General features: G+C 35.3%; 3 protein-coding genes and 3 pseudogenes across 3 annotated transcripts; 2 read left to right on the top strand and 4 right to left on the bottom strand.

Annotated features, from left to right (window-relative positions):
• The window catches only part of LOC120179199, a 2,280-nt pseudogene extending 1,567 nt beyond the window's left edge, over positions 1–713 (bottom strand).
• Positions 714–9,775: 9,062 nt separating this feature from the next.
• LOC120179204 lies at positions 9,776–14,557 on the bottom strand (annotated as a pseudogene).
• Positions 14,558–33,839: 19,282 nt separating this feature from the next.
• On the top strand, positions 33,840–36,514 carry LOC120179191 (annotated as a pseudogene).
• A 6,922-nt stretch (positions 36,515–43,436) lies between these two features.
• Positions 43,437–46,005, bottom strand: LOC120179171 (SWR1 complex subunit 6-like). Its single transcript, XM_039184842.1, has 5 exons — positions 45,931–46,005; positions 45,741–45,847; positions 45,529–45,631; positions 43,886–43,992; positions 43,437–43,814 (listed from the first exon to the last, which is right to left on the bottom strand). Exons 2-5 carry the CDS (start codon positions 45,843–45,845, stop codon positions 43,611–43,613), a joined length of 519 nt encoding a protein of 172 aa, XP_039040773.1. The 5' UTR covers positions 45,846–45,847; positions 45,931–46,005; the 3' UTR covers positions 43,437–43,610.
• A 2,128-nt stretch (positions 46,006–48,133) lies between these two features.
• LOC120179177 (malonyl CoA-acyl carrier protein transacylase-like) lies at positions 48,134–50,856 on the top strand. Its single transcript, XM_039184847.1, has 10 exons — positions 48,134–48,400; positions 48,545–48,630; positions 49,068–49,134; positions 49,252–49,394; positions 49,613–49,661; positions 49,749–49,886; positions 50,007–50,087; positions 50,191–50,367; positions 50,448–50,534; positions 50,624–50,856. The coding sequence occupies exons 1-10, from the start codon at positions 48,149–48,151 to the stop codon at positions 50,684–50,686; spliced, it is 1,143 nt and encodes a 380-aa protein (XP_039040778.1). The 5' UTR covers positions 48,134–48,148; the 3' UTR covers positions 50,687–50,856.
• Positions 50,857–54,925: 4,069 nt separating this feature from the next.
• On the bottom strand, positions 54,926–55,988 carry LOC120179181 (LOB domain-containing protein 12-like). Its single transcript, XM_039184850.1, is given in 3 exon segments — positions 54,926–55,216; positions 55,218–55,247; positions 55,833–55,988. Coding segments are annotated over 3 exon segments (477 nt in total).
• Between the last annotated feature and the right edge of the window lie 16,101 nt (positions 55,989–72,089).

Genomic DNA, 72,089 nt, shown 5'->3' with positions numbered 1-72,089 from the left:
GTCGGAATCGAAAGATAAGTTCCCGGTGGACTCGAGGTTGTTCCGACTCAGTTCAAACGACTCAGCGCCTCCGTCCATAAGAGACCTGAACTCATCCTCGACGCGGAACATGGCCTGCTGCATAAGGTCGTCGGGCGCGTACAAGGCAAGCGCTGACTGATTTGTCGGCGGCCATGGGGCTCCAGTCCCTAATCGTACGAATCAATTCGTCAATAGCGTCAAGGAAGGAGGAGGAATCGGCGGAGTGAGCCCAGATGGGGTGATCAAGCGCCACGTAATGGGAGATCTGACGGTCCAAGGCATGAAGAGCTCGGTCGAGGCCGGCGCGACCACGAGGTTGTTGGCGTCCACCATGGTCTCGGAGAGCTTCTCACGAGAAAAGCGGCCGTCGAAGTTGGAGAAGATCTGCAAAATATCGTCGGCCATGGTGTCGTTTTCGCCCAGCGTCTTGGCTATATGCCTGGCTATCGCAAGCAGCTTCTCCTCCCCGTTGTCAGCCATAGGGAAACTATATCCTGGATTCTCTTCTCTATCTACCTTTGCTTCAGAATGTTCCCAAAGAAACAAAGAGCAACGCGTTTTTTGGGGATTTTACTAATGAAAATAATAATTAAAAGTAGGGTTTTTTAAAATAAATTGAGGGAAAGAGGAATTTGATTTAGGCTTAGACAGAGTGAAAGTGATGTAAGATAGGAAAAGGCATTGGGAAACGCGGTTTGAGAAAGCAAAGCAGAAATGTTGAATGCTTGAATTTAATGATTTTAATAAATACAAAGGACCATTGACTGGACTACTCTCCTACAAATCTCCTTGTTTTGGGGAACTTCTGCTGTGGGCTTAAAAAACAGTTAAAAAACGGGTGGACCTGATAAATAAATGATCGATTAAAATTTATACCAATTATATTATATCTTAACCGAAATATTATCAAGTACAATAATATTAGGTACGTTTATATAATGTAAGGTAGCGTTATATTGACTTATTTTCTAACTAAACATGTATATTTAAACCGGTAACATTACAAATTTACCTATTACATTATAATTATCGGTTTTGATGTTTTTGGGATTTATACAAATTTTAAATGTATCGACATTTTATGCGTGCACCTCGTTGTGCTTTCATTTTGGGAAAAAGTATCGACGCATATTTAAAGAGTGTCGATACATAATGTAATCTATTTGCTAATTAACCAGTATATTTTACCGGTTACATTGTAAATTTACTTGTTTGTGAATTTTTATTATTTGAGAAACTGATAACATAGTGGGTTTCCAATGTATTCTTTTGTTACTATAAAGTTTTGTTCTTTTCTTACTGGGTTTTGCTTAAAATATCTAACTTTTTGTATTAAAAAATAAAATTCTGAAATAAAAATGACTACACAAGCACACTATTTTACTATCGATTTGTCATTTCGAGATCGATTTTGTCATATTTTTACCTGTTATATTGTTATGGATCGATACATTTTTATAAGTATCGACACTTTATTGACGCTATAACTTCTTTTCTTTAAATTTAAAAGTGTCGATACTTATAATAAAGTATCGACACTTTCAACATATCTGGTTGCTTTTTACCGGTTTGTCATTTCGAGACGGTTTTGTCATATTTTTTACCTGTTATATTGTTATGGATCGATACATTTTTATAAAGTATCGACACTTTATTAGCGCTATAACTTCTTCTCTTTTAAATTCCAAAAGTGTCGATACTTATAATAAAATATCGACACTATCAACATATTCGGTAGCGCTTTACCAGTTTTGTCATTTATAGACCGGTTTCGTCATTTTTTACCTGTTATATTATTATGGATCGATACATTTTTATAAAGTATCGACACTTTCAATATATCTGGTAGCGCTTTACCTGTTTGTCATTTATAGACCGGTTTTGTCTTTTTTTTTACCTGTTATATTGTTATGGATCGATACATTTTTATAAAGTATCGACACTTTCAATATATCCGGTAGCGCTTTACCAGTTTTGTCATTTATAGACCGGTTTTGTCATTTATAAACCGGTTTTGTCATTTTTTTCTTGTTATATTGTTATGGATCAATATATTTTATAAAGTATCGACACAAACCAACAGCTAAGTTTGTCGGTTGTCAAATTTTTTAATATTTCTTCATGATTTCCACCTATTACATTATTATTACTCGATATTTCGGTAGCGCTAAACCGAATTTATCAAATATATTTTAATGTATCCGGTAATCGTATATTATTGTATATTAGTCCGCCTTTCTTGAGACAATCCCCTTTCGTTTGCTTTGCTTTGGTTTTAAAACTACAAATCTCTATTTGATTTCTAGCCAATATCTTTGATATTTTTAACTTTATATTAACACAGTATTCAGGCGTTTTTATCTAAAAATCATCATAACAACGAAATATTATTTGTTAGATATTTTTTAAAATATTATCGATCTAGTATTCTTTCTGACAAAACACAGATAATGAAGCGCGCCTTCGTGAGGTTATGTCTGAACTCGCCACGGTGGAAAGGCGCAAATCATGAGGCACGCCTTCGCGGGTTCTGTCCGAACTGGCGCCACGTTAGAAGGAGTTGATCATAAAGCGCACCTTCGCGAGGTTCTTTCCGAGCTGGCAACCATCCACCATAAATATCGTCCAACCGTCCGTCCCCTCCCCTGTAAATATCTCTTCCCTTCTACACTCACACCACAAACGAAAATATTATTTTCTTCCTTTTCTCTATCTTTCTATCAAGTTTTAAAAGATACAATTATCATTATAAAAGCTAATTTTTATTATATAATAATTTGATAGTTTATTATTTTATTATATTTTATACTCATTTTTATTACTTTTTACAGTCATAAAATGACATGAGAGTTTATGTATTATATGAGAATCATATCTCGAGTCATTATCAACTTTTGTTGATAAGGTAATAATTTTAAAATTTTGTTATATTTATTTATTTTGAATGTTTTATTTAGTTATTTTTTAGTATTAGTTATATTTCAATTTGTATAGTATTTATTTATTAGGTGAATGACAGTATAATAGATCCATTTATTCGTAACGTTAAGTTAGAGATACTGAGTCGTGTTTGGTCGTATTTAGCCTTGACTGGATTCGTGACATAGCAAAATATGAAGAGCATTGTAACCTTGAACTCAACCTTATTTCTGCACTGATTGAGAGATGACCAGAGACACATTACATCTTCCATGTGGAGAGTGCATTATTACGCTGGAGGATGTTTTCATACATTTGGGGCTTCTGGTAGATGAGGATGTTATTTCTGGTGTGTAGGATGATGATTGGCATTCCTTGTGCGAGAGTATCTTAAAGGTATCCTGACTAATTTCAATTGTGGTCGAATACAGTTATCATGGTTCCTATAATTTTCTACATTAAGCGAAGACTGTTCCAAGGAACAAACTAAAATATTTGCTCGGGCTTGCATATTACAACTCATAGGAGGGATCTTGATACCCGATAAATCTCACAACCAAGTTCATTGTACGTGGTTGCATCACATCGCAGATTTCAAGTTGTCGGCTCATTCAGTTGGAGCTCCACGGTTTTAGCATCTCTGTATAGAGAAATGTGTCGGCAACTGATTATCAAAAATGTTATCGGTGAATGTCTCCTTATTCTACAGTCCTGGGCGTGGTATCACATGCCCTTTTTATGTCCGTTCGTGAAAAAGTTAGTCTTCACGTTATTATTGAGGTAATTTAAATACTGAGTTCGTATATAAATATTTTTAAGTATATAATGAATTTTTTTATACATAATAGGTGGTCATGTATAAGGAAAAATCATTGTGATATACCAGACAAATTGAAAGAAATTCTCATTAATCAAAAGGATGGTACAGAGGTATGTATTTAAATTTTATTATTTACTTTTAATTATCATTATATAATTGAATATTGTTTTGATAAGAATTATATATATATATATATATTATATATAGTTTCAATGGACTCCTTATTGTACTGAAGAAATGAGGCATTGCATCCCACCTCACTTGAGTGGCCCATTAGATATAAAGATGGCGGCGGTCTCTCTGATATGTTATGCTATATCGAGTGGCATCCTATTGATCGCATGCTCTGTCAATTTGGTTTCTATAATCTATCCCTGAAGCTCATAGGAATCTCGACAATATACATAACGTCGATAGACGTGGCAAAAAAGATGTCAACTGGTTGATGTAGCACAACGAGTGGGTAATGCTCTGGGAGGATCGACGTGGATGTATTATCTGTATGGATCCGATTTATGTCGATCATTATTCGGTTGCGTGTGACTATTATCAATGGTTCAACACGAACGAGAAGTATTTCCTACTTTCCGAGAAAGCACGAGGCGGGAGCATTCATCGACATCGAGAAAAGCATCCACTGTCACAACATCATCATCTTGGACTCGTAGACGGAGAGTATGCGCTTCCGGTTCATCCTCAACTATAGAACTGAAATCATCACAGTAGCCAACGTCTACACTGGTTTATTTCCGTAATCGTTTAAAATGCCACCACCACAAGGTTTTATAACACCTCCTGGCGGATATACTCCTATTCTTATAGATCCAGTGTGGTCTTCATTTGCTGCTTATTTGGGTGATGATGCTTCACCAGACACAAAGACCTCCGGCTCAATTTTTGCATTCATCTATGTCTATTTTTTCATAGTTTTCTATGAGTGGTGGGATGGTTAGTCATACACCTCCATGATCCTTATTTTATGGATATGTTACATCGTCATTCGTCCTCATCAACAAAATATAGTTGTTACTGCTGTTGTTGTTGTTGATGATGATGAGAGTGAGGAGGAAGAGCAACTTATACGAAGAAATCCTTATCGAAATAGACAACCACTGCCTGTGGAACACATTCAAGACGCATACATCGATAGATATGTTTTATTTATTTGTTTCTTAATGTTTTATTTAATTATGGACTTTTATTTATTTTGTTTCTTAATGTTTTATTTAATTATGGACTTTTTATTTATTTTGTTTCTTAATATTTTATTATTTAATTATTTGAATTGTAACGTTTATATTTAATATTTCTATTTAATTATTTTTATTATTTATTATTTAGTTTTTAATGTTTTTATTTAATTTTCATTTGAGTAGCCCATCACTTGAGTAACATATTAATTAAAAGTAAACGAAAATGAAATAACACAAACTGAGGCTTCATAAACAACAATTACATTGTCACAACATCAATGATTACGTAATGATAAAAGAGATGTACGTTTTTTCCTATTGTGGCCTAGGTTTCTACAATGTCTACATCTTTTGTTTTCTTTGGACATCTCTTGAATCCATATCACAATAAATTCGAGTGGATTTTTGACGACTTGCCTCCCTTAATAAGACGGATCTGGTACAATCGAAAGTCAATTCTGAACCTCATCTGGGTTTTTCTCATTACCTATGATGGGAACTCAAATCATATACCTAAAATACTTCTGAAATACGGTATACAGGATCAATAAAATATTTAGTCTTGATGGGTATAAGAGCAAGATGTTATGACATGAAAGCATGGATACTTTAGAGCTTGAAAAAACCCACAGTCACACCACTTGTCTTGTAGATTAACTCTAAGCGGGTTAGCTTCAATCCCTTGAAGAGGTAGTGATGTTTCTGTGACATGAAATAATTCATGGGTTCAAGAGAAGCTTGTTACAGACATTCCATTTGATGCATCAATTCTTTTTTGTATATCTTCAACTAATCTTGGGTGATAAGTATGGTCGTTTTGCATCCAAGTTAGCTTGTCCCCCAAGTTTGGCAAAAAGTGCTCCCAAAAAAAAAATAAGCCGTTTTAACTAAAGTTGTTACTAGTAAATGACGCCCCCTTTAAGGAGAATTGATAGCCTCAACCAAGTTGGTTTTCATGTGTCCATATCGATATCCACCATCGTATGCATTTGTCCACATTTCTTTTTTATGAGGTTGATGTAATTGTACCCTTGCTCATTTTTTCCTCACAAATCTTGAAACATGGAATCAAACGTTTGAGGTAATAGTTTGTAACTTGAGTGTCAAATGTTGTACTTACTGTTAAGTTCCCATAAAAAAAAAATGATTGAGAAATGAAATTAGGCATTGTGACATACCTATGCGCATAAGTAATTGACGTTCATCATTCTTCTTGAACTTTCCATGATAGTTTGAAGCAATATGTCAGACACAATACCGATGTTGGACATAGGGTGGCTTCCATATTGGGACCCAAAGACTCCATTGCTTCTTTGATCCCAGCTCTGTGGTCTGAAATGATAATATTTTTCCCTCTTGACAACATGAAAGCATACTTTTTTAAGGAAAAAGCCCAAGAATTTGTATCTTCTCCTTCAACAAGGGTAAAAGCAACTGGAAAGAATGTTGTGATAACCATCTTGGACAATTGACAATAACAAAATTTGCTTGTATTTCCATACAATAATGTCATATCAATTTGAACCACGAGCTTACATATTCACAACATTAAGCACTATGGGTAAGTCCAAAAAAACAGGTAAATTGGCATCGATTGCGAAGCACTTGATCATTATGGCATGCATAGAAAGTTTTGAAATTGACTATCATCCCAGGATTCAGTCTACGTACTACCCTAAACCAACTTGGTAGTCATTGTAAGATGAATCTCACACCCCGTGAAGTTTTTTAATGGCTATATGAGAGCTTGTTTTGACCATGGGCATGATGGCTTGGTAGATAATGTCGGAGTCTAAGTCGGGATGGTCCTGGTTAATCCCTTTAGCACAACATGTATGAAGACCTTTGTATACTGTTAGTTTTCATATATTGTATTTCCTCTCCCTCTTCGATACATGAACCATCCATTGCATTCGTTATCACGTTGGACACAGTAGCTGAAATACATATATTAAATAAATAGTATACGAATTAAAATAAATTAATGGTAAAAAAATAAAATACAATAATTTAATAACACAATTTAATATTATTATTGTATCGACAAAATGTCTCGAGATATGATCCCGAATTCCATTTTACAACCGCAAAAAATAATAGAAAATAATTAGTACAATAAATTTGGTCAAATAAAATAATATAATAAATAATTTAGTTTCTAAAACTATAACAAAATATTGTAGGATAGAAGGAAGAATGTGAAATTATTTGGGTTGGATATTTGCATTCAGGTGTATTTATAGGGGAAATAGATGGGTGAATAGATAAGATCTAATGTGGCACCAGCTTGAACAGAACCCCGTGAAGGCGAACTTCATGATTCGCGCCTTTCCACCGTGGCGTCAGCTCGGATAGAACCCCGCGAAGGCGCACTTCATGATCCCGTTTTGTCAGAAAAGGTGCTAATTTGGTAATATTTGGAGAAATGTTTCTGGCAGGTAATTTTCGTTGTTAGGGTGTTTTTATGGTAAAAACGCTCTCTTTTAATTTTTTAAATTGTCACATAAAATATTTTATCAAAAAATAAATAAAAATAGGGTAAATATATAAATGGTCACTGAACTTTTCAGATGCTTGCATTTAGGTACCCTAACTTTTAAAACTTACAATCAATCACCAAACATTTAGTTTGTTTGCAATATAGTCTCTGACGTAACGACCTTTTCACCGTCGTTAGGTAAATTATATAAATGGTTACTGAACTTTTCAGGCGTTACATTTAGGTCTCCCCCAATTTTTAAAACTTGCAACACGTTAATCAATTACATTCTAAACCACAAAATCCAAAATACTTCAATTATATTCTAACCTCAAATTCCAAAATACTTCAATTATATGTCCAACCCTAACACAATCCATTCTTAAAATCTGTCATAACAAACTAAACTTGAAGCATTAACCCTAACCCTCAAAACATAACCCAACATAATCAACAACATTTAGTTTATTTTGGGTCCATAACAATAAGTGATTACGGTGGGGAAATTTAGCATTTAGGGTTATTTTGAGAGTTTAGGGTTGTTGCTTCAAGTTTAGTTTGTTATGGTAGATTTGAGAATGATTATGAATTTGGGGTTGGTTATGTAATTGGCATATTTTTGGAATTTGAGGTTTAGAATGTAATTGAAGTATTTTGGAATTTAGGGTTTATAATGTAATTGATGATTGTGTTGCAAGTTTTAAAAGTTGGGGGCCTAAATGCAAGCACCTGAAGAGTTCACTGACTATTTATATAATTTACCCTAACGACAGTGAAATGACCGTTACGTCGGGGACCATATTGCAAACGAAATAAATGTTTGGTGACTGTATTGAAAGTTTTAAAAGTTGAGGGACCTAAATGCAAGCATCTGAAAAGTTCATTGACCATTTATATACTTTACCCTAAAAATAACACTTATATTCTTTTTATCCTTGTATGTCTCACTTATTTACTTGTATCAAAATAAATTTGCTAAATATATTCATCACCTTTTAGAGATAATTTATCATTTTCGCTAGTTAAATATATTTCTTAAAACTATATACATAATTAATATAAGATATAACTTATAGGACAAGAGAAAAAATATAAATTTCTTTATTAATAAACATATAATATTACACTTTGTTTATCTAAGCTATAACGGTGATTAAAAAATCGTTCTTATAAATATTGCATTTACTTTTTAAAAACATATTTTTAAAAAAAATATTAAGTTTTAAAAAAAATCTCCTAAAAGATTTAAACTTTTTATTAGAATTTAGGATCTACGGTAAAATGTTATAATAGAGAAACTCATTAAGTTCACATGACGAGTTTCAATATATATAATTTTTTATTAAAATTTATAACATTGAGATGAAAATGAATAAAATATATTTTATTAAAATTCGTTACGTCGACTTGATGAAATATGATATCGGGTCAATTTTATCCCATTCCCAGCTCTTTTTCAGTTGGGATTTGGATCAGAAAACGGTGGTATATGAACCTCATCCCCAAGTATGAACATTGACAAACAATTTTTTTAATTTGATTGAAATCTTTAAATTTATGTTCTGATATTTGATAATTTAGGATTTTGATTTAAGGATTTGGGAGTTGATTTAAAAATGTCAGCAACAACACTAGAAGTAGACATAAGGAATTCCAATAGATAGGAGTAGAATTAATGAATTTCAGTCGATAGGGTTTCGAACGACGGTGTTGGAGGCGGCATTGATAGAGACCGACAAAAATAAAGAGGATTAAGTTTGACAAAAATAAGGAATTCAAATAAAAAAATTAAAACACATGTCAATTAACAATTTTTAAGGTCAAGACAAATTAGGTACTTAAAAGTATAACACCTGAAGACATTTTAAATGAAAATATCTTTAAACACTTGAGATTAACTTAAACTATAATTTAAACACTTAATTTTACATTAATTTTAAAAGAGAGTTATTCTTCTTAAAGATATTAAATTTGAGTAAATACGTTTACAAGATATATGAGCGTCATAATAACTAAAAAATAATTTAAATATATATTATCTTATAATCACTCTCGTCTAATTAGCTCAAGATGCACCTGCAAGTTATTGTTCATCTAATTTTAAATTATATGCAAGCAATATAAACAAGAAGATATTCCTATCTCACCTCATCTAGGTGCAGGCACCTCACAGATAGATCAAAGTGAAATATCAAACAATTTTAAACATAAACGGAAGTGAGGGTTCAACAACTTTTTCACACATACAAATATAACACTCAAAATTTGTACTCTAATCCAAACATTCAAATTGAAAATATCATGACTAACCACAGTACTCCGTTTTCTTCTCCTTCATTAGTATTATTAACTCTGTCACCTAACATGGATAGTAATAATAATGATAAAAAGTATTGAGACAAAAAAAAAATTAAAAACAAAAAAGTGAATACACATCCAAACGTTCATCAGCTATCTTTCGCATATCCACTCGTCTCCTTCGCAACCTTTGCCCACACATCTGAAATTTTCTCAGCATATCCCACCTGTAACATTTTCACGAATATATGTAAAGCTACAATTCAACTCAACTCTGCCTACCGTCTTTGTCTAGTAGATAGCAGTGTTTTTCACAAGTACGTCACAATAATTTAAATGCAGAAACTGGATCACACACACTTTAGACAAGCAGCCTCAACCCACAAACCAGAATCAGTGGCTTTTCTGACCATCCATTTTACGGTGGGACGCAAAGGGGGCAGCATATGCTAGTATTACCCTCTTGAAACAAGGACGACTAAATCGGTTCACATTGCACTTTGATAACGAAATCAAACACAATCCGCAAGGACCCTTTGTAAGGGAGGGGGTAGGAAGAGGGGAGGCATGGTCACTAAGGTGGCATGAAGAATACGCAATCCACCTTTTACTAGAGTATTGAAACTGAACAACTGCATCTAAAAGCAAATCAACTGTTTGGTTTATATGTCAAGACAAGTGCCAAACGGCTTGGTCAGCTAACACCGTTTTTACCCTATAAATTTGAGGTACAGGAAAGGGCAATTTAAATTAAACAAGTTTAAGAAAATATAATGTAGAGAGTATCCTCAAACAAAGTTAACTAGAGCTTTCTCACAAATAAGAGCATCAACATGGACCTGAAAACAAGAAGCTAAAATTACCTGATTTACAACAAACCCCTTCAACATGTTCAAGAAGTCAACAGTTCTTTCTTTGTCAAGCCTTTCAAGTTCACACTTGTTATTTTCCTGCAGTTACATCATCATGAAACAAACATAGAAAATGAAGACCATGTACTAGAAAATGCAAATACAAATCACACCGTGCAAGTACCTAAACATCCACAATAAAAGGACCCAACATTGTATGTTTGTCTGATACAACAGAGTGAAATGAGAATCGTAGTAAACACAGGAACCCTTTCAATTAACCACATGAAGGAGAGTGAGAACTTGAAGCAAGGGATGCATAGCTAGATATACCATCATGCCCTTTAAGTTAATCCTATCATTGATCTTGTCAAAGAGTGCACCTGCACCTTGGACTTTAGTGCTAGACAAACAATCCTTCACACCCTTTCACTTGAGGCATTTGATCAAGCACAAGCCTGGGACACCTAGGCACAATTTTTGTAAGATGACAAGCATAGAAAAACCTTCCTCATTGATGTTTTCTTTTATTTCTTTTAGTTTACTTTCTTCATTAGATGTACCGTACTAGTAAGAATGCAGTGGTATTGAACTCTTCATAAGGAAAAAATGCATGTTGACCAACCAAAAAAATTGCATGTCTTATAGAAAAAATTACATCAGGCAATATAGCAATTTTAGTGCCTTGAGTGCACCTTGCACCCTTGTCAAGGTTGCCTATCACATCTTCAGCTGCTCTTTCAATTAGTGCTGTAAATGAGATGAGACAGATCGCGAGCTACTCGAGATCGACTCGGTCAAGGCTTGATAAATACTCGGATCGAATGGACTCGAGCTCGAATTCTTAACGAGCCGAAACGTGCTACTTGATACTCGACTCGAAAAGCTCGTGAGAAGCTCGAAAATATAATATATTAAGATTTTAAAAAAAATTATTAATAATATTAATATTTATGTGTTTATTTTTTAAAAAAAAAATACAATAAGACTCATGTATTTAAGGTTCAGGTTCGAATTTGAGTTTGAGGCTTCAATCTAGTTAAGTTTAAGATTTTTTTTTTTCATTTCGAGCTGCTCACGAGCTTCAGTTCAGGATTTCGAGTACGAGTCGAGCTTAAAAAATTAAGCTCGCGAGTTTTCGAGTTGAGTCGAGCTCCATTTCAGAGTTTTTAAGTCGAGTCGTGCTAAACAATACTCGATCTCGACTCGGCACGTTTACACCCCTACTTTCAATCCTGCTTTAATAGGTTTACTAAAGATTTAATAAAGGTTGCAACCTAAGAGCTGTAATATTTTTAATATTACCATTATAATTATGGAAACACTTTTATACATTTCTTATTTATCTACATACTAAATATCACTCCCCATTTAGCTCCATGAAAATGCAAGGATGATAACTTTTGAAAAGTAGGTATGCATATTACCATAGCATCATACACGCACGAACAGATGGAAATATTAATAATAGCCAACTTACTGAAATAGTCCAAGCAGTGGGAAAAACATATATGATATGAATGAACAAGAGCTACAGTCTAATAATAACTAAAGCCTAAAGGGTAGAATAGAATAGATATGCCTCAATCTATCTGGTTATAAGACTTTATCATATAGGGAAAACTCAACAAATAGGAGTGAACTATCTTTATCACAGTCAATTTCACGGATATCTAGTATCGATTCAAACATGCAATGTACAAACGAGATATTAATGATCATAGCCTGACCACAAAAAAACTTAATACATCAATAACAAAGCTGAAAATGTTATCTTCAAATTAAGATACAAAGGACATTATGACAATTATTTACCTTGATCCGCTCATATTCTCTTATGGCAACATTTTTAGCGTCTTCAGTGACCCGTATAGTCTCTTTCAGTTCCTCTATCTTGTGAATCCTAGATTTTTCGCCACCAAATATTTTTGATGATGCAGCTTCAAGTTTTTCAGCCCTTGAATGGAGCGTAGATAGTTCTGATAGAAGAGTTTGAACCGTCAACAAAGCACTTGATCGATCCGCAAATGCACCATGCACAGCTAACATAAGCCCAAGATATTCATGAAGTGTATCCTGAAATGGATAAAAACAAAGTACATTACAAATGATTGGAACTCCATTCAAATATGGAAATCTCTACAAAATTTGGAATTGCCGGCAATAACCCCTTGAATTAATGTATGTACTAACAACAGTAATTATATTATCAGGAGATCAACAAGCAATCCATTCAACATAGCTTCGGACTTTTAAACGTTGCCATTGGCAAATTTACTGATTACTAGAGATTCAGCATATTGCAAACACATATTCTTGTACAAAACAAAATTATTCCACCAAATGAATACTTGTGGATATCTAAATGTCATGTTTAAGTTCAAAGAATAATACGAGGAAAAGTTTTTTTTGCACATCACCAAATGCTTGACAGTCTGCGCATTCAATTCTCTATAGAATCTGCTAGCTTTGACTGCAGCAGTCGCTAAACATTTCATGTCAGCAGCCCACACTCTCTGAGAATTGTGCATAGCCTCCTCATTCTCAAACTTAGTCAGCTTAATAAATGCCAATCCTAATTCTCCCATTGTCTCTCCCATATCTTGCTGTGCTTTAACAAGAGCCTCAGCCTAAAAGAAAATTAACAAGTTTCAAAAATAAAACCATGATCAAGAACTTCAATCCACAAGGTTTAAATGCCAGTTTCAACTCCTAAAAGAACATAACATTACCTGCTGAGAAGCATTGCTGATTTGTTGCTCAAGATCGTGAATCCGCTCTTTCTTCTCCATAAACACCTTATCCTCCTCTACTACAGGCGGTTTAGAACCACCCCAATCATTTGCAACAGACTGTCTCAATTCCTTAAACAATCGCAACAAATCCCTCCCACCTTTCGCAGGCTGTACCACCTCCTGCGGTGCCACCACTGCATTACTTTCCCCCAGCAACTGCTTAGGTAATTTCACAGCACCATCAAGCATCCGAGAAGCACATCGGTGCTTGTAGACAATGGAAGCCTCCCTTCCACCTGCAAAAACACCCTCAATTCATCACTTAGTCTAATAACCGGATGCTCCGCAAGTCTCCCCAAATACTTCTCCAATGCAACCCTTCTTTGCTCCACGAATTCTTGCTTCTGCATCACCTGAGATTCAACCACATTTTTATCCGGCCTCGGAGGAATAAAATACCCACGGTAAGCTTCCGCTAACCGATCTGACAATGTGACCACGTCCCTAAACCTTCTCCTGACACTAAATTCGGTGCTTCCAAAATCTCGAATGTTGGTTCTCGTGGTGAATAGATAAGTGTAATAAGTATTCCCTCCAGGGACAAGTGAATTTGCAGTCTCCTGCTCTTGTTTAGGGTTAGAAACCGTGATTTTGAGGTAATCAGAGCTGGACGATGAGGATCTGGAGAGTGCGAATGAAGAATCCGGATCCTGAGACGTGGAGTCAATGAGGTTAATTTCGTTGGCAGAGTTGTCATCGAAAGGACTGAAGATTACATCAGCGTAGGACGGAGGCTCGATATAGGAGTTGTTGTCCGATGTGTTAGGGTTTCGGTAACCGGGAGGGGGGAGCAAGGGGTCGGAGTCGGCAGGAGTTGAGAACAGCCGCGGGGAAAGCGGGTGGCGCGTGGATTCGGAGATTAATGAGTTGGCGCTCCGGAAACTGGAGTAGGAGTTGTTATGGTTGGGATGGTTAGTGGTGAGTGGGTCGTCGAGAACGAGACTTTCCATTTCTTCACGGGAAGCGAAGAGGTGAGCTTCTTCGAAGCCAGGGTTCTCAGAGCCCATCATCTTTTACAATTCGAATCAAAACTTTCTCAGTAAAATCAAAGGAAGGAGAATTAGATTAGAAGAGCTAGGGTTATCTATGATCCCGATGGTGCATACGTGGGGGGCGCGTCAACAGGAGCAGGAGAACGCAATACGCAGAGGGGCGCTATGTGGAAGGCGAAGAAGGAGATGGAAGACTAATGAGAAGCGCGTGGGGTTGGAGGCATGGAAAAATGTGAGAAAAAAAGCTGCGGATTAACTTCGAAAGCGTAATCTGTATTTTGATTGTAATTGAATGGATTTAGTTACAATAAATTATACTTAAAATAAATTTATTTTAAATATATAAAATTCGTTTAAAATACATTTACTACAATAATAAATAAACATAGAACTACTACGTGTAACTCCCTTGTTTTGATATATCAAAAATTATTGTGTCTCAAGTTAATAAGCTTATTTTACCGACTATAAGTTAATTTAGTTGGATGATACATTATATGTTTGTGAATGGTACAAATTAAATTAGGAGGGTCGTCATCGTCTCTGTAGTACTCGATCTAAATTAGTCGATCAATAGATTGAATACTAGTAATTAATTAAAAAAATAAGCTTATTTTTTATATTGGATATGCCACTCATCTATAATATAGTTGTATTTACAAATATGAAAAGCATGACTCGATGAAAAAAGAGTAAATTATTTCTTATCAATTAATTTTTGTGGTTTATGAAAATAAAATAGGGTCGTCTAAGATGAATTGTTTAATTATTACTTAGTGTAATACTGTTTGTATAAAAATCATTAAATAGTCTCGGTAATTAAAGAACACATTATTTTTCTAGAGACGTTAAGTTTGAGTAGCTACGACTGCATGGTATATGCGTTGTCAATAGCTAATAAGAATTACAAGCATATATTATTTTTTAATCACTCTAAATTATAAAAAGAAACAATCATTTTCATGTATTCAGTTAAAACTTAAGATAAAAGTGATCAAATCATATATAAATGGATATAATTTAAAGGATCATAAAAATCTATATAGATAATATATTTGTCGCAAGCCGTTAGATAAAACCATAAGTGTACGAATCAAATTGTCTCTGTAATTAAAAGAATGATTGTTATTATTTGAGATTTTGGGTTCGTAGCATGGGTGATTAGACGTTTATTGTTAGATGTTTAAGAGTATTTAGAACACATATTATTTTATAATCACCTTAATTTAATAAAAAAAATTGTAATTAAGTTTAATTATGAGTACTTTTAAATAAAAAATATTTCTAGTAATTTTAAATATGCGGAAGTTCTATCATTGTATCTGGAACGATTCTATGAACTAAATAATGAGGTAATTAATTGAAGAAAAGATAGCATATTTAGCCTCTAATTAATTGAAGAAAAGATAGCATAGTTAGCCTCTAATTAATTGAAGAAAAGATACAACTTAATTGCATATTTAGCATGTATTATGGGGTTGTTTGAGAATGTTTATGGAAATATTTTTTATTTAAAATTTTGTTTGAATCGTATAATATTCTCAAGTAACTCATTTTCAGTTAAAAAATTTTGTTTGACAAGTGATTATTGACTCAAAGTAAAAAATTAAAAAAATGATGTTTTTTTACATTGGAAAAACCTGTTTGAAGAAGTATTCCCAAACGAAGCCATAGTAATGTACATTAAAATAGACCGTAAAAAATTATATATTTAAGTAACAGCGTTTTCTCAAACAAATTAAAGAAATGATTCAGGACTTAATTTAGTATGGGGAGTTTGAAATATTTTATACAAGGTTTGATTGAAAAATAATGATATAAATTATACATCTTATTTATTTTAGGCGTCTAATTTTTTTTTTATCAAAATAAGTGTCTAACATTTTTAGTTGTGAACAACCTTTAAAAAATATGTTATCTGATCGGTGTTTGACATATAACATGTTTTTTTTAAATTTTATTAAAAAACTAAAATTGTTAATTTTCTAAACAAACATAAAATCTTTAAATTACCTAGAATTCCTAAATTTTTAAATCCTATATGTTGTTGTCGAATCATTTATCACTTATCACCTCTTCTATCATTAGTCTCTCACCGGTCGATTGCCCTTCCGTCATCACACAGTGTCACTCGAAATCACATGTTGTCCCTAAACCCATCATCTGCCCAAATTATCTCACAAAATCATTTTCTACCACCATCGTATGTCCATCGTCGTTGCCCTAAATCTTCAGTCGTGTGCTCGTTGCCTAATCTCTAATCTTTAAGAGTTTAAAGATTTGAACATTTTGGATTTGAGGTGGTTTGAGAAAGAGAAAATAATCTCAGTGACCAAAAATGCCTTATAATATACGATTTTAACCAACTTTTTTTGAATTTGCCAAAATGACCAACTAAATCGCAATGCGATCGATAATACGCAACGCGATCTCCGGTATCGCAAATCAGTTTCCAGATTCGCAACGCGATTCTGACTATCGCATTGCGATTTTCCAAATTCGCGTTGCGATTTTCCGAATTCGCAATGCGAATATGTAAATCGCAATGCGAATATGTAAATCGCAATGCGAATATGTAAATCGCAATACGATTATGACTATCGCAATGTGATTCTGACTATCGCAACGCGATTCTGATTATCGCAACGAGATTCTGACTATCGTAACGCGATTCTGACTGTCGCAACACTGAATTTCAAATTCGCAACAAGTTTTAGTTTCGCAACACAAATGTTTTGGGTATATAACTACGCAACAGAAGTAACTCATAACCTAAATCCCTAAATCGCAACTCATTCCATCTACATCTATCACTCTCTCCGACGACATCCGTTCCTATATCCAACGACATCCTTCCCCATCCGGCAACAGGTTTTAGTTTCGCAGCTCGTTTGTTTAGTAAATTAATTTACAATAATGAAATCATATAATGTTGATCATGTTTGGATAGATTTGTGTTTTAGAGGGTCATGGGAGAATGCTCATGGTGTTTTACAATATATGCCTTTACCCATGAATCTTCAACTAAAACTGTCATTAAAAAAGTTAACTTATGAAACTCTAATGTTACGTGTTGCAAATAAATTGAATTTAGAGCCCTTAAGTGGATTTAGGCTATCTTATCAAAGAAAATGTAAAGTTTATTTGTTAACTGACAATGAAGATGTTGAACGATTCATTGCTTACATTAGTGTTTCGCAAGGTGATGTTACATTGTATGTTGTTGAACCTAGAAGTAGTGAAGTTGGGTCAGTAGCGGGTAGTAATCAACTAAGTTTTTCAACCCCAGTTTATGGTGCTCAAAATTTAATGGTTCCACCACAATTTCATCACCAAACAAATTTTGTTTCACCATATTTCCAATACCAAACACAATCTCAAAACCCACAACCTTTCCCTAATCCAAATCCCAAACAACTTTCAGCACCAAATTCCGGTTTTCGTATTGACCAGTTAGATGATGATGAGCCAACAGAAAAAATTGTGAGTACTAGTCAGTATTCAAAATTTGATCTTGGTCAATACTCGGACTTTGGTCTTGGTCAATACTCGGACTTTGGTCTTGGTCAATACTCGGATTTTGATGATGTTTCAGAAGAAGAAATAGACCCTGCGTGTAATGATTTTGATATTGGTCAATACCTGAATTTTGATGATGAAACAACCGCTGCCGAGGAAGATGTTGTTGATGATAATGAGGAGGAAGTTACGACTGTGAATGAACATGTTGAACATTCATTCTGTAATTCATATAACCCTGAAGAAGAAAAAGAAATCCCCAAAGAAAAGTCCCCGAAGAAAATGTCACGGGAGTATAACTGGAATATGCCAGAATTACTTCAGATACCGGAAGAAGAGTTGGTAAAGATAGCAGTTGATTGTTACACAAAAATTATTCGTATCAAGAAAGATATTGTTTTGATACAAAGGAAGACTTGAAGATAGCTTTGTATACGAAATGTGTGGAAGATGGCTATCAACTAAAAGTTAACAAATCAAGCAAAGATCGTTTCGAAACAAGGTGTATGATTGACAAAAACTATACGTGGCGTATGATTGCAAAGAGGATAAAAGATTGTGAAATGTTTCAAGTTAGGAATTTTATTGATAAACATACATGTTCAAGAACCCAAGTTTTTCCTCACCATAGACAGGCAAACAAAAAGGTGTTGGGTGGTTTTCTGGCTGAGTTAATGTTTTTGAATGACAGGGTATATCGGGGACATGAAATTGTGACTGACATGAATGCTCGGTTCAAGATTAGTATCTCATATTCTTAAGCTTGGAGAGCCAAATATTATGCCTTGGAATTGTTGAGGGGGTCGCCAGAAGCATCGTTTGCCCAACTGTCGGCTTATTGTCACAATTTAAAGCTGAAAAATCCTGGGTCGGTAACTCATATCAAAACAGATAAAGATGGATGCTTTGAGTTATTGTTTATCGGCATTGGTGTTGCGGTTAGTAAATCAATATAATTTTGTTGACTCATTTTTGTTAGTTACATGCATTTCACATTTAAATGATTATATTTCTTGTGTATATGATTTTGTAGATTCGTTCGTTTATTACTTGCATGCGCCCAATTATTATAGTTGACGGAGCACATTTAAAAAGTCGATACCTTGGAGTAAACTTATTAGCAGTAGCCATGGATGCTAACAATGGGATACTGCTAATAGCTTACGGGGTTGGCAAATCTGAAACCTCTGATTCATGGACATGGTTTATGGGACATCTTAGGGATTACATAGGTCCTATTAGCAATCTGACAATCATATCCGATAGGGCAAACTCAATTGACAAAGCTGTTAGAAGGTGTTTCCCAGATGCTTTTCATGGACTTTGTGGTGTTCATTTGTATAGAAATCTAAAATCAAGGTCTGCTGGTATAAAAAATCACAAATGGACATACTGGAAGGCTGTAAAAGCTTATCGAGAAGTGGATTTTAATAAGCATATAAATTGTTTAAGATGTGTTTTGCCTCAGTGTGCTTAAACACTAGAAGATGTTGGGTTTGAAAGATGGTCAAGAGTACATCAACTTGGAGCAAGATATGGTTTCATAACGTCTAATAGTGCAGAATCAATCAACGCTCTAAGTCGTCATTCCCGAAAATTACCCATTACTATGTTAATGGAGTTTTTTCGAGCCTCTATTCAACAGTGGTATTACAAGAAAAGAAACCATGCAGGTATTATTTCTTTAAATTCGTAACTTATAATATATTTTACTAAGTATTATTTATTTAAATTTACAGGAACATCGGAACATCGTGTTACACCATGGACTGAAAAAAAGATAACGAAACGTGTTGTGAAGTCAACGTCATGGAGAGTTGAACCATGTTCAAACACTTTGTTTGAAGTACTGGATAATAACTTAAATGGGCTTATCGATCTAAATGCAAAGACGTGTAGTTGTATGAAATGGCAAACATCTGGTTATCCGTGTGGCCATGTTATAAAAGTTACTCTTCATCTAAACCAAGATGATTCAAGCGCATACGCTATGGATTGCTACACTACAGAAGTATATCGACAGACTTATGTCGAGATTATCTACCCTATTCCACATCCTTCTGAGTGGGACATATCAGATGACTTACAAACATTTTTGCCACCAGCCATGGACAGAAGGCTACCTGGCCGACCAAAAAGTCACAACCGTATACCGTCTAAGGGTGAAGAGAAGAAGAGATCGACATGTAGTCGGTGCAAGGAAAGTGGTCATACAAGGTTGACATGTGGATCACCAGTGCCATCACAATCATATTTTCCTCTACCAAAATATGGATCCGTATCAAAATCCAAAGCTCATATGGTGTCAAGAAAAAGGCAATCAAAATCGCAATCAAAATCAAAATCCCAATCACAACCGGCTTCACCTTTTGGGACTATTAACTTAGGTGATTTTTAAATACAAACGTTGTATTATGTGTATTTTATGTGTAAACTTTTAACATTTTCAGTTAGGCATGTATTAGTAACTTGAGTTTGAACATTGCTATGATCTGTTCAGTTGTTATCACTTATTACACATTCATTTGAATATCGCAACGCGAATTTGACTATCGCAACACGAATTTGATTATCGCAACTCAAAAATCGCAACGCGAATTTGACTATCGCAACGCGAACTTAACAACACTTGCATTTGACTTACAAATTGTTTATGGACACTTTCATAAAGCTGATGCAGGTAGGTAGCGTCTCGCATATATCACTCTAGTCATAAAATGCCGAAACCACAAGCCTACTGCACCTCTATCTCTATCGGTGGGAGATAGAAACTGTGTACTTCCTGTCGTCAAACGCTCCAAGAACATGCATACGAGAGGACCACAATCCCCTCTGGCTTCCTACGTTTGTTGTGGCGCGGTCTCGTCTCTGATAACTGCAACATTGAACTTCTTTGGCTTCTTGTTTCCAGAATAAGTCCAATAATTAATCGCATCCAAGAATTTAGCCAAATGATAGCTCCATCCCTTAATAATATCTCTCAAATCAGACAATGATATGTAATTTATCATGCTGTCATATACTATTGTCTTTAGGGATGGGAGCTGAAGCTCGACGAGAAGCCAATGAGTACGTTCCAAAACAGGGATAAACACCTGCATCGAAATGTAATAATTCAAATTGCGCACTTATTTATGAACACCTTTAAAATATTTAAACAAATAAATACTAACCTTATCGACCTCCCAGCATGCAGGATAAAGTTTAGCTTGTCCATTAGCCAACACATATGATTCCTGTCGTTGATTCTTCAAGTGAAAAGACGTCGTCATAATTGTATATCGCATATTTTTTTTATTTTTCTTCAATTTCCTTACTATTAGAAGGCGTGACACCTATGCATCAATATGTTGTTTTACAAAAAAAGACATATATTAGTGAATTACATAAATTTTAAAAAAAATTAATCAAAATGAAATATAAGAAGAAATATAAGACTTACCCCTCATCGAAATATCCATTGTCTTCAACCCCTAATAACACACCCCACCAAGACCGTTCAATCAACAAATGCATATCATCGTTGAGTTTGTATATGTCAGCGTAAAACCCTTCGCTCCGCTCATGTAGATAAAAATCAATTGTGGTCTTAGCCCAAAGGGTATTATCCAGAATTGTTTTCGGTAGTTGTTTCCTCTCCACTTCATCTGCCGGAATGGTACTGGCCGGTAACTTATACGAAAGCCAATAGTCATCCATCATGTCTGGCACGTGAGGGGGTTTCTCAATAATTCGATATATTACGCCGTGTGAATCGGGCTCTAAAATGTTGGGAGGGACCTCTTCAACGATGACAGTGGCCTCTTGAACGGTGGGAGGGGACTCTTGAGGGATGATAGGGGCCTCTTGAACGATAGGGGAGGCCTCTTGAACGATGACAGCTGAGTAAGGCTTTTTCTTACGGATTCTTCGCACGCCGTCTGATGCGTGAACTCCGTCTTGCAAGAAAAACCCGACGTAGAGCATCCACCTTAGCGGGCCGCTAAAAATAAATTAATACATAAATCAGTAAATAAACAGACATGATATTAAACAGTGAAAACAAAGACAAATATATTTCAAACTTGCACGGTATTCACCCAAGTCATTATTCTATCATTGTTCACAAAATGCATCAGATAACATTCCAGAAGTAATCACTTATATAAACATTTAAAAGGACAACATATAGGTTCAGTGCAGGTTCAATGACAACATAAAGAGTAGTAGTTTATTCTTGAAACTTAAATTTTCAACACTGTGAAGTTAGTATTTGTCTTTGTCTTTTGGTTGAAGTAATGCAATTCATTCAAGTTTCAATTTGCAGAAGAAGAATGGAATCTGAAACTTAAAATCGCAACACGAATGACTATCGCAACGCGAAAATGACTACCGCAACGCGAATTTGACTATCGCAACGAGAGAATCGCAATGCGATTTTCATTTCGCATTGCGATTCTTTCATTGCGATAGTCAAATTCGTGTTGCGATAGTCATTTTCGCGTTGCAAAAGTAAACTATTCTTCTTCTACAAATTGAAACTTGAATGGATTGCATTACTTCAACCAAAAGACAACTAAAAACAAATACTAACTTCACAGGGTTAAAGAATAAATAGTTTAGCAGTATTGGCAGCAACCAAATGAATTTACTAAGCAATCTAAGTGAAATGGTTAATCTAAGTGAAATGATTAATCTAATTGAAATTACGAGTAAATTTATCATCAAGTTAAATATGAAAAATATTAAACTTACCTCGTTGCGTAGAGTATGAACCTCATTCTGCAATGATGCTACCATTTCACGTAGAGCGGCTACCTCACCACGTAAAGTAGACACCTCAACACGTCATGCACCATTATCATCGCGTAAAGTACCGACCTCCTCACGCAAGGCATTGACCTCATCACGTAACTCCCCTAACTCATCCCGTGGAGGTGGAGAACAGGGAGATAAATGTCGTGGCATCTTTGTCGGCCGCCTATCATGAGGTGATGGTGGAGAAGAGGCTCGATGATGTGACAAAATAGGTGATGACTCTCGTTGTGGAGGTGTATAGTCGGGTCGATCAGGTGATGGCTCTGGGTGAGGTGATGGCTCTCGAAGTGGAGGCTGCTCATCATCCGTGCCATCAAAAAAATGCTTACTAGCTTGCCACCAATCAGTGGCAAGCTCAGCTTCCGTGGGTGTCAGCCTCTGTAATGGAGCGTTGGCCTCCTAACAATATAAAAGCTCAAACAAAGTTAAACGTGTACTAGTAATAACTTGTTTATAAACATATGGTAGTATTTGTGCTAACTTACATTATTTATTGTCGTATACGGTAGTAAATCTTCCCATTGCTGCAAGGTATGTTTCCTCTTCCAGGAAATAGCCCTAAGAATATCATTAGAAGTTTTTAATGCATATGTCTGCATGGCGGGAAAGGCCTCAAATATCCAAATCTACAAACAATATAATAACAAACATTAATAATTGTTAAATAATTAATTATAATTTTGGAAACATTATATAGAAATTCTTACCTTAAAGGCCTAAATAAAGCCTGACAAAGTGTATTTGGAACCATCGCCACGCAAACTTTTTCGATCATCAAAGGCAGACGACAACTTATTCCATATAGCTTTCCATAGATACGAACCCCACGGAAACAAGTTCCATGCATTTAGGTCCTCTACCAATTTAATTAGATCATTAGGAATAGGTTGTCTGCCTCTCTGCCTAAAAAGCCGGCATGCAAAAGTATTAGAAGACATACTCGGACAACATCGACGTCATCCATCCGAGTAAAACCATCTTTCTTTTTCAATAATCTCGTCAAGTCTTCCACGTGTAAATTCGGCTTCTCCATTGACAGCTCAGGAAAAACCCGGGATAACCATGATAGGCGGGTAATATGTCTAGTGTACCGACCTACATCATCGTGTCCGAAGCGTAGACCAGTGATTAAGCAAAACTCCTCCCACCCAAAACACGTATACGCCGGTGGAAAATCAAACCATATCTCTTCATCACGACGTTGTATAGTCTCTGGTAGATCGCTAGTCATGGTTTGAAGAAACATATGGGTCAACATAGAATCTCCACCCGGATGTTGTACTTTCAGCCATAGCCCGAAGCAAGTATCCTCAAATATTTTTCTTTGTGCATGTGAAAGCTTCGACGCAATTGTTTTGGCCAGGCTTACTTTATTTCTTAAGGTCAATTGAGCCGAATAAAAGTTCTACAAAACAATAAACATACCAAGTTAGATATACCAAAAACTACACTGTGAAGATATACCAAGAACAATAAACATAAAGAGTAGTAGTTTATTCTTCAAACTTAAATTTGCAACACTGTGAATTTAGTATTTGTCTTTGTTTTTTTGTTGAAGTAATGCAATTCATTCAAGTTTCAATTTGCAGAAGAAGAATAGTTTCTGAAACTTAAAATCGCAACACGAAAATGAAAATCGCAACACGAAAATGAAAATCGCAACACGAAAATGACTATCGCAACGCGAATTTGACTATCGCAACGCGAAATGAAAATCGCAACGCGAAACTAAAATCACATTGCGATTCTGTAGTTGCGATTTTCATTTCACGTTGCGATTCTCGGTTTCAAATACTAAAATTGAAACTTGAATGGATTGCATTACTTCAACCAAAAGACAAAACAAAGACAAATACTAAATTCACAGGGTTTAAAGACTAAACCGTTTAGCAGTATTGTCAGCAATCGAATGAATTTAATAAGCAATCTAAATGAAATGATTAATCTATTATTGAAATTACCAGTAAACTTATCATCAATTTCAATATGAAAAACCTAATAATAATGCAAAATTTTCAAAATAAAAATAATTAAAAAAAACTAACCCTCGGTGGTTGATTTGGTTGATTTTCCATTTCTGACCGTGAATGATTGTGAGGGTGGCTCTGAGAGATGGAGATAGACGGATTTTGCCGGAGATGGGGACTGATTTCGTCGGAGATGGGGACGGATGTCGTCTTAGAGAGTGAGAGATGGAGATGGAGATGGGACTGAGTTATGATTTAGGGTTTTAAGTTATGAGTTGCGATTACGGGATATACTGTGGACGGTTCAGTGTTTCGATATATTAATATTCGTGTTTGGAATTTGAAAAAAAAAAATACGCGTTGCGATAATAATGGCGCTTTGAAAATCGTATTGCGATAGTCAGCATCGCGTTGCGATAGTCAGAATCTCGTTGCGATAGTCAGAATCGCGTTGCGATAGTCATAATCGCATTGCGATTTACATATTCGCATTGCGAATTCGGAAAATCGCAATGCGAATTTGGAAAATCGCAATGCGATAGTCAGAATCGCGTTGCGAATCTGGAAACTGATTTGCGATACCGGAGATCGCGTTGCGAATTATCGATCGCATTACGATTTAGTTGGTCATTTTGGAAAATCCAAAAAAAGTTGGTTAAAATCGTATATTATAAGGCATTTTTGGTCACTGAGGTTATTTTCTCTTTGAGAAATTAGAAAATCTAACTTTTCTTTTGAAAATTTGAAATCAGTATTTTTATTTTTAGAAAATTAATATTAATAAGAAATTAATGTCACATATCAAACAATATTTAGTTGATAGATTTTTTTAACATTTGTTGATGGGATAACCTTAAAATAATAACAAAATCAAACTTTAGATACCTTAAATGGTAACAAAAAAAAAGTTAAACACTTACTTTAAAAAAAAATTATGCACCTAAACTAAATAAGAGGTATAATTCGAGTACTTCTTTTTCAATTAAACCTTTATATAATTACTAGGTAAATTAATTTATATAATTACTAAAATTATTTGAAATAAATAAAATTTTTGTATATGGTAAAAACAACGAAGTAGAAGAAAATATTGATTTATTGATTGCATGTGATTTAACCGAATATAAGTTATATTAATCAATGCTAATATTGATTATAATGCATAAGGCAACTTAGATTACTTGTTAATCTAAACATGTTCATAATCTATGAAATTATCATGAGAAAAATGAATTATAAAGACTATTACGTTGTCTAAAGTTTAAAATGAGCAAATAGATTCTTTCAAGGGAAAGCGAATTTCGTTAAAAATCCTTTCATAATTGGGGAAATAGTTTATCTTGATTATTAGAGTAGGTTGACTCTCAAATAGTTTATAGGACTATAAACGCTCAATTACCCCTATTACAATCGTTGGTGCTCAAACTCGAAACTTCTGGAAATAACAATTATTTATTCCTTTAATAACTAATGTAATTTGGTTCGTGCAAATAACATTTTTTCTTATTACATTATAATAGTGTGAGAAAGTAAAATATGATCTTAAGTTATTTGCCGGGGAAATAACTTAATTATGCTTCAAACCTATTAAATAACAAAAAAAAACCCATTTAAACACATACCTTGTAATATAAAACACTTTCCAAATACATCAAAAAACGTGAGCAACATAGATCTCAAACCTCATCAATACAACACAGATAACAAAATATTTAATATACTTTATTTTACCAGTAGTTACAAAATATCTAATATAGTTTATGGTCATTAGACTAATGTTTATGACAATTAATTATTTTGTAACTTCTATTGGATGTTTTACTATTTTACTCCTATGTTGAGCCTATAAATAGATGTTTATTTTTCATTTCATGGGGCACCCATGAGAAATATCTCTAAGCAAATGTCGCTTTAGAAACATTCTCCTTAGTTTTTATAAACATGTTTAGAGTGTTGCTTTAAGTTTTGAGAGAAGAGCGTAATACCAAGTCAACTCCGAGACTTGTCATCAAATTTCACTATCACTCTTTTCGTCAAATAGTCTTTTAACGATATCCACTATTTATTATTTCTTTTTATCACCTTAATAAAGATTGTTAGTTATTTAAAAGTTCCTTTGGGAAGAAAATGTAAAGGAGTAGGACGAGGAGCATTGGCGATGGACACTTGCTTTCTTTCGTCGAAGGCCATGACGCGAGCCCGATACATACAAATACAACAGCAGTCAGCAGGAGTCTTCTAAATACAAATAAAGCCATCGTGTGGGGAACAAATGAATCTGATTGCACCCACAACTGCAGGTTTAGCATGTTAAAACTCTATTATTATGAGAATTAAACTCTACTAATATATAGTTTGTATGGAAAAAACCTATGGTAATTATTCTTTTTTTGGAACCCCAAGTCAGTTGGCAGGCTACCTACTTGATAAAGTCCCAAGTTTTAGGTACTTGCATTGATATTACCTGCTGCATTTCAATATTAAACAGCCAATTTTTATTATCGAACAAAACTAACCCTTAAGTTTGATGTTTACATGATGGCCCTGAATCTGATGCTGATTAACCCTGCTGCAGACCTAATGATCTGTTTACCAGAATAACATCCGCTAATCAAGGGCAGACTTTTCCTATTAAAAAAAGCATTTGCTGCCATGAACAATTTGATGAACTTCAAGGGCTTAATATAGTCACCAGAAAGCTAAAGTTCAATGGGAAAACAAGATATTATGTTCAATGATTGAAAAAAATGTTGGTTCAGTCAAAGCAAAATTGTCAGTGTTTTTCTTCTTCTTCTTCTTCTCTAGAGGGTTAGCCTTTGATCACATTGGAAACTTGGCTTATTGTTACTTTATGAGGGCATCTTATCTATTGGATCTTTTTGAGCTTCTAACTTTACTTCATACATGGACTTTGGACTGTTTCTTTCAAGCATTCTTCACAATATATATATACTGAACCTAACCCCAAGATTCCAACTCTTCCTTTTTCTTGGTCGAATTCCAATTTGGGTCTCTCTATTATGTTGAAATTTTGAATTTAGTCCCTGAATTTTTAATTTGATATATATATATATATATATGTAATATGATTAGTTATTCCATATATTAATTATTTCAATTAAAATATTAACAAAAAGTTTCCCCTGAAAACATCCCTTCCAACTTGCAATGCTAACAATTTTACCCAAGTGTCAATGATGCAACCTATTTAAACTAAAGGGCATGTTTCATAAATCAGTGAAAAATTCAATTCATTGATGATTAATTGAATATTTTTAAATAAGTCTGTCAATCTAAAATTAAAATCGTATGTTTCAATGACAAAGTCTAATAAATATTGAGTCAATAAGTACCTTCTTATCACTTAATGAAGAATATATTCAACACTTGTTTTTATTTTTAACTATATAATCATTCAAAATTTACCTTTATTAAACAATCATATTATAAGTAGTCTTTAATTTTAAGCAAAATACCAAAGATATTAATAATTTAAATTCAACACTTTGAGTATACAATTTCGCAGCACTTAATTTATCAAATATCACCAAACTTGCCACATCACAAAGCATGACAAAACAAAGCATAAGGATCAAATTCCAAAGTTGAACATAATAGAGGGTCTGAAACCATAATTTGACCTTACTCTGCCAAATCCAAACAAAAGTTCAACTCCATTCTATCTGCCCTTTGCTACCTAGTAATCAGAGATTCATACTTGATGAAAGTAAAGAGATGGTCAGGTGGAAAAATGATTGGTCCACATTATCTGCCAAAAGAGAACAATCCCTCTTTTACTTTTCTATTAGTAACAACTAATCAAGAGATAATAACTTAGACAACATATTCACCATGTGTTTTTCTCTCTAAAACCCATCAATATTCCATTATTCCATAGTACATGTAAGTTTGGTATCAAACTTGGTTCTATCAAAGATATGATAAAATAATTGAGATAATTTTTTTTAACTTAATGATGATGTGAAAGTCTATACTGATGACAACACTCTGTGATGATTTTGAGATATTAGAGAAGAAAAGTCGAAGAAGAAAGGATTTGAGAAGTAGGAAAATAGAGATTACAGAAAAAAGTCTATTCATTCACTTCATAAGCATTCCAATTCACAATACAACCTATTTTATTTAGTTACAGGGCTAAATCAGTCATTTGCAAGGATGCCAGCTGGCTGTCCTTATAACAGATTATAACAACTAATAGATTCTCTTCTTACAGGATATTGGACTGAACACGTGGGCTAATCCTTCTCCATTTGGGTTGACTGGGCTGTTGACTCCTCTTGGATCATATTCCGGCCTGCTTCACCATTTCCTGAACTGGTCACGTGCGGCTCCACTTCATCAGGTAACATCATTTGCCCCTCAATTGCCATAATCCCTAATTCCCCATTTTCATTTTCCTCTCGCCCCTCAATCCCTAATTCCCCTTTTTCATTTCTCCTTCGTATCTCACTCCCTACTTCACCATCTTCCTCTTCGTTTCCACGCTCTTCTCTTCCAACTGTGACAATACCCACCGTTGGAGAAGATCCTTGTCCCCAAGGATCAAAACTCAAAAATTGGCCTCGAAGCACAGAATAATCCTCCCATGTGTCGTTCGTAGCATCCAGGTTAGTCCAACGAACCAGTAACTGAGTTATCGGTTTGTTCCATCTTTTAACTATTCGTCTGCCCAGAATTTGACTTGGTTCAATCTTGAACTGACCCTCTTCGTCCATTACAGGAGGATCTGTTGAAGACAATACAACTGCCACAATATGTTTCTTCAATAAACTAACATGAAAAATTGGATGGAGATGTGAGGTCTCAGGTAAGTCCAGTTTATAAGCAACCTCTCCAATTCTCTGAATAATCTTATAAGGGCCATAAAATCTTGCTGCTAATTTTAAATTTTTGCGTAGGGCAAGAGAGGTCTGTTTGTAGGGCTGCAATTTCAAGTAAACCAAATCACCAACCTGAAAAATTCTCTTTGATCTATGTTTATCTGGTTTTTGCTTCATTCGATTACTTGCTTGTTCTAACTGAGACTTGACTAATTGCCTGATCTCTTCTCTATTCTGCATTAAGTCTGATATGCTTTGCACTGGGCTGTCTATATGACATACCATAGTAAGAGGCTTGTAGCCATATAGGACTTCAAAAGGTGTTAACTTAAGAGCAGTATGGTAGGTAGTATTATACCACCATTCAGTATGAGGCAACCACTTTGCCCACTATTTTGGTTGGAAAAAACAGAGACCCCTTAGATATTGTTCTAAGCACTGGTTTACTCTTTCTGACTGTCCATCAGTTTCAGGATGGTAAGCAGTGCTAAGTAGAGTCTTAGTGCCTAACTGCTTCATTAGCTCTCTCCAAAAGAGGCTATTGAAAGTCTTGTCCCTGTCTGAAATGGCCATTTTAGGCTGACCATGCAACTTGTAAACATAATCTAGGTATAATTTGGCCACCTCTGCAGTAATGTAAGGGTGTGCTAAAGCCAAAAAATGGCTATATTTAGTAAACTTGTCAACTACCACAAGAATACAATTCTTTCTCAAAGATTTAGGTAAACCCTCAATAAAGTCCATAATAATTACTTCCCAAGCCTGTTGAGGAATAGGTAGAGGCTGTAACAACCCTGGTTTAGGCACATGTTCCACCTTAGTCTGTTGACAAACTGCACATACTCTTACATAAGTAACTACCATAGCTTTCAATCTAGGCCAATAGAAGTAAGACCTAATCCTTTGATAGGTAGCTTGACTGCCAGAATGACCACCATAAGGGGAATCATGTAGTGTTTGAGTTATTTGTAGTCTAAGAGACCCAACAACCCCAATATAAACTATATCCTTAAATCTAAGGATACCTCCTGAATACTTCCACTGAAGATCATAATTAGGAGTAACAGATAATACATAAATCCATTGAGTAGCTATAGAATCATCCTTATAGCTCCTTTCCACTTCATGAACCCAACTAGGAATGATTAGTGTATTGTTCATAGTAAAACAGTCACCCTGATCTTCCCACTGTCTGGATAAGGCATCAGCAACAATATTTGATTTACCTTTCCTGTATTGAATAGTGTAATCCAGCCCCAATAACTTGGTCAATCATTTCTTTTGAATGACAGTAGTTAGTTTATGTTCTAATAGATATTTCAATGGCTCATGATCTGTTTTAATCACAAAGGATTTACTCTCTAAATAATGCCTCCACTTGGAAACTGCTAGAAGTATAAAAAGATACTCTCTTTCATAAATAGAGAGTGTTGCATGTCTAGGACTCAGAGCCTTACTTAAATAGGCAATAGGTCTGCCCTATTGAGAAAACACTGCCCCAATACCACCTGAACTGGCATATGTTTCTAAATAAAAGCTCTTACCAAAATCTGGTAAGGCTAAAACAGGAGCAACACACATAGCCCTCTTCAATTCTTCAAAAGCAGTCAAAGCTGCATCAGTCCACTGAAAACTGTCTTTCTTAAGCATCTGAGTCAAAGGTTTGCTAATTGACCCATAATCTTTAATAAATCTTCTGTAATAGCCTGTTAATCCCAAAAATCCACGCAAAGACTTTAATGACTTAGGCACTGGCCAATTCCTCATAGCTTCCACCTTCTTAGGATCAGTAGAAACTCCAGCAGCTGAAATAATATGGCCCAAGTATTCAACCTGAGTCTGTCCAAAGAAGCATTTGGACAACTTGACAAATAGTTGATTCTGATGCAGTACTTCTAAAACCAGTTGTAAATGAGTAACATAATCATTCATAGAAGTACTATGGACTAAGATGTCATAAAAAAATACCAAGACAAATTTTCTAAGAAATGAACTAAACAATTCATTCATCAAAGCTTGAAATGTAGCAGGGGCATTAGTAAGTCCAAAAGGCATCACCTTAAATTCATAATGACCCTGATGAGTTCTGAATGTTTCTTGTATATGTCCTAAGATTTAATCCTTATTTGCCAATATCCAGATCTGAGATCAATCTTGGAAAAATAAACTGCTCCATGTAGTTCATCTAATAGGTCTTCAACCACAGGTATAGGAAATTTATCTTTTACAGTCATGCTATTTAATTTCCTGTAATCTACACAAAATCTCCAAGTACCATCATTCTTTTTGATAAGAAGGCATGGAGAAGCAAATGGACTCTTACTAGGCTGAATAATAGAGTCTGAAAGCATACTAGAAATCTGCCTTTCCATTTCCTCTTTCTGATTGTGTGGAAATCTGTAAGGTCTCAAATTGATAGGAGTAGATTCAGGCTTAAGAGGAATAACATGGTCATGAGTCCTTGTAGGTGGTAAACCAGTAGGCTCTTTAAAAATATATTGATACCTCTGTAAAAGAGGTTGAAGAGCTGCTGGAACAGGTTTTAAATCTGCAGACATAGTCAACAAAACCACATGTCCCAAAATAATAGAATCTGATGCTGTCATTTTCAATAAAGTAGCTCCAGAAATTTGTTACAAAAAATTAGATGGTTGTTGTCCTTGTATAATAATATTCTCCCCTTGATATTGAAAACTCAATGTCATTTGATTAAAATCCATCAAAATAGGGCTAAATAATTTCATCCAATCCACCCCCAACACCATATCACTGCCACCTAACTTTAGGAGCCTAAAATCATGAACAAAAGAATGCCCTTGCATCTGCCACTCCACCTGATTACATCTTACTGAACTATAAAGTTGTTGTCCATTGGCTACTGTGATTGCCAAAGGGTATGGTGTAAGTACATGTATACCAGCATCAGCCAACTGTGGAGTCAAAAAACTATGAGTACTCCCACTGTCAATCAAAATACTAATTGGTTTACCCTTAATGGCTCCTTGAATCCTTAATGTATTATGGATAATACAACCAATAATTGCATTCATAGAGATTTCTAGAGCCTCCTCTTCCTGCATCAATTACTGATCTGATTTCATAGTAACATTATCTGTAGGAACAACAGACTCTTCCTCAATCATCAAATTTAAATTCCTTGACTTACATTGATGCCCTGGAAGAAACTTCTCCCCACACTTGAAGCAAAGATTGCTTTGTCTTCTATAATCCATAAGATTCTGTTTAGGATTAGAAACTGATGTGTTTTTGGTAATTGCTGGTAGTGAAGCTGATTTAGAAGTAATAATGGGGATTGCATAGGGTGGGGTTTTCAAAGAGGGCATCCATCTTTTATTTTAATAATCAACAGATAATTCATAAAGTTTGGCTTGTTTGTATGCTTCAGGCAAATTTTTAGGATCTAGAGCCTTCACCCTATGTTTAATATCCTCCCTTAGTCCACTGATAAACAGTGACACAAAGAAATCCTCATTTAATATAGGATTTTGTAATAACATATAAGGTTATAGCTCTTCAAATTTTTCCTGATAAGCCTCAACAATCCCCTTCTGAGTCAACTTAGTAAATTCCTCTACTATATTAGAAAAAGTATTGTCACTAAATCTATGACAAAGATCTACTTCAAATTCATGCAATGTTACATAGTGTTTCTGCATAATATATCCATCAAACCAAACCTCTGCTTTTCCAGTCAAGTACATAGTGGCTACTTCTACTCTCTGCTCTGTAGGAACATTACACAAAGAAAAATATTTGAGACATTTTTGAAGCCACCCTCTAGGATTGATCCCTTCAAAGAATGGTAAATAGATTTTAGGTTTATGCCACATCGACCCATAACTGCTAAAAGATCCCCCTGGTCCCCTGTTTTCAGCTTTCAGTCCAATCATAATAGGTCTAGTGTTACTGTTTTCACCCATCTGATTCTTAGGTCTACTACTGTTCTTAAGGTTAAAACAAGCATCAGGCTTATCTTTCAGTATCCTCGGTTCATCAGTTTTATAAGTGAATCTGGATTTATCCTTTACTACAATCACCAAAACATGATTATTCTCCCTATTTTTCGAGTTATTAGGAGTGTTTACCTGATCATATGCAGACTGCTCTCGTTCCCCATTTCTTCCCGTTAAAATCTTCAAGAGTTCTTCCACATATCCTTGGTTGGTAGCCATCCTCGACTCCAATGCATAAATCCTGTTGTCTTGAGTCTCCCACCATTTAGGAGGATTAGACTCATCCTGTCCTTGTTTTACCAGTGCTGTCAACTCTTCAATCTACTTCTGCAACCCAGCTAAATCTTCTGCCATGTTCTGATTTTTCTTGGGCATGCCACCAAACTTGCTAGAAACCGAGGCTCTCGATACCAATTTGCGATGATTTTGAGATATTAGAGAAGAAAAGTCGAAGAAGAAAGGATTTGAGAAGTAGGAAAAAAGAGATTACAGAAAGAAGTCTATTCATTCATTTTATAAGCATTCCAATTCACAATACAACCTATTTTATTTAGTTACAGGGCTAAATCAGTCATTTGCAAGGATGCCAGCTGGCTCTCCTTATAACAGATTATAACAACTAATATATTCTCTTCTTACAGGATATTGGACTGAACACGTGGGCTAATCCTTCTCCATTTGGGTTGACTGGGCTGTTGACTCCTCTTGGATCATATTCCGGCCTGCTTCACCATTTCCTGAACTGGTCACGTGCGGCTCCACTTCATCAGGTAACATCATTTTCCCCTCAATTGCCATAATCCCTAATTCCCCATTTTCATTTTCCTCTTGCCCCTCAATCCCTAATTCCCCTTTTTCATTTCTCCTTCGCATCTCACTCCCTACTTCACCATCTTTCTCTTCGTTTCCACGCTTTTCTCTTCCAACTGTGACACACTCAAGCGTAAGTATTCGGTTTCGGTAAAAGAATTCGTGTTAGTCGAATGGATGAGTCTTTATTTTTTAACCCAAACAATCCTTTACAGTCATGAATTTGTTGTACAACTTCTTCGAAACATAATTTCAATCAAGTATAACAGTACCCTTCTTGTTGAAAATTTTATCTTCTTCTTATTCTTTTATTGACACAGATTGAAGCAAAACCAGTGAAGAGGCCGTGCAGAATTCATAGTACGATTACGGTGAACGGGCAATTCCCGGGGTGTTGGAAGTGCGAGACGGGGATACTCTGGTGATCAAAGCTATAAAAAGAGGCAGATACAATGTAACCCTCCATTGGTAATCCTTAAAGAACTATACAATAGTGGTGTACTGTTGTTTTTGTCATTTTTTGACATTCCATTAATCAGGCATGGAGTGCGACAATTGCAAAATCCATGGGCCGATGGACTTGAGTTTGTGACGCAGTGTCCCATTCGACCGGGGAAGTCTTACACATACCAATTCACCATCTAAAACCAGGAGGGAACTTTGTGGTGGCATGCTCATAGCAGGTGGCTTAGAGCCACAGTTTATGGAGTTCTCATCATATATCCTAAATTGGGTTCTCCATACCCTTTCCCTATGCCCAAGAGAGAAATTCTTATTCTTCTTGGTAACACTTTGTCTTCAATCTTTGTACTTAACATACATACATACATACATATATATATACAGCATAACTCGAATGGACTATGATGATGATGATAAACATGAGAATGGTGGGATACGAATCCAATGGATGTGCTAAGACTGACACTTTTCACTGGAGCTGCTGCAAATGTATCAGATGCATTGACAATTAATGTTCAACCTGGGGATTTATATAGATGCTCTAGCAAAGGTATGTTCTCACATATAGTAGCTCATCAATTCCTAAGGCAGAAACTGCGGTATTTCCCGTGGAGGTGGGTGAGACAATTCTCTTGAGGATCATCAACTCTGCAATGAATCAAGAGATGTTCTTTGGTGTGGCTGACCATAACTAACTGTTGTTTCTGTTGATGTTTCCTACACCAAGACATTCGCGACAAATGTCATAATGATAGCTCCTGGTCAGACATCCGATGTCCTTCTTACAGCGGATCAGACTCCAGCTTGTTACTACATGGCAGCACATGTCTATAACTCTGCCAATTCTCCCTTTGACAATACCACCACGACTGCAATCCTTGAATATAAATCCGCTCCGTGCAGTGCAAAGAAAGGGCAGTCTTTAAAACTGATATTCCCCCAGCTATCAGGGTTCAACGACACAGCCACTTTGATTGCATTCACTTCACAGCTAAGGAGTTTTTCCAAAGCCAAAGTTCCCCTTGAGATAGATGAGAGCTTGTTTTTCACAGTGGGTTTAGGACTAATCAACTGCACAAATCCTAATAGCCCTCGGTGCCAAGGCCCCAACGGAACTCGCTTTGCTGCCAGTATCAACAACGTCTCATTCGTATTACCAAGAATGAACTCCTTAATGCAGGCCTACTACCAAGGTCAACCCAATATCTTCACCACGAACTTTCCGCCTTTTCCTCCCCTTCAATTTGATTATTCAGGTAATGTGCCCCAAGGTCTCTGGTAACCTGTTAAGGCAACGAAGCTCTTTAAACTGAAGTATTGATCCAAGGTACAAGTAGTCTTCCAGGATACAAGTATCGTCACAGTTGAAGATCATCCAATGCATCTTCATGGCTACCAATTCTATGTTGTTGAAAATGGTTTCGGTAACTTTGATCCCAAAAACGATCCAGCCAAATTCAACCGTATCGATCCGCCAGAGAGAAATACCATTGGAACACCTCCTGGTGGATGGGTAGCTATCCGGTTTGAGGCTGACAACCCAGATAAGATGCCAAACATAAATAATAGTACCAAGTACATTCATTGAGTCAAAATTAAACGACTTCCATGTGTTGATATGCTTGTAATTTATTGACTGGTCCAAAAACAGGTATCTGGCTGCTCCATTGTCATCTAGATAGTCATCTCCCTTGGGGTTTGGCCACAGCATTTCTAGTCGAAAACGGAGTTGGGAAATTACAAACAGTGCAACCTCCACCACTCGATCTGCCCTGATGCTAGACACCGGGTATTACACACTCCAGTTTCATCTATTTACTCAATACCTGGATTTCAATTCAAGCATTTTATAGGTTTGTTTGCTTTGATGTTGTACGTATTGCTAAGAAACTTATTATTTAGAATGATCAACGTTGTGTTCCTAAGAACAACGATTAATAGTACAAGTTCCATGGTTGTTCATGTTTAGTATCCAATAAAATAACAGATGATCTCATCTCTTTTTTTTTTGATAAAAAGGAAGGCCTCGTTAAAACCCCCCTTCATAACCGTCAAACAACAAAGACTCTACGGACATTGGAAGGAGGAAAAGAGTGCCTTAGAAATTTAATTGCATAATAACCAAGTACAATAAGATCAGACTACCACCGAAGAACGATGGCAGCCCACTTAACACATTACCAAACAACAATACCTACATGAATATGTTTGTACTCTACAACAAAACAAACTAATAAGTTGATAAACCAATTACAAGCCAAAATCATTCCCTAATGTTCCCAATATACCAAAAATAGGAAAGCAACAACCCATTTAATTCCCCATCATTTAACCAATCCTTTGTTTGGCAAGTTTACCCGCTTCACAATTTGCTACTCTGGCCACATGACGGACAATTACCCCTCTATTGACCACTTTGTCTGCAATATCTTTAACAATGGATAGAAACATCGGAGTGGAGATAACTGGATTTTTATCCACTCCACAACCACTGCACTATCGGACTCTAAAATAATCATTTGATTCTCCGACAAATCTGAATCCAGGACCAGATTAAACCTCTCTTCACTGCCATCAATTCTGCCATAATCGGAGGATCGAATCCAACTTGTTCTGAGAACGAACCCAATATCACTCATTTATCATATCTTATAAGCCCACCAATTCCTCCCTTCGACCACCACCTGTCCATAGCACCATCTACATTCAGCTTAACAAAACCCGTAGGAGGAGGAGACCAACTGACTACCTTTTGCGATATCTTTTCGTCGAACATAACACGATCAGTTAGCAGCAGATCCCCCACAAGATTATCAAAAGAGACCATCAATTTAGGAAATTTTGAAGAAAACCATGATGTCACTCTGTACCTTGATAGAAAAGATAACAAAGTGAAATCTAATTTCCCATTATTAAAAATAATATAATTCCTCATTTTCCAAATTGACCACAAAACTGCTCATGGGATGAAGGTCCAAACGCATGAACGTGGCATAAGATCAAACCAAACTGAAAATAAGGCTACAGGGCACTCTGGAATTGCAAATGAAACCTCCCACCGGCGTAAGAAGCTAGTCCATAACCCCCAGACACTTTGCAAGAAAAGAATAGATGAGAAACCGTTTCTTGAACCAACCAACAAAATGGACAAAACAAATCTTATATACCTTGCACCCCACGTTTTATTAACTCTACCTTGATCGCAACCTTCTTGTGCACCACTTGCCAAATAAAATATTCAACCCTAGGCGGAGCTACACTGGCCCAGACTGTTCTTTTCCAGGGAAAACTATCGAATGAGGTTCCTAAAAAAAAATTCAAGACAAGATTTCACTGAAAACCTCCCATCTCCTTATCCTGCCCATAAAAGACTATCATCCATCGATGACGATGGATTTAAATTATACAACAATGCCATAAGCTCATTCCATTGCATTAACTCCCAATCGGCAAGATTTCTCCTCATGGCAATATCTAGAAACAGCCTGACGAATTACTTTTCATGAAATCGACGATCTTCCCCTCCTTGTTGATTGATAATGCGAACAATTGAGGAAAATGTACCCTCAAAGGAACTCCATCCAACCAAGCGTAATGCCAGAATCTTATTGATTCCCCATTACCCGGCTTCAGCCGAAAGTTTCTTCGCAAACATTCCCCAAACTCGTCATTAGAGCAACAGTTCTTCACAACCCCTTTTCATATCCAAGAAGCTTTGCAGGAGACCAAACTCTCTACCCCATAGTATTCAGATTAATATTGTTTTTACAACAAATTATCCTTTTCCACCAGGAGTTTTTATCGTTGGCAAACTTCCATATCCACTTTTCTAATAATGATCTATTCATAAGCTCAAGATTTAGAACCCCAATCCCTCCAAACTCCTTAGGCTTACAGGAAATTTCCCAACTAACCCAATGAATTTTGTTTTTAATATTCGATTTCCCCTAAAGAAAATTTTCCATAATTGAGTTGATTCTCTTCAGAACACACCTTGGTAATCTAAAAATCTACATGAAGTATATTGGTAAGGAGCACAGAACCGACTTAATCAACACCACTCTACCAGCGATAGATAGGGAGGCAGACTTCCAAGCGGTTAATTTTTTGTAGAACTTTTGAATAATCGGATCCCATAGAGTAACTGAGTTTTTCTTTGGCCCAAGCGGAAGCCCCAAGTATTCCATTGGATAAGAACTCACTGTGCACCCTATTGTAGCAGCCCACTCAGAAATAATCTCGTCATTGACGTTGATACTGAATAACCTGCTCTTTGAAAGATTAATCTTCAATCCTGACATTAACTCAAAAATCAGAAGCACCCTTATCACATTTTTCAGTTCCCTAACATACGCATTGCAAAAAATTAACAAATCATCTGCGAATTGAAGATGAGAGAGTTGAAAAGAATATCCCGAACTCCCAATCTCAAAACCTCTAAACAAACCTAACCTCACTACTTTTGACAACATCAAGCTCAACAATTCGACAACCAAATTGAAAAGGAGCGGTGAAAGAAAGCAACCCTGACGAAGACCCATCGCAATCTGAAATTCATTCGAAGGAGAACCATTCACCAACACCGAAACGGAAGCCGTAGAAACACACATTTTCATCCAAGATCTCTATCTCTAACGAAACCCCATGCAATCTAGTAATTGCAATAGCAAATTCGTATTGATTGAGTCATACGCTCTTCTGAAGTCAACCTTAAAAGCTACTCCTTGAAGACCTTTCCTCCTCCAACAGTCGATTCCCTCATTCGCGATAAAGGAACAATATGTGATTTGCCGACCCAGAATGAAAGCAAATTGGGAAGGGACAACTACTGCATCCATACATTGACTTAATCTTCTGGATAACACCTTTGACAAGATCTTGTATAGTCCACCCACAAGGCTTATTGGTCTAAAATCCTCGACGGTTTCTGAATTTTATTTTTTCGGGATTAAGGTAATAAATGAATGATTAACCCCTTTATCCCAACTTTTCCCGACAAAGAAATCACAAAAAAACTTCATGATGTCATCTTTTAATTCATTCCAAAACTTTTTGAACCTTGTTGCTATCCGAAAACGAAATTGCATCCCAAACTTCTTCCACTGTGAAGGGTCTCTCTAAAAACGAATTCTGATCCTCTGAAATCCTGGAAAAGTTAAACTCCATCGCCTCTACCTCTAATGTAGGGTGCTTATTGAATGCTTCTTTAAAATAAGTAACCACGTTTGCTTTAATCTCATTAGGATTCGTCGTCAATTGTCCCCCCACTTTCAGCACTTTAATAGCATTAACCCTTCCTCTATTTGTTGCACACATATGGAAAAATCTAGTGTTACGATCACCCTCCAAGCACCACTTGACACGTGATTTCTGTAACCACACTGCCTCTTTTTTTTATATAGACCCCAAAGTTTTCTTCTTGTCGAACCCAAAGATTCCATAGAGATAGTAGTGGAACCTTGTTGAATTTGCAGCTCCGATTCATGAATTATTTTTTCCAACTCCACAATTGATCGTTACATACTGCTGAAACTGACTTTAGACCATTCCTTCATTACCAGTTTGGAACTTTTAAGAATACTGTATATTTCTTTCCCTCTACTACCTAGCCTTGCTCTATTGAATTCCTCGACCATTTTATCCTTGAAACCATATTATTCCAGCACGTAATTGAATAATCTGAAGGGTTTCAACCTCCAATCCTGGGCCTTACTTTCTAAACTAATTGCATTGTGGTCCGATAACGATCTCATGAGCAAAAACTGATTCACAGATGGAAACACCGACAAGAAGTTAACATCCACTAGAAACTTGTCCAGTCTGACAAATGTTGGATTATCCATATTATTGCTCCAAGTAAAGATACCACCCGATATAGGGAGATCATTCAGGCTAGCCTTCTGTACAAACTCATTAAAGATTTTCATTAAGAACTTGTCGTGACCTCTCCCAATTTTCTCTTTTTCTGACAGGTATGCATTAAAATCTCCTCCCAAACAAATGGGACTTTCCAATTGGCAGACAAAGACTAACAATTCCTCAAAAAAGATTCTTTTTCCATATCAACAGACGGACCATAAACGTTAATAAACCAACAAGAAATATACATTTCTTTCAGATTACCTTTAACTGCAAGAAACCTACCCTGTACATATTCTGTCTCCACCTCCAATTTACTTTCATCCCAAAGTGTTAACAATCCTCCTGATGACTCGACTGCCGGAGATTTTACAAAGCCATTCAAAAGATTTCCACCCAACCTCCTCCTTAAGGAAGGAATGATATTCTTCAGCTTCGTTTCTTGTATGAACATTAGCGTTAGCCTCTTCCGTATGATAACAGTTACTCCTAGACTTTTCTTTCCTGCCTAACCCCCTCACATTCCATATTATATAAAATTCAACATAAAAAGAACAGTCCCACATTATAGTCTATCTGCCATCGTCTTTTCCTCTGTCACTGCCTTCGCCTTTTCCATGAAAGCTTTTTTCCTCCTCGGAACGTAACATCCATAAATTTGATTACTTCCCAAGTAGCTCGAGCCTCTTCATCCTCATCCGAACAGTGCCCTATGGAGTTTGATTTTCCTTCCTCGTCTCTCTCGAATTGCTCCTGCCCCTGCTTCTACTATAAACTCTCTTGTAAATTTTATTTCCGATTCTGCTACATGTAGCCTTCCTTTCTATCGAGCGACCACGATTTGAAAGAGATCCCAATAAACTGAGAACCTCCTTCGATGTATCCTGGAGCAGTCCTTAAGTTGGAAGAATTTTTATTTGGAGAATTATATCTGAAAGACCCAATCACACTATCACGAATCTGCTTGTTATTCTCGTTATTTGAACCTGACATTTTCTGCATCATTAGGCTTTCACATTTATCCTGCTTAGTACAATCAATCTCCACCGTGTTTAGATATCATGGAACCAATTCCTCAATAATTCCGGAAGCAGAAGCACGGGCGCTACCTGTCATCAAATCTGGATCACACGGAACCAAACTCACCTTGTTCATTATTCCAACCTCTTGGGCATCATTGTCCCTCAATATCCCCTCAATATCGCATTGATTCTCCGGTGTTTCTTCAACCCATTCATCAGAAAAGTCTCCATCGCTCTCATCATTCGTTACCTCAGAATATCCATCAGTCGATAGCTCAACTTTGACTTTTATAATGTATAACCTATCATTGGTGTTAATTGAAATTGACTCTGCGAGAACAAACAGACTGCCCACTCGAATCACCATCTTCGTTGTTGTAAAATCCAGCTTCATCAAAGTTTTCTTCCTAATCTCTATTAACTCCCCCCACCGTGAGGCCAGGCTCGAAAAGAAGACCTCATTCCAGCAATTTAGAGGAACTCCGATTAGCGAGACTTCACAAAAGGCCAAGGGGCCTCCTGCTTCCAATAATACTGGTCTCAAACAGTCGAACCAGTAATTAAGCTCCAAGGATTTATCACTCAGGGCCTTCAACTTGTCCTATTCCGACAGAAAAGTAACTAGACATGAATTCCTGGCGTACCCCTATTTCACAGCATTAACGACAATACCTTCACCTTGCAACGCTCTTTGTATTAATTCCACTTCATACGAATGCTTGTGAATACCTGTCATGGACCACTTTAGCCATTTTGAAAACATTATAAGGCTCTTTCACAACTCTATTTCCCCTTGTTTGCTTGTTCGATACTAAAACCTCTTTGTACGATCTTTCATATTTGAAACTTCCAGAATATTCTCGTCCCTTCCTCGAATTACCTACTGCGCCACCACCAGTCTTCTCTGCAATCCCCTGAACATTTCCCTTAACCTCTACCGTCTTTTTATTTCTCTGATATTTGGCGATCCCCACAGATACTCTCAAACCATCAATCCAAGTACCATTGTTTTTCTCAATTGCATTCCTCATACCATTTTCAGTCGCAAACTGGACGAACACAAATTTAGCAGTTTTATACCTTGGTTTATTCAAGACATTCGGGATAAAGATCCTAACAATAGGACCATGACATAGGAATAGATCCCTTAATTCTCTTCTAGATACTCTCTTGGATAGCTTGTTGACAAAAATTGTCCATTCTTCACCAGAGGAAGAACGATTTTTCATACGCCATATGGCTCTTTCTCTATTCTGCTCACTCATATTAAAAACTCTGCAACCTCAACTTTAACTATTGAACCTCCCACGGAAAAATCAGCAGCAAATTAAACCAACAAACAAGAGAGAAACTGATAAGGAAAATGAAGGGAACTCAGAGTCAAATCTTGTACGAAGCCTCGCTCTTCGTCGCGCTTTCTCCCCCTCTCAAACAAAACTGTTTTTTTCTGTGTTTTTCACTAGTCAGATGATCTCAACTCTCAAAGTCTCTTCTTATACAACGAAAACAATCAGCACATGGAAGCTCTTCTTCTCCAATAAAACTGGTGGCATTGATAAAGAATGAAAAGCAGTGTCATTGCATTGTTATCCCCAAGCATCTTCCATGAAACCCTTCTAACAATAGACAAATCAACCACTTCTGCCACATGCTTATACTGACCCCCTAACGAGGGGCTGTTGATAATTCTTCAACAAATTTGACTTTCACATAACATAATTTATACCATCTGGTACAATATTGATTTTAACCCTTTTCTATATATACGAATTGGCCATCGTCAGAATGATGTGCTGCATTGAAACAGAATACCATGGTTCCTCTTGTTTCTATATTGCCCTTTACAAACCCTACCAAGAATTAGTATCATAGAAACCCCAAGTTTCTTATGACTCATCTGGAATTTTTGTTTACAACAAGAACCTCAGAATATTTTTTTTACCATTTGAGTTCAAATATTAGAAGAATTCTTTTGGTTCCTGTCTCATCGTTCATGCAACAAATTTCATGCATCGAGTGTCATTATGTATATTTTGGCATCGGCACGAACAAAAGCGCATACCACAAGTCACACACGTATATCTTGCACTAAAGCCACAAACGCTGCAAAAATGTCGGCAGGAAGTAGAGCTTGGAGGTCCAACTGCTGCCCTCAGATGGTTAGGAACAGGAGGAGGCAAGGATTCCAAGTTTGCCTTCAAAAATAGGAATTAGTTCAGGAAACTGAGGTAAAATCAAATGATTTGCGACATCACTATCCTTTTACCTCATTTAAGAGCTCAAGAAATGATCTGGGAGCCTTCCTAGCATTTTCAAGTGCTTTTGCCTGTCGAGTTTTTCGTTTCATGCCCTTGGATCTCTTTTGCATGTACGCTGAAAGTAGAAGTTAAAGAAAATGAACAAAGTTCTAAAACAAGAAAAACAAGGTGACCCAAATAGTAAAACAGCTTCCCAGACCTAACTTTAGAAGAGAAAGTTCAAAGATAGTTACATTTCATTCACAACTTCAAATAACTACTGCCCTTCTAAAATTGTGTTGGTTGAATAAAGCAGGTCATGAAGGTGGGAAACATATTAATGGCCAAATACTTTGAAGCTTCAAACATTTAGTGGTAGTTTTTTAACAGTCCAAACTCACTGTAACGAATCATCAAATATTTGGCAAAAGGAATAAGTATACGGAAAGGGTACATGAACAAAACCATGGCAGAATAGTACAAAGATATGATACTGATGTTACCACGACGGTTTGGCAAAATGTCCTTCAACTATGACGTACTATGAGGTGGGGTGGCGACTGGATCGCTGAATTCAATTGGTTCAATAAGAGGGTTCTAATTGCACCTCTTAATATAACCAAGAACTGAGCAGACATAGACTTCAAGAAAGATCTCAGGGGACAGAATTAATGTGAAGATTGTGTAAAATTGCAGATTAGAAAATGACATGTCTGTTTCGCAAGTTGGATTATTTTTGCTGATGCTGTGCTACGGGTGTATTAAACTTGTAAAACCGCTTTATCCAGTTCACTTTTTAGTAAGCTTCTAAGTACAAAACTGATTTATAATAAAAAAAATCAAGGATAGGAATATTAGTTAATCAAAGATAGGAATATTAGTTATGCTATAACATCTGGTGCAACATCCTTTTAAAAGACTTTCATGTCATAACTTGTAGTGAAACACGCACTTAAGCAAAACTCTGAATAAAACCATCTCTCAAAAGGTATAATGACCCAAAAAAATAATACCCCTAATGTTTGACTAAATAGTTATTTTGATCCATATTCTTTTTTTTTAGCATTTTATCCCCCAACGTTTCATTTTAAGGGAAAAAGCCTTCTAACGTTTGACTAAATAGTCACTTTAGCCCTTACTCTTTTTTCTGGAGCATTTTGGTACCCGATGTTTCATTTTAAGGCAGAAAAGACTCCAATTTTAAAGTGTTGGCCATTGTTAACTAATGATTTTAATCCACGAAAGAGATTTTTTTTTTGCTTCAAAATGAAATGTTGGGGGCCAAAACGCTAAAAATAGAATAGTGGTCAAAGCGATTAGTCAATGTTAGGGGTATTTACTGTCATTATGCCCTCTAAAAAAGATGCATACACCAAGAATGTTTAACTATGGCAACATAAATCATACTCTTAAGCATTACTAAGATGAATAAAGTTTATATTTTCAACTTCACTTTCTCGGGTAGGAATTCTAGTGGTTGAAACAAAGATCTTCCTAATTACTTTCACCGACAACAAAAATCAACTAACAAAAGATGTTTTTTATTTGCTATTTCTGAGACAATAACAAAATGAACTAGCAACTTAATTCAAATGTTTAATACCCTTTTGTCCTACTAAAGAAATAAACCATTTTCCTAATAAAAAAAATTCACATAATGAAAGAAGGAAACCTTGATCATCTTCATCAAGAGAAGCTTCATCATCATCGTTCATTTCAACTGTTTCAATCCCAGCGTTATCATTCTCCAAAGCTTCAAGACGGGCCAAAGCTGCCTTTTCTCCCCCCCCCCAACGACATTAAACCCCAGTCAATTAATTTCCAAATATTTCACAGCAAAAAATTGAAAACTAACAGATGTATAAATTCAATAAGAAAAAGAACCTGGGTTCGATTATCAGAACTGCCGAGTGCTGCAGCCATTTTAGGAGCCACTTTACGAGTACGGGTCGACATTCTGCGCAACGCGTTGGAATTGTCGTCATCCATAGCTTCAAAATAAATCAAAAGGCGAAAAATTTTATTTAGTAATTAAATTTGTATGGTAAGAGAGAGCGGTAGAGGATAAATATACCGGAGGTTAAGTAGTGGCCAAAGAGGTAACTAAGCGGAGGTCAGCGACCGTGACGTAGACAGTGGGGGTGGTGGCAAATTCTGGAAAATAATATGGAATTCATTGGATCGGATTTAGAAGCACAGCAGTGTAGTTAAGGATATTGGGCTCAGCTCTGTTTTAACCTTTAATGGGCTCAATTAAAGTTAGTGTAAAATATATAAATAGTCCCCAAAGCTTTAGATAGTTTTCATTTTGGTCACTAAACGTTTGAAAATTGTAATCCAGTCATCTAACTTTTAGTTCGTTTTAAATAAGGTTCCTGCCGTTACCTCTATTAGTTTTTGTTGACGTGAACTGCAGTTAATCCCTCATTCTTCTTCTATCGGATTATGTTATATATTTTCATTGAACTGGAAAACTATGCATTTACACCACGTCATCATCCTCGACCATGACATCTCCGAATATTGCCCAAATTCATTATAGGGAAAACTTGAGGACCATCATTAAGGGAGTTAAAGGATTTATCTCGTCAAGGTCACCTTTCCATTATAGGACTTCAAAACGTAGTGGATATTCAAGATTCGAGGATTGCCAACCTAAGGTAAAAACACTACCTGAAGGAGTTAACCCTCGAATGAAGCGACGATTGTAAAACGAGACACAACCAAATGCAGGTCCTTGAGCCACTGCAACCCTCGAAAGATCTCCAACGATTGTCAATTTCATATTACGGAGCTACAAAGTTCCCATCTTGGGTAGGGAATCCTTATTTTGCTAAAATGGAGCAGCTAGACCTCTTGGACTGTATAAATTGCAAATTATTGTCATCACTTGGGAATTTACCGTCACTCATAAGCTTAAACTTAAGAGGCATGCATGTAGTGGCAAAGTTGGATCCTGGAATTTTCGACCATGGTTTTTTATCTTTGGAGATCTTGAGGTTTGAGAACATGTCAGAACGGAAAAGAATGGATTTCATCTATTAGCGACATTGATGGTTTCCCTCGTCTTCGCGAGCCTATATTGAACAACTGTCCTAGATTAACTGGAACGTTACCAAGAACCCTTAGTTCTCTGGTAAAACTAGATGTTCAAAACTGCCCATGGTTAACAAATTCACCATTAAGCTTCCTATTCTTAGATGAATTAACCATGGAGGGCAGTAGCAAAATGATTCTTAGGAGTATAGTTGGTCAAAACATCACCAGCTTGAAACTCAAGGGAATATCAAACCTTACCTACATAATTGAGGAGGTATCAAAGGTCTTAACGAAACTCAAAATTCTGCAGATTGAAGGTTGTAGTAAACTAATATATTTGTGGCGGAACGGAGCCGAATTGCAAAACCTGCATCAGCTAAAGAGTTTAGTAGTAAACGCATAGTAGTAGTAGTAGAAGAAGAAGAAGAAGAAGGTTATATTAGTACATAATTGAGGAGCTATCCAAGGCCTTAACGAAACTCAAAATTCTGCAGATTGAAGGTTGTAGTAAACTAATATATTTGTGGCGGAACGGAGCCGAATTGCAAAACCTGCAACAGCTAAAGAGTTTAGTAGTAAACGCATAGTAGTAGTAGTAGTAGAAGAAGAAGAAGAAGGAGGGGTTAACGAAATTTAAGTGCCACATCAGCAAAAAATAATATGAGATAATGATAGGGACTTTATTGAAAATGAACTAAAAGTTTGACGGTTGTATTATAAATTTCAAAAGTTAGATAACCGAAATGTAAGTGCCCTAAAAGTTCAGGGACTATTTATATACTATACCCTTAAATTTATTCATATTTGGATTTTTTTTCAATTTTTACATTCGTTTTAGATTAAATTATTAAAAGAAATTAAAATAAAAATTTTATTGAAATTGAAATATTTTTAACAAGATGATTGTAAAGAATTATTAATTAAATACATCATAACAAAAAAATCTTGGTGTTAAGTGTTATAATATTATAAACGATTTATAAATATGGGCATGTAATTTAATTTTCTTAATAATAATAATAATATAAATTATCGTTAAAATTAAAAAAAATTGAAAAATGAATGTCACACACTAATATTATTAATTTTGTTTTAATAATAATAATTTTGTAGGTGGTGTGTGGTAGGGGAGATGGGCGGTTTGTTTGGTTATTTTCAAGCTAATCTGTAACATCTGCCGTTGTGATCTCCGCCAACATTAACAATAACAAAGCTCAGCTTATTTAATAGAGACAGAATATCAAACAATAGGCATGCACGGTCTGCGCCTCGCTTCATCCGCTAATCCCCACCCTCTCTTCACAATGTCCGGTGCCTCTCTCGCTCTCCCTTCTTCCCTCTCTTCGCTTCGCTCCAATGGACCTCTTCCTTTTCGATGCTTCCGCCTCAACAATCCCTCTAGATCTAGGGTTTTCATGAGCGTCTCCGTTGGATCCCAAGCTGTCGTCGATGATGCCTTGTTCGCTGATTACAAGCCCACCTCCGCCTTCCTCTTTCCCGGCCAGGTTACTTCTTTATTCCATCATTTCTTGACAACTTTAAGCTCTACTTAGCTAAATCTATTCTCATTTTAAAAGCTTTTTTTTATTAACTTTTACCCTGATGAATCGATTTTGTATTGGTCCCAATGTATACCATGAAAATTTCAGGGAGCTCAAGCAGTTGGAATGGGAAAAGAAGCACAGAATATGCCTGCTGCTGCAGAATTGTATAACAAGGCAAACAATATATTAGGGTACGCAAAACTTGGGAATTAGTTATTTTACTTTAATTTGTGATAATTTAGTCTTATTTGTAATGGTCTGCTCTAGTCCAAATCACTAACAAGGTTAAAAGAATTAGTTAATCAGTTGATGAGAAACAAAAAAAAATCCAATTCATGAGGATGAGTTAGATTTGTTTTTTGTAAATGATAAATTAGTGGAAAATGGCTACTTTGATCATCAGCTCACGAACATAATTTTTTAACGGTGTTTGGTATTTGGACTAAACCCAAATATTAATGATAGTAAGACAATCAAATTATGTAAATTGAAGTATAAAGACTAAATCCTCAAATTGAGTATAGTACAGTGATGAGAACTATAATTTGACCAAAATTTAATCCATAATATGCTATCCCCTTATTTTAAAATTATCTTTATAGTTTAACTATGTTCCAGCTGCTTGCAGTTTTGATCTTCTAGATGTTTGCATCAATGGTCCTAAGGAAAAGTTAGATTCAACTGTCATAAGCCAGGTACATTGCATTGCTTATTTACTTGCCCTCCTTTACAAATGATGTTGTGTTGCTAATGTTGTATTACTACGGTCTCAAGAGGGAGCAATAAATTAGTTTTACTCTGCATCTTTGCAGCCTGCTATTTATGTCACAAGTCTAGCTGCTGTGGAGCTTCTTCGTGCCCGTGATGGAGGCCAGCAGATTATTGATTCTGTTGATGTTACGTGCGGCCTCAGCTTGGGAGAATATACTGCACTAGCATTTGCTGGGGCCTTTAGGTGAGTGTTTTCAGTGTCAATTATTGAAATATTATCTTGAGCTTAGACTCGATACTTCATAATGACTAATTAAATCATCCAAAGATGTTGTATATCCATGTTTAAAGCATACAGAGGTTCCACCATCAGTCTACTACTATTTGAGTTGGTATGCAGAAAAAGAAGAGAAATATGACTAATGCTCTTTCCCCTATGAATTTTGATTTCATGTACTAAAGCTTTGAGGATGGACTCAAGCTTGTTAAACTAAGAGGAGAAGCAATGCAGGTAATGATTTGTTTCTATCTGATAGTGCCTTGTAGTGTGGCTGATTTTATAGATGATGTCGGTGATCCTCATTCTTTCTGCCTTTAGGATGCTGCAGATGCTGCTAAAAGTGCTATGGTCAGTATCATAGGACTTGATTCGGAGAAGGTTCAGCAATTATGTGATGCTGCCAACGAAGAAGTTGATGTAGCTGATAAAGTTCAGATTGCGAATTACCTGTGTCCTGTAAGAATATAAAATTCATTTATCTTTGTTGATCGAATGAGTTGTGCTTGGTATTATGCGTATTACGAGAATATATATGCACCAGCTTATGGCACTGAAAATATGTTTTTCCTTTGGCAGGGAAATTATGCAGTCTCTGGAGGTCTCAAAGGAGTAGAAGCAGTGGAAGCTAAAGCAAAGTCTTTCAAGGCTCGGATGACGGTGATTCTCCTTTTTCAAATTCTTTAATTTCTTTTGTTGTGCTAAGTTGGTCGTCTAGTGATAATACGACTGGTAGTGATAACATGGTTTTCCCCTTTCACAGGTGCGTTTAGCTGTTGCTGGTGCTTTTCACACTAGTTTCATGGATCCTGCAGTCTTAAGATTGGAAGCTGCATTGGCAGCAACCCAGATTAGAACCCCAAGAATACCTGTTATATCAAACGTTGATGCTCAGCCACATACAGATCCTGAGACAATAAAGAAGATACTAGCACGCCAAGTAAGCTGCTTAATACTACTATTTTTTTTGTCTCTCCCATGGGGTAAGAATAACGATTAAGCATGCGGATGAAATCGCAGGTGACCTCTCCTGTACAATGGGAAACAACAGTGAAAACTTTGCTGACCAAAGGGCTGAGAAAGAGTTACGAGTTGGGGCCTGGAAAGGTAAATAAGAATCTTACCGATTGCTTTAGCACAAGCTTCTTCTCTCTTTAGTTTCTCATTGTTTTGAGTTTGTTTGGATTATGTGTCAGGTCATAGCTGGGATTGTGAAGAGAATGGATAAAAGTACAGAGATTCAGAACATTGGTGCTTGAGGGGGAACTAGATGTTGCTACTCAAGTTATCCAATGCCATCATATTGACTGATGGTTTAGATGTATTCGAGTAAGAAATGATAGTTGAAGTTTTGAGCAATTATGATCGGCAAGTTCATTATGAAGACTTGGTTTCCTTTGTGTTATTATCAATTTCCAAATTCTTAGGCAATAACTGATTGACATTACGAAGAGCTTTATTATTATGTTGTGTGAGATTAAAGATTTTATTATGAAGACATCACATTATGGCGTCATCAAGTATATCAATATTATAATCTTTAGAGGTTATGTAGGTTGACATGTAAAATTTGTCAAAAACAAAATAGGCTGACATGTAAAAAAGGTCTAAACAGTGGAGTGCAAGAACAGAGATGTTTTGCCAATACAAGGGATAAGGCCAAATATTTGCCTGAAACTCAGAAACCAAAATCTATGGAATCAAACTCAAATAATCGGCAATGCCCATTCAAGATTTAAATTACAATTATGGCTACGGTTGAGCGTTATTGGTTATGTTGCATTTGTTGCGATTGTACACATTTATTACAAATGTTGGACGATACTAATACCACTATATAATAATTATTATTTCGACAACGAATCTCTGTGCCCATTGTCTTATAATATGATTCAAAGTGAAATATCAAACAAAGATTTTTTTTTTTTTTCACTCAGCTAAGATAGGCTGGTAGTTTTCAAGTGTGTCATCGTGATTGGTATCTGAATCGCTGCCACTGTCATTGTTACTCTGCATATTTTTTGTGCGCATAGGTGATGAAACGTTTTGAATATGGAAAATAACACGACATTAAAAAAATTAAAAATGGTTTAAAATAATACCTTCGGTGAGATCGGTCGGAGAGGTGGACATGGCGTCCAGTGTTAGTTGTGAAGCAAATACAGAGAGATCCAGAGTCAGAAAGATAGGCCCTGAATCAAAAGTATTTGGAAGAAACAACAAAATGAAAGACAACAATGCACCAGAATCAAACCCAGGTCTATTCCGAGGCAGTGTTCTATTCTACCACTAGACCACTGGTCCGATACAAATTTTATATATTAGATTACTATAAAAATCTACTGCTTGACCTGCACTCTTCTGCAGGAGATGCGCAATAATCTCCATAGCATTATCTTCTTTATTTTTCTTAGCGTGAGAAATTGTAATTTTATCATTAAACTTCCAGATATAACAGTTTAAAGCATGTACTACGTTGTGTTTTTTTTGTCCAGTATATGACTTCATCTTTCACCTGGTAAACTCTTGACAGAATGCAAGAATAAACAGTGGCCCATAATCTTTTGAACATTGCTACTTGAGGAAAATAACCAAAATCAAAACCAACAAGTGTGCAACTGAATGCAAAACAGGATGTACCAAAGCAATTGAAGCTACTTGAATCAGCTTCAAAAACAAGACTTCATAATTCATGAAATGCATGTGCAGCTGGTGAATATATATATCATCTACTATTAAATGTCTAATCTTTCCCCATAAAGAGAGCCCCTCCTCACGTGAAGAAGCGTAGGTTATTAGCTATGGCGTCTTTGTCAAGAAAGAGGAGCTTTATAAACTCTAAACCCTAAAATTCTTAGTTCCTCACATGCAGAGTTTGACCCTGTGGATCATTATTAATCTTCCCTTTTCCCAACACATTAACACACAACTTTAATTTAAAGCCATGTTTAAGGTCTTATTAGCATCCCAAATGTTAGTACCCAAACACCTAAGCAGAGATGAACCGATGGATTTTGAGATACAAGTCGCATTCTTTAAAAATTTCAAATCCCCAAATACTATAGATATTTTCTTTATATTTTCGATTTAGTTTCGCATTCCCTTAACTTTTATAATTTTACATCACTAATTTTTTAATATAACTTTTCTAAGTTCGTATCCGTAACATAAATTTATATATTCATCACCGACTGTAATAACAATCCTCTTTCCCTACTTCTAATGATATCAGGACAATTCACATGGTCAATGATTTTCAAAGACGGAAGGTAGGAGGGACTAGTGGGGTCATGCCCCAAATATTTTTAAAAAATAATAGGTATAATATTAAACTTAGTCATATATATTTTTTACTAAAATGGTCATTTTAACTCTTTTTTTAATATTTTGGCCCTCAATATTTTATTTTGGGACAAAAAATTTCATTTATGGATGGAAATAGTTAGTTAAAAAATGTTTAACACTGTAAAATAGAGATATTTTTATCCTAAAATGAAACATTGAGGGCTGAAATACTTAAAAAAAATAATCAAGGTCACTATTTGTTAAATCTTACGGATAACGTTACTTAAAAAATATGAAATTAAATGACTAATTTAATCAACGTAAAGAGTTTTTTCGGCATTATGCCTAAAATAATATATATACATCTATTTTTTGTATTATTATTTTATTTTAGGCTTTAATATACAAAATGTGTCCAACATATGTCCATTTTTCCAGTTCAGTGTTTAAGGTTTTTTTCGTTTCAGTTTGGTGTCTAACGTTATATTCCGTAACTCAGAATGGGTCATGCCGTGACGGACCGTTAGTTTTTTTCGTTAAGTGACACATGTCACAATCTGGTAATTTTAAAAATTTATTTTTAAAAATAAATATTAAAAATATTATTATATTTATAAAAAAAACCCTTATTTCTTTTAAATTACAAAAAAGCCCAAATCCTCACACCGAAGCTTACCCACATCGGCGGACGGCGACTACGACGTGACCCACCGGTTGGGTTTTGAGCGGACGGCGATGAGGAAGCTAAATATAGTGGCGGTGAGGCGAACGGAGGTTCGAGGCGGCCGGAATCGTCCAAAATCTGAGGCGTCGGGGGTGGGTTTTCGACGAAACGATTCCGGCAAACGACGATGGCTATCCATGGGTTGTTTTGGGGGTTTTGATCATGGCGGCGAGGCCCTTCGATTGGGTTGGGCGGTGACAGGAATGGACGAGCGACGGCAGTGATCGGCTTGGGTTTAGGGGTTGAATTGAATGTTTTTAAAGTTTTGAGATTGTTTCTTTTATTGAATCATTTTCAATCCTCAATCTCTTGACTTGTATGAACAGTTCCATGTGTTGGTTATTGTTGCAGATGGCCAGGTACTCTCATGCCTGTTTTGTCAAGAGATTGGGGATTGAAAATGATTCAATAAAAGAAATAATCACAAAACTTTAAAAATCTTCATTTCAACCTCTAAATCCATATCGATCGCTGCTGTCATTTTTTTGTTCCTGTCATCGCCCAGTCCAATCGAAGAGCCTCGCCCCCATGATCAAAACCCCCATAACAATTTGTGGATAGTCGTCGCCGTTCGCCGGAATCGTTTCGCCGAAAACCCACCCCGACGCCTCGGATTTTGGACGATTCATGCTGCCTCAGACCTCCGTTCGCCTCACTGCCACTATATTTAGCTTCCTCGTCGCCGTCCGCTCAAAACCCAACCGGTGGGTCACTTCGTAGTCACCGTCCGCCGTCGTGGGTAAGCTTCGATGTTAGAATTTGAGTTTTTTTGTAATTTAAAAGAAATAAGGTTTTTTTATAAATATAATAATATTTTTAATATTTATTTTAAATTTTTAAAATTAACAGATTGTGACACGTGTTACTTAACGGAAAAAACTAACGGTCTGTCACGGCGTGACCCATTCTGAGTTACAGAATGTAACGTTAGGCACCAAATTAGAACGGAAAAAACCTTAGGCATTGAAATGGAAAAACGGGCATACATTGGACAACGAAAATTTAATTTTACTTTGTCACTTTTTTATTTCAAGATATAATTTTTTTGTTTGATTGCTTATTTTCTTTGAGGTATTCATCTCCTTTGAATTGAGGACTTTAATCAATGTTATCAAATTATTAAATATGTAACTTTTAATTTCATTTTAGTTGAAAGTAGTTTTTTAAAAAAATGTTTTTAAAAAGATTATATTTATGATTTTATTTCAGTATTTATATTTAATACGTGGGTTCATAAATTTTTATTTTTAGAAGTAAGAATTTAGACAAAATTTTAAATAACATTATTATCGATGTATTTTATTTCATGTGAAGAGATAAATTTTAAATATTTATAAAAAAATTTATTAGTATGATATTTTAATATATACAAAAAATTTAATTGTCACCCTCAACGAATAATATTGAGTTTCGTACCGATGATTTTCTTCTCAATAAAAAAAAAACATATTTGGCAAAGGCAAACGGAGAAGATAATTAAAAGTTTTGTTTAAGTCCAAAGAGTCTCTCTCTTGAGAGGTAGAGGGTCTTGGATTACATTGGTAGAAGAAGAAGCGAAGTTAAGGTATCGGGAGATGGGATCTAAGTTATTATTAGTGGGTTGGTGTATCTGAGTCGACTCGTGCTGCATCTGAATGCAAAGTATCTTGGTCTGAGCCACCGCGAGCTGCATCTGCAAGTGTGAGACTTGATTTTGAAGGTAGGATATGGCCCCTACGCATCCGTACACAGGGTCCCTCACTCTTGCGTTTGCTTCATAAACTAAGCTGCTTACAGGCTACAGCATCTGCTCTCTGCTCAATCGCCAGCTCCTATAACATTCATAAAAAAGCATACATTATGACCTACATTATTTCAAATATAAATCATAAAAGGGTAAAGTATAAAAATGGTCCCCGACTATAGGACTCTACTTTATTGAGTCTCCAACTATTAAAAGTTATAAAATGATCATCCGACTATTCATGTGTTCCACACTCGTCCTTTTTAGTTAAAAATTGACGGTCGTCTGAACTGGACGTTAATCTATTGACTAAAATATACTAAAACTATATTTTACATGCACTATCATTGCTTTCAATCACTGGCTCGATGGCATAATACTTCAACCATTAGCTTGATAGCATAATATAAATAGAGACTTGATCCACAAAATAAAGCTCAAATGGTTCTCATATAAAATTTTATCATATCTCAATTAGCAGGTTCATATCCAACTCATACGACGTCAATGTTCTAATAGAAAATGATGAGTTTGAAAAATACGAATAGTCGAGTGATCATTTTATAATTTTTAATAGTCGGAGACTAACAAAATCCCTATAATGGAAGGATCATTTGTGTACTTTAGCCATGAAGAGATGAAAATTAAGGAAGAAAAGAGAGGTGAGAGAAACCTGCAACATTTTGCTAACATTCCTAGCGCCAAAGACTTTATGAACAATGGCGAACTTGGGAGGATCGTGGGAAGGGAAGTAAGGAGCAAAGATGCAGTCTTTGGCGCGTCGACGCCTCAGCAGTTTGCATGAACCACATGGCGAAGAGGCACCCATTATATCTACTGATCCAAGTCTTAGTTTTGATTTTTGAAGAGAATGGAGATTAAAACGGGTATTTATAACGCTTCAATGGAATGGGGTGCTCCACTCCACTTGTTTCATGATTTTTAAAAAAATAAACCTTTGGGATCGAATCGATGAAAGGCGGCCAACTATAGTATTCTATTAAGTCTCAAAATTAATAATTTATAAATAATTAAACCAACGGAGTAATATTTTAGTTTACACTTACGTCCCTGTATAGCACAAACATTCATAATATCGTCAAGGTCAGTTCACAGTAATAATAAGTTCAACAACGGGTGTGAGTTGACCAGACCACCGCCTCGGCGCGTGATAGGTTGTCATCCATGCAGCTGCACTTGTGTAATCCCACGTTCCTCTTGTTCGACTCTTCATCAACTTTTCTATACATTAAGACAGTAAAATTAATAGAAATTAGGTTCATTTTCAAAGAACGATACCCAATAAGAATGTAATACAAATGATTTAAGTGAGAATGTGTGAAAAAAGTAGTTAATTTACACTGTCAAGGTGAGTGAGAATGTGAAATGAAGTTAAAAATTATAAACGTCATAAAGGGGATCGAGACGATGAGAAATGCAGTCAATATGAATGTTTGCTTGCTTACAATCACAATCACATAACATACACACACTTTATAAACACCCACATCGTTTGATTGCGAATCTCCATGTGGGCTGTCATTAATGAACCTTTACTTTATGAATATCATATGCCAACACAGATATTTCTTATTACACTTTGTTTATATAGAAACTACTTCCCCATATTGACTTGTCTAATTATTCAACTAAGTTTCAATTAAGCTTCAAGTTAAACTAAGTTTATAACTAATACTAATTATTAACATATATATTAGCACTGTTAATCCATATCACTTGATAAAAAATTTTAATTTAATTAAATATCAGTACATTTAAAAATAATATATATGGCAAGATATACTTATATTATTATATAAAATTAATAAGTTTTACACTAATTTATAGTCATTAGATCTAAATAAATAAATGATAAATTTAATTAAAATTTATAATCCATAAATAATATATATATATATATCTTTTAACTCACATTAAAATAATATCTCTTTTTGCCTCAATCTTAACCCTAAACATCTACCCTAAATCCTTAAACCTTGTATTCTAAAGCATAAACCCTAAACTTCAAATCACATACTTTGGCACTCAAGCCCCAAACCATAAACATTGAAGCTTAAATATTAGATCCTAACTCTAAAAATAAAAATATTATTTTATTGTGAGTTAATGAAATATTTATTTATAGGGTATGAATTTTAATTAAATCTAAATGGTTTATTTATTTGAAATGATTATAAATTGGAATAAAACTTATTAATTTTATATAGTGTAAGTGGAGCCTAACCGTTCATATAGGGTTAGGATTCACTTACACCGTGTATATAAATTTTAATTTATTTGATATTTTATTAAAATTTATGAGTTTGAGATCATAACTATTTTTGAATTAATAATATATAAATATATAAAGTATTATATGTTAAAAATAATTATTATATGTGTATGATCGTGTCATGTCATAAACATAAAATTAATGGAATATTTTGTAATAATGATAAGTTCCTGGCCTCACATTTACAAAAAATAATAGCAGAAAATAGTAAACCTAGAAGGGATTAATGAGATCCGACATGAAGCTGAAGTTTAAGAATAATTTAAAATGGAAGAGTTTGTAGGAGAAAACCCTAAGACCTATCGAGGACTGTTGCATTAAATGCCCTCTCTCATCTCCACTTCCAACTAAGCAAAAATAGGGTTTTCCTGGTTGTCATGGGTGATATATATATATATATATATATATATATATATATATATATATGAGATAATATTCAATTATATAGTATAATTTGTTTTTATTTTTATATATATATTTAAGATTGTTAGATGAATTGAAAATAAATGAATGAAATTATTAATAAAAAATGAAAAAAATATTCACTTAAAAGTAATAATAAGTTAAACTAATTCTTCTATTTTCACATGGTCTTAAATTTTCATAAAGCTAAAAATTATTTACATTATGTAAGTAGAACTTAACTATATATAAATCACGCCTAGTAAGTTATAAATCAAATCTATGTCAAATCTTTTATTTTATTTTTATCAAAAATTAAAATAAAAGTTTGATAAGATTTTATAGATGTATTATAATATGTGTTAGATAAATTTATTTATTTTAATAATTTATTTATATTTTTATTTTTAAAAATGAACTAATACCAATATTTAAATTTATATATTATTTAAAAGATTTAATGTATTAAACTAGTTAATACTTTTGGAAAATATGGTAATACATGACTTATGGATAGCCTCCCTTGACGAGAGCGGGCATGATTTAGCGATTAGTTGGATAAAATCACTCATTTAGGGTGGAGAAAATTTTATTAATTAGTGTTTTATGTAATTTATAGTAACTAAAAAGATGTCGGAATTATAACGTGTCTTAAGTAAAGATGTCGAAATTACGATGCGTCTTTTATATTTCTTCTACATTGAAGATGTGTCATTGGACTGTCTTTTGATGACATTGTAATTTCTTCTTAGTTGAGAAAATAAAAAGAGCAACACTTGAATTTTTTTTCTTCACTGTCCCACCTGATTGATTTTGCCCGATTAGTTGTATAGGGTCGTGATGGCTTTTTGTGGTGGTTGGAGGTAGAGCGTGATTACATATCTTAAATCTGTCAAAAAGAATATATTAGCAGGGACCAACTACACAATTTGACTAACTTGTTTTATTGACTTGCCTCATACAAACGTGCATTCTCTTTCCTTGATAGTTCAAACCCCTAGTCGCTAGGGAAAGGAGGAACACCGAGTCTAGAAGCCTTGTAAAAGTATCCTTTACCCTAATATTTTATGGATGATAAAACAGACATCTGTTCACATTCTTAGAGGCTTATAAAACATGCAAGCTCATTAAGTGAAGATTCGGTGGAGAGTAGAAGCAATCTTTGACAATTATTTTCAACTGCTTGTACAGCGTGAACTTTGCTTTCCAACATATATAATATCTCATCCATTCAATATTTATACAACGGAAGGGGAAAGCTGTAATCACGCACATCATCCAGCTCGTTTCCTAATGAGTTTTGAAGACACCAAATTTTTCATTTAATATTATATAATATGTTTATATTATAGATTATATAATATTGTACAAGCATTTACATTTATTTTACACATTTTCAGGCCCCATCAAACAACCCGTTGCCCGTGGCCCAACAAGACCCAAGTCCCACATGACCCAGTCATGCAGTTTGAACTAGTGTAGGATTAGGGTTTGTGTGAAACCCTAACAGCTTCTCCACCAACGCTGCATCCCTTGTTTCCAGCCGTTCGAAGACCCCATGCCTCACACGCCTCTCCCCTGTACATCTCGGTCAACCAGCCCGATCTTTACGCCGATCGTTCTCACCACCAACAACGTGAGTCGAAGGGATTCAACCACAACCAACCAAGCAGTGTTAGAATCCAAATAAAATTCTAAAAATTAGGGGCTAAGAATAGTTTTTTAGACTATAAATATGCTTGTAATCAAACTCATTATACACAAGGATTTTCATACGAAATACAAACAGAGAGTTTCGAGCAATATCAGAGTAAAACCGAAACGTTTTTGAAATTTTCGAAAAGAATAAGAAGGTAAAATTCATACCTTTGTTTGCTTTTATGCTTGCATGTTGGTTATCGTCATGTTTTTGATTCGGAATCACTCGTAGGAGAGTTCGCCCAAGGACCAAGTGGGTTGCTTTCGAAGCTATTTCGCTAGATCTACGCGGCCCCGAGGCCGTTTTGGAAAAATTACTCGGATACTTTAAACGAGGAAAGGAATAGCTTTTAAAAATCAAATTTTTTGAGGTTTGCCACCGATGAAAGGTAGCCGGTGAGGCGGCGTGTGGCCAGTTTTTGGAAACCATGGTCGTGTTCTTTATCCCTCAAGAACACGTGAAGAACATGCAGAGGATTTTAAAAAACTTGTTTTGATCCATTTTGGAAAAAATGAATAAAATGAGAAAGTGAGGGAGTGTTTTCAGAAAAGTGGGTTTTATAGCTGACCCATTTGGACCGTGACCCGACCCGTGACCACATCTGACCCGCGTGTTTTTGAGAGAAATAGGGTAATTCTCTCTTTTGGTCCCCCGTACTTTTAAAAGCTTTATTCTGACCTAAAATCCCATCTTTACTTTTAATTTCCTTTTAATTTGGTCACCCAACCTGCTTTTTAATTCAATTTGATCCTTATATTAGTATTTTTATTATTTTATATTATATATATGTTTTTATATATTTTTTATTTATATACTTATTATTAATATTTGTATAGTTTTTAATTATTTCGTTTGGTTATTTCTTTATTTAAGTACCATATCCTATATATATATATGTTTTTCTATTATTTTTTCATTTTCATTTTCATTATTATTATATCATACTAGTTTTATTTTTTTATTATTCTTTTGCCTTTATTATTATTATTATTATATATATATATTTTCTTTATTACTATTATTATATGTTATGTAAATTTATTATTTTGTAAATTTCATTTTATCTTTTTTTATCTTCCATTTTTATTGTTATTTTTATTATCTTCTTTATTCTATGCATTTTTTATATATATATCTTTCTTTATATTTGTTTTTGTGTCTCTTTAATTTTTATTTATCTTGCTTACATTTCCTTTGCATGTTTTATTTTCTCTACTTTATTGCATTTATTTTTATTTTGCTTTCTTTATTTTACTCATTTTTATCCAACACAACTTTTGACTTTTAAAGGGTACATCTTCAATTAATCAGAGGTAAGTAGTTTAGGATCAAATTTTACCTTTTAATTTAAAATTACAATTTTCTTAATTAAAGACAACTGGAAATTGCGTAGTACCGAAAGGGCAGTTTAAGGGTGCTAACCCTTCCATGACTGTAACCGACTCCCAAATCGGACATATCACTGGTAAGATGCATATCAGGTAAGGAATAAGGTATCCGATCTACCTATTTGTTTTAAAATAAAAGATCGGTGGTGGCTCATAACCCATTTTTTTCAAGTCGAAGCCCAGTTCCGGGGCCCAACCGAAAGGCAGTTACGACAACTTGGCGACTCCACTGGGGACAAGTAAGTGAGTCAGGCTAAGGTAATTTCCAGTTGTCTTTTTAACGAAAAGGGTAAGTTTAAATTTTAAAGTAACATTTCGATCCTTTTTACTTACTTTTAATTATATTTTTCAAGTAAATAGTTGTATTAATCATTTTCTAATAATTTCAGCCTTCAAAGTTTTTTCACTTAAGGCTCTAAACCCGAGCTCCGAACCCGTTTTAAGTGGGGGTGAAAGCGACGCCTTCGTGTGAATTTATTCACCATATGGGCCTAGCAAGTAGCCTTCGGGATTTATATACCTTATGCCTTTGTGTGAATTTATTCTCCATATGGGCATAAGGGAATGTGTCCTCTCGAGTTTAACTTAGTCAACACAAGCCTGTGATGGGTTTAGGACTAAGGTTCTGGCAAGCCCAAAGGGGCACTGGCAAGGAGAACTTGGGTACTGTTTTTTATAACCTAAATCGGGAGACTATGGAGAAATAGAGCCTACCCTAAAACCCCATTTCAAACCCTAGAACATTTTTACCCTAACTATGTTTTTTTCCTTCTTACTCTTCTTATTTTTCTTTCGTCATTTATTTATTTATTTTTATTTTACTGACTTGTTTGCCTTTGTGTTTGTTTTTTTAGCATTTACATCATTACAAGAGGCTATTGATCCTTAAAAAGCGTTTGTTACACATAAAATAATTTGAATTAATGGACAAAGATGTTGTAATACAAGAGATTGAAAACCCCGAGGTACGACTATGGTCCGAGAAGACTCATAAGGAAAATGGAGACAATCTTCAAGGAAGTTATGTGTCAGAGCTGGTTAACCATACCTCTATCAGCCTAAAACAGAACTATGTGTAAGAGCTTCAAGACATCTAGGACAGCTGGAAGAATGATCAGAAACAGAAGTTCAGCCAACGATACGGTGACATTGCACTTTTACTTCATGTTAAGACTAATGAGCTCTTAATAAGAGCCTTGGTTCAATTCTGAAACTCGGGATACAATTGCTTCACTTTTAACCGGGAGGACATGGTACCCACTATCGAGGAGTACACTACACTACTGCATTGTGAAAACATCAAACTGGAGCGAGCCTACATTAAACATATTAAAAGTCAGCCTTTCAAGAATGTTGAAACATTTTAATATTTCGATATAACAAATTAAGTTAAATGGATTTTAAGATTTTCCAAATGAGTTTCTAAGTATATTCGATATAACTATTCGAATATCAACACATTACTCCAAATATTTCAAAAATCATTTTTAATCCTTACTTAAGTGTAAAATTAAGTTTTAATCATAAAACAATTTCAAAATAATTTTACAAAGTATTTCGAACCAATTCAAAGCCAAAAATTACAGATTGCTCAGAGGGAACCGATTTCCCCCCATAGGAGGAACCGATTCCCCCTGAATGGTTTGGCTCCGAGATTTCCAGAATGCTCGGAGGGAACCGATTCCCCCATAGGAGGAACCGATTCCCCCCTAAACAGTTTTTGTTTCGAGAATTCCAGTATGCTCGGAGGGAACCGATTCCCCCCAAGGGGGTACCGATTCCCCCCTGTTCAACGGTCGAAATATTTGAATTTTACACTTAGGGAACCGATTCCCTATGAGGGAGAACCGATTCCCCCCACGCTCCAAGCTGTTTTATTAAATGTTTTCACACTAAAACGGCTATAATATCTTCTCTAATCATCCCCAACGTTCAGAAGTGATCCAAGGTGTATTTAAGCAAGCTTAGAAGCCATTGATCACAAACAAGAAACATCAAGCAACTAGAATCAAGAGAGAATCAAAGAGAAAGCATCAAAGCTCAAGTTTGAGCATTTCAAGCCTATTTTCATTCAATATTCATTTTGCTTTCAAGAACACTTTTTGTGCTCAATTGTATTCATGTTTGAGTGTTCTTTTCTTTGTTCTAGAATTGTGCAAACATCTTACCTTGTGAGGTTTTCTTGTAAGTTTGCAAATTTGTAATCTTCTCTTTGAGAAAAGAGTGTTCTCAAGAGTTGGGGTATACTCTTGAGGGAATTGTAAGGTTATCTCTTTGGCCTCAAAAGAAAGAACAAATTAGTGAATTTGTTGGAAAATCCTTAGTGTGGATAGCTAAGGTAGTGGACGTAGACTTTGTTTGAGAAAGTCGAACCACTGTAAATCGCTGTGCAATTACTTTCAATTTTCTGCAAAAGCTTCCACAAAATTTTTATTGCCAATTCACCCCCCTCTTGGCCAATTTCGTCATTCGATTAACTCAAAAATTGGCATCAGAGCCTAACTCATTTGAAGGTTTTATCGCCTCTTGAGTCGATTCGGGAAGAGTTATATCGATTATTAAAGTCATCAATGGCCTCCGCTTCAAACTTCGACTCCGGTCTCGATTCGATGCCCGTCAACAAGCCTCCTTTCTTCAATGGAGCTAACTACGCCTATTGGAAGAATAGAATGATGTACTTCATTCAAGCAAGTGACATGGGAGCATGGAATGCCGTAGAAGAAGGATACATTAAGCCTATCACTCATCCAAGGTTGTGGAGTGAAAGAGATACAAAAATGTTCCAGCTCAACTCCAAAGCCATCCATATTATCTTTTGTGCTCTTGGACCAGATGAATACGGAAGAGTTTCATCGTGTACAACCACCAAAGAAATATGGGACAAGCTTCAAGTTACACATGAAGGTACCGATGAGGTAACGAAATCAAAAATTAGTATTCTAACGCATAGCTATGAAAATTTCAGGATGAAACCAAATGAAGACATCAAAGCTATGACGGATAGATTTTCAACGATTGTCAATGGTCTCAAATCATATGGAGAGATCATCTCAAATGAAAAGCTTGTGAGGAAGTTAGTCTACTCCCTCCCAAAATCATGGCAATCAAAGAAGACGACAATCATCGAGTCTAAGGACCTATCGTCCTTAACTCTTGAAGAACTTATCGGTTCACTCCTCACTCATGAGATGATGCTTGAAGATGAGGTGGACCTTGATAAAGTTGAAGAGACACCAAAGGAGAAGGAGAAGAAGAAAAACATTGGAGTTACTCTCAAATCCACAAAAGATGAGAGTGATTCTAATGATGATGATGATGACGAGGAAATGACATTGTTTGCCAAACGGTTCAGAAAAATGATGAGACCTTACCAAGGAAGAAAATTCAAACGAAATGAAGGCCTCAAAGATGAACCAAAAGAGAAGGACCCGATCATTTGCTATGAATGCAAAAAGCCAGGGCATGTCAAATATGATTGCCCACAATTGAAGAAGAAGGGTCAATCAAAGAATAAGCACAAGGCTCATGTGGCTACATGGAGCGATGAAGAAGGTTCCGATGAAGAAGAACAAGAAGTAGCAAACTTGTGCTTAATGGCATTTGGGGAAGATTCTAAGGTAACCTCTAACTCATCTGATTTTGATGATTTATCTTATGATGAGCTATTAGAGGAATATAATGGGTTGGCTTCGGATTATGAGAAATTATTTTTAAAATATAAAAATGATGTTTCAAAGTTGAAAAATGAAAATAAACTCATATCCAAAACCAACAATGATCTTGAAAGTAAAATAAAAGATTTGCAAATCAAACTAGAAGAGTTTGAAAAGAAAAATTTAGATTTGCAAAATTTACTTTCAAAGGTCAATGATGATCATCAAAAGAAAATTGATGATCTTAAAACTTCTTTTGATAAAGTTGGAACAAAACGTTTTCAAAAAGGAGAAAATTCAAAATCCAACTTTGTTAGAAAAGATTTTAGAAACTACAATCATAGATATCCTCAACGAACCTTAAATGGTAAAATCTTTAGAAGTATATGGGTTCCTAAAGGACTCATTACTACTAAAGATAAAGATATCCTACACAAATGGATACCTAAGGGAACTAGGATTTTGGAAACTAATGAATATGGACCCAAAAGAATTTGGGTACCAAAATCAAAAATTAATCTATGTTTGTAGGGAAAGGAGCATTGCTACAAGGCACGGGAAACAAATTCAAATTCATGGTACCTTGATAGTGGATGCTCAAGACACATGACCGGAGACAAAAGCCGGTTCATAGAGCTTAACGTCAAAAATGGAGGAGAAGTGACTTTTGGTGATAATTCAAAAGGTCACATTGAAGGTATTGGTACAATAGGTAATACCTCTTCCATACAAATTAAGAATGTTTTATATGTGAATGGATTAAAGCATAATCTATTGAGTATTAGTCAATTATGCGATAAAGGATTCAATGTCTTATTTGAAATTAATGGTTGTAAAGTCATTGACATTCCATCTAATCGGATTATGCTTGTTGGTCATAGAATAGGAAACATTTACATGGTGCATTTAGATTCTATTGATATGATTAATTTATGCCTAGTTGCTAAGGATGAACATGATAGTTGGTTATGGCATAGGAGACTAGGACATGCTAGTATGAGTGTTTTGCAACGGCTAATTCAAGGTAATTTAGTTCGAGGGTTGCCTAAGCTTAAATTTGATAATGATAAAATCTGTGATGCTTGTGCTAAAGGAAAACAAAAACGAGTTTCTTTTAAATCTATTAATGATGTATCAACTAGTAGAGTATTACAATTGATCCATTTAGATCTTTTTGGCCCAACTAGAACTACTAGCTTGGGAGGAAAACAATATGCATTTGTCTTGGTAGATGACTATTCTAGATACACTTGGGTTCTATTCTTAAGTACTAAAGATGAAGCATTAGAAAATTTCATCACATTTTCAAAAATAATCCAAAATGAAAAAGGTTACTCTATCACTAGTGTTAGAAGTGATCATGGAACTGAATTTGAAAATCTTGGATTTATTGAGTTTTGTAATTCTAATGGTATTAGCCACAATTTTTCAGCACCTAGAACCCCTCAACAAAATGGAGTTGTTGAGAGGAAAAATCGAACTTTAGAAGAAATGACTAGAACCATGCTTTGTGAAAATAATTTGCCAAAATATTTTTGGGCGGAAGCCACAAATACCGCTTGTTATGTTGTAAATCGAGTAATGATTAGGCCAATTTTAAAGAAAACTCCATATGAAATTCTCAAAAATAAAAAGCCTAACATTAGTTATTTTCATCCTTTTGGATGTAAATGTTTTGTTTTAAACAACGGTAAAGAAAATCTTGGTAAATTTGATGCTAAAAGTGATGAAGGAATTTTTCTGGGTTATTCCTTAAATTCTAAAGCTTATCGTGTATTTAATAAAAGAAATTTAGTTGTAGAAGAGTCTATACATGTTGTTTTCGATGATAATCCCCTTCCGAGGAAGGATTCTTCTGTTAATGATGATGTAGGTATTGTACAAGCAAATGACGTTAGACATGACGTTGGAGAATCATCATCAAAGGAAGAAACAAAAGATGAGGAAACTCATGATCCCCTCGAGAATCCAACCATTGAAGAAAGGGAAGTATCTTTTCCAAGAGAGTACAACTATGTCAAGGATGGTGAAATTATTGGTGATCCATCAAAAGGGGTAACTACTCGATCTTCTCTTAGAAATATCTGTAATTATGTTGCATTTATTTCATGCATAGAGCCTAAGAACATCAAAGAAGCATTAAAAGATGAACATTGGATTATGGCTATGCAAGAAGAATTAAATCAATTTGAGAGAAGTAAAGTATGGACATTAGTTGAAAGGCCTAGTAATAAATCTACTGTAGGTACTAGATGGGTTTTTAGAAATAAACTTGATGAAAGTGGTAATATAGTGAGGAACAAGGCTAGACTTGTTGCTCAAGGCTATACTCAAGAAGAAGGCATAGACTACGATGAAACATATGCTCCCGTAGCTAGGATGGAAGCAATTAGAATGTTATTAGCATTTGCATGTTTTCATGAATTTAAATTATATCAAATGGATGTTAAAAGTGCATTTTTAAATGGTTTTATAAAAGAAGAAGTGTACGTGGAACAACCTCCAGGTTTTGAAGATTCAAATTTTCCGGATCATGTTTTAAAATTGACAAAAGCTCTTTATGGTTTAAAACAAGCTCCTAGAGCTTGGTATGAAAGATTGTCAAATTTTTTAATTGAAAAAGGTTTTTTAAAAGGAAAGGTTGACACTACATTGTTTTTAAGAGAAAAGGTAAAGATTTATTAGTAGTTCAAATTTATGTTGATGATATAATATTTGGTTCTACTAATGATGTTCTTTGTCAAGAATTTTCTAAGCTAATGCAAAGTGAGTTTGAGATGAGCATGATGGGGGAGCTCTCATTTTTCTTGGGACTCCAAATCAAGCAAAGAAAAGATGGCATCTTCATTAATCAAGCTAAGTACGTCAAAGATATGCTCAAGAAGTTTGGACTGGAAAATGGGAAACCTCATAACACTCCAATGAGCTCTTCAACAAAGCTTGACTTAGATGAAGGAGGTAAATGTGTAGATGTTAAATTATATAGGTCAATGATTGGCTCTTTACTTTATCTAACCGCAAGTAGACCGGATATTATGTTTAGTGTTTGCTTGTGTGCTAGGTTTCAATCATGTCCTAAAGAATCACATTTACTAGCTGTTAAGAGAATCTTTAGATACCTTAAGGACACTCCTAGTTTAGGACTTTGGTATCCTAGAGACTCTAGTTTTAGCTTGCATGCTTTTTCTGATGCGGATTATGGAGGATGCAAATTAGATAGGAAAAGCACCTCCGGTACTTGCCAATTCCTTGGAAATATGCTGATTTATTGGTTTTCAAAGAAACAAAATTGTGTTGCATTATCTACCACTGAAGCGGAATACATTTCAGCCGGTAGTTGTTGTGCACAAGTTTTATGGATGAAACAACAACTTTTTGATTATGGAATTGAAGTAGGTACCATTCCTATCAAGTGTGACAATACTAGTGCTATTTGTCTCACTAAAAATCCCATCCAACACTCTAGAACTAAGCACATTGAAATAAGACATCACTTCATTAGAGACCATGTCACTAAGGAAGATGTAGTTCTAGAATTTGTTGATACTTTGCACCAATTAGCGGATATCTTTACAAAACCCTTAGACAAGGAAAGATTTTGGACACTTAGGAGAGAATTAGGTTTGACCAACCTATCTTCACTTAGTGTTTAAAATAATTTTAGCACTTTTAATAAATCTTGAAAAATGCTTATAATAATAATTTTTGATTGCATTCTTGCTATTAGTTAGGGGGAGTTTGTGATTCTTAGTGAAAATTAATTTTATGTTCAAAAATTGATTAAAGATTAATTTAATTGTTTGAACATAATTAATTTTTGATATATGAGTTGCCAATACCACTAGAAAAGATTAATTTAGCATTTTGTGCTTAAAAATCGGATTTTAGCATTTTGGTGCAGAGGGATCGACGATTCCCCCTTTGAAGGGGAACCGATCCCCCCCACAGGGGAATCGATACCCCCCTGGGGTTCTGCTAAAATCGGGCAGAACAACCCCCAAATCTCAAAAACCCTCTTCTTCTCTCTTCGCCGTTTCTTTCCTCTAAATCTCTCAAATCTCCTTTCTTGCCTCAAATCAACGATATTAATCGGAATTCGAATAAAACATCATCTTCTAAACCTGTTGGAATCATTAAAATCGTGCAAACAACATCTAAATCCCCTCAATCTTCATCTTTCAAGGTAATTTTTTAAACTCTCTATTTCATTGTTTTTTGAACATAGGATTAGTTTTAATTAGTTCTAGGTTGAAATAGTGATCGGGCATTGATTATTTAGTGATTAGAAACTAGATGTTACAACTAATTTCATCAAAAACACAAGAATTTTTCAAATTTTTTAAATTTTCGAAATAAAAAAAAATATTATTTTTCAAATTATTGTGTTTTGATAAATTATGTTGTTGTTATGAAAAACTATACATATATTGTTTCTCAAAACCATATTTTTCAAAAGTTTTTCAAAAACTTTGCCCATTAGGATTGATTTAGAGAATCTTGAAATATTGAAGACTCATTTGAGTTTTGGGATTAATTGAATTGCATACATTTGTTTTTTAAAAATGCAGGTTATCAATTCTATTCCGATTTCCTAAACCATGTCCAATCCTAAACGTCCTAGGTCTTCATCTAGTCGTTCTAGTCGTCAACCAAATCCTCCTCCTATTCCTCAAAATCCTATTCCAAATCCTGATCCCAACTTGACTATCCAAAATTCGTGTTTCAATCATCCTGGGTCTAGAAATCACCGATATTGGTATTATCAATATTTCGATTCTTACAAAATCCGGGAAGAACGTATTCCTTCTCGTCAAGCTATGTTAGCTATCGATTTTAAATATCTTCCCATTTTACAAGAATGGAAATTTGATAAACTATTTGATCTTGAACCCATCGTTTACCATCAACTTGTTCGTATATTCTACTCTAATGCCGTTTGTGTTAAAAATCAAGATGAAACCGAAACCATAGGAATTCGTTCCTACCTTCTAGGACAATTCTTATATATTGACCCGGCATATATAGCCAATACATTTGGATTAGATAATGATGGTATTTCAAATGAAAAACAAATTTTAGGTTCTCGTTATAAAAGAAGAGATAGTGCGAGTGTCTTAGACCTACATGAGCGTTTTCTTCATCTAATGATTTCTTGGTGGTTTCGACCATCCGGAGGTCGTTATTCTACTCTTAGAGCTTTGGATCTTTGGTGGTTACATTGTTTCGAAAACCGTATTAAAATTAACCTACCTCAGATTATTTTTGCTGAAATTGTTGAAACCGTAAATCTTGTTCCTAACAAGAAACTCTGTTCATCTCTAGTTTACGGTTGCTTTTTGAGTAATCTGTTTTCCAAAGCTGGGCTTAGAGTCGGTCTAGATGCCGTTTTTCCTCTTAAGAAACAAATAAATCTTCTTTCCTTAACGAGAGCGGGATGGGTAAAGAACAAAGAAACCGGTGAATGGGTTCGATCTTCTACTCCGGGAGCTAGTTCTTCACAAGCTCCACCCGAAGCTGACGAAGATCCTGAGCTTGAGCAATTAATGCAAGATATCGATGAAGCCGAAGATGAGCCTGATCAGCCCGAAGAGTAGCCCGAGGAGCAAGCACAACAAACGCATCAAATGCCTCCATATTTTCAATCCTTTATGGAGACATTCGATTTCCGATACGCTACCATGGACTCGCGCTTTTCCTCTATAGAGTCTCATTTATCCACAATGGGAGCTCAACAATTAGAGATTCTTCGGGAGATGCGTGCAAACAATGAATCAACCAACGCTCGTATCAATGAACTAACTCATGAAATGGCTGCTATGCGAGCCCGTTTTCCTCCTACCGATCCGGATGCTTGATTTTATGTTTAGCTTTAAAACTTTGAACAAAATGAATATTGTTTCAACATTTTGAATTGTTTGATTTTGTGGATTGTTGGATTTTGGATTTATGAATGGTGTGAACTTATATGTTTGGTGTTTTATTCATTTTTGCATCATTTACATCATCATTAGCAACATGACCAATTTTGCCATATCACATTATTTATTAATATTGATTTATGAAACTAATGGCTAACCTCTCTTCTGATTGTGATCTTAGCAGCTTAAGCTTATAATTAATAAATCAATTGGCTAAATGATTTCAAAACCTTTTTTTACAATGTCTTTTTGATTTAACAAAAAGGGGGAGAAGAATAGGTGTTAAATGTTTTACATGATAAATTGAAGAAGTGTTAAAGTAAGGGGGAGTAATTTCAAAACTTGATTTCAAAAATCTTAAAATTACTAAAATGTTTTGTTATATCAAAAAGGGGGAGATTGTTGAAACATTTTAATATTTCGATATAACAAATTAAGTTAAATGGATTTTAAGATTTTCCAAATGATTTTCTAAGTATATTCGATATAACTATTCGAATATCAAAACATTACTCCAAATATTTCAAAAATCATTTTTAATCCTTACTTAAGTGTAAAATTAAGTTTTAATCATAAAACAATTTCAAAATAATTTTACAAAGTATTTCGAACCAATTCAAAGCCAAAAATTACAGATTGCTCAGAGGGAATCGATTCCCCCCCATAGGAGGAACCGATTCCCCCCTGAATGGTTTGGCTCCGAGATTTCCAGAATGCTCAGAGGGAACCGATTCCCCCATAGGAGGAACCGATTCCCCCCTAAACAGTTTTTGTTTCGAGAATTCCAGTATGCTCGGAGGGAACCGATTCCCCCCCAAGGGGGTACCGATTCCCCCCTGTTCAACGGTCGAAATATTTGAATTTTACACTTAGGGAACCGATTCCCTATGAGGGGGAACCGATTCCCCCTACGCTCCAAGCTGTTTTATTAAATGTTTTCACACTAAAACGGCTATAATATCTTCTCTAATCATCCCCAACGTTAAGAAGTGATCCAAGGTGTATTTAAGCAAGCTTAGAAGCCATTGATCACAAACAAGAAACATCAAGCAACTAGAATCAAGAGAGAATCAAAGAGAAAGCATCAAACCTCAAGTTTGAGCATTTCAAGCCTATTTTCATTCAATATTCATTTTGCTTTCAAGAACACTTTTTGTGCTCAATTGTATTCATCTTTGAGTGTTCTTTTCTTTGTTCTAGAATTGTGCAAACATCTTACCTTGTGAGGTTTTCTTGTAAGTTTGCAAATTTGTAATCTTCTCTTTGAGAAAAGAGTGTTCTCAAGAGTTGGGGTATACTCTTGAGGGAATTGTAAGGTTATCTCTTTGGCCTCAAAAGAAAGAACAAATTAGTGAATTTGTTGGAAAATCCTTAGTGTGGATAGCTAAGGTAGTGGACGTAGACTTTGTTTGAGAAAGTCAAACCACTGTAAATCGCTGTGCAATTACTTTCAATTTTCTGCAAAAGCTTCCACAAAATTTTTATTGCCAATTCACCCCCTCTTGGCCAATTTCGTCATTCGATTAACTCAACAAAGAATGCATTGGCTAAAGTTGCAGGCATAGAAGATAAATGGG

This window comes from Hibiscus syriacus, unplaced genomic scaffold (genome assembly GCF_006381635.1).
Source record: "Hibiscus syriacus cultivar Baekdansim isolate YM2019G1 unplaced genomic scaffold, ASM638163v2 tig00112407_pilon, whole genome shotgun sequence".
NCBI lineage: Eukaryota > Viridiplantae > Streptophyta > Magnoliopsida > Malvales > Malvaceae > Hibiscus > Hibiscus syriacus.
The sequence above is the reverse complement of the archived record's forward strand: the minus strand, read 5'-3'. Positions and strand labels throughout refer to the sequence as shown.

Bases quoted from the DNA above. Each gene is read 5' to 3' on its own strand.
- LOC120179171 (XM_039184842.1), bottom strand. From the start codon at position 45,845: ATGGATGACGACAATTCCAACGCGTTGCGCAGAATGTCGACCCGTACT. The intron at 43,993-45,528 runs GTTTCCTTCTTT...TTCTACTTTCAG, and splicing joins TCTTGATGAAGATGATCAAG to CGTACATGCAAAAGAGATCC. The intron at 43,815-43,885 runs GTAAAAGGATAG...CTATTTTTGAAG, and splicing joins TTCTTGAGCTCTTAAATGAG to GCAAACTTGGAATCCTTGCC.
- LOC120179177 (XM_039184847.1), top strand. From the start codon at position 48,149: ATGCACGGTCTGCGCCTCGCTTCATCCGCTAATCCCCACCCTCTCTTC. The intron at 48,401-48,544 runs GTTACTTCTTTA...TGAAAATTTCAG, and splicing joins CCTTCCTCTTTCCCGGCCAG to GGAGCTCAAGCAGTTGGAAT. The intron at 49,662-49,748 runs GTAATGATTTGT...TTCTGCCTTTAG, and splicing joins TAAGAGGAGAAGCAATGCAG to GATGCTGCAGATGCTGCTAA.